General features: G+C 31.4%; 6 protein-coding genes and 1 long non-coding RNA gene across 10 annotated transcripts in view; 4 read left to right on the forward strand and 3 right to left on the reverse strand.

Moving 5' to 3' along the window:
• The first annotated feature begins 11,273 nt into the window (after window positions 1-11,273).
• LOC114379928 (protein FAF-like, chloroplastic) lies at window positions 11,274-13,581 on the forward strand. Its single transcript, XM_028338761.1, has 2 exons — window positions 11,274-11,389; window positions 11,636-13,581. Exon 2 carries the CDS (start codon window positions 11,682-11,684, stop codon window positions 13,257-13,259), a length of 1,578 nt encoding a protein of 525 aa, XP_028194562.1. The 5' UTR covers window positions 11,274-11,389; window positions 11,636-11,681; the 3' UTR covers window positions 13,260-13,581.
• A 2,576-nt stretch (window positions 13,582-16,157) lies between these two features.
• On the forward strand, window positions 16,158-18,548 carry LOC114379929. Its single transcript, XR_003659627.1, has 5 exons — window positions 16,158-16,344; window positions 16,432-16,613; window positions 17,219-17,375; window positions 17,642-18,042; window positions 18,148-18,548. It is a non-coding gene; the product is annotated as an uncharacterized LOC114379929 (long non-coding RNA).
• A 701-nt stretch (window positions 18,549-19,249) lies between these two features.
• Window positions 19,250-33,587, reverse strand: LOC114379927 (serine/threonine-protein phosphatase BSL3-like). 4 transcript variants are annotated; one of them, XM_028338760.1, is made up of 22 exons: window positions 32,351-33,585; window positions 30,618-30,678; window positions 30,446-30,524; window positions 30,263-30,342; window positions 30,091-30,185; window positions 29,900-29,999; window positions 28,947-29,016; window positions 26,938-27,039; window positions 26,759-26,840; window positions 25,960-26,139; window positions 25,012-25,282; window positions 24,685-24,934; window positions 24,425-24,595; window positions 23,593-23,831; window positions 22,193-22,277; window positions 22,008-22,106; window positions 21,732-21,931; window positions 21,570-21,645; window positions 20,539-20,674; window positions 20,316-20,455; window positions 20,114-20,177; window positions 19,250-20,011 (listed from the first exon to the last, which is right to left on the reverse strand). In XM_028338760.1, exons 1-22 carry the CDS (start codon window positions 32,766-32,768, stop codon window positions 20,007-20,009), a joined length of 3,003 nt encoding a protein of 1,000 aa, XP_028194561.1. In that variant the 5' UTR covers window positions 32,769-33,585; the 3' UTR covers window positions 19,250-20,006. The 4 variants fall into 4 exon arrangements, 3 of the variants coding, with proteins under 3 accessions (XP_028194561.1, XP_028194559.1, XP_028194560.1); XM_028338758.1 differs by having other exon boundaries at window positions 19,250-20,177; XM_028338759.1 differs by having other exon boundaries at window positions 19,250-20,177; window positions 24,685-24,922; window positions 32,351-33,584.
• A 5,540-nt stretch (window positions 33,588-39,127) lies between these two features.
• LOC114379946 (GTPase LSG1-2-like) lies at window positions 39,128-43,235 on the reverse strand. The gene is made up of 6 exons (XM_028338788.1): window positions 42,863-43,235; window positions 42,572-42,763; window positions 42,110-42,203; window positions 41,154-41,210; window positions 40,772-40,851; window positions 39,128-40,666 (listed from the first exon to the last, which is right to left on the reverse strand). The coding sequence occupies exons 1-6, from the start codon at window positions 43,081-43,083 to the stop codon at window positions 39,514-39,516; spliced, it is 1,797 nt and encodes a 598-aa protein (XP_028194589.1). The 5' UTR covers window positions 43,084-43,235; the 3' UTR covers window positions 39,128-39,513.
• A 12,713-nt stretch (window positions 43,236-55,948) lies between these two features.
• On the reverse strand, window positions 55,949-59,748 carry LOC114378310. The gene is made up of 3 exons (XM_028336883.1): window positions 59,295-59,748; window positions 56,610-56,717; window positions 55,949-56,526 (listed from the first exon to the last, which is right to left on the reverse strand). Exons 1-3 carry the CDS (start codon window positions 59,601-59,603, stop codon window positions 56,215-56,217), a joined length of 729 nt encoding a protein of 242 aa, XP_028192684.1. The 5' UTR covers window positions 59,604-59,748; the 3' UTR covers window positions 55,949-56,214.
• A 6,329-nt stretch (window positions 59,749-66,077) lies between these two features.
• On the forward strand, window positions 66,078-68,876 carry LOC114379151 (dnaJ protein homolog). Its single transcript, XM_028337750.1, has 6 exons — window positions 66,078-66,349; window positions 66,571-66,739; window positions 66,827-66,965; window positions 67,627-67,903; window positions 67,997-68,195; window positions 68,299-68,876. The coding sequence occupies exons 1-6, from the start codon at window positions 66,200-66,202 to the stop codon at window positions 68,616-68,618; spliced, it is 1,254 nt and encodes a 417-aa protein (XP_028193551.1). The 5' UTR covers window positions 66,078-66,199; the 3' UTR covers window positions 68,619-68,876.
• A 1,672-nt stretch (window positions 68,877-70,548) lies between these two features.
• The window catches only part of LOC114380157 (MD-2-related lipid-recognition protein ROSY1-like), a 4,918-nt gene continuing 3,377 nt past the window's right edge, over window positions 70,549-72,089 (forward strand). The window contains exons 1-3 of the mRNA XM_028339105.1: window positions 70,549-70,727; window positions 71,358-71,459; window positions 71,788-71,948. Of these exons, the coding sequence (XP_028194906.1) occupies window positions 70,625-70,727; window positions 71,358-71,459; window positions 71,788-71,948 (366 nt within the window). The 5' untranslated portion in view covers window positions 70,549-70,624. The remainder of the gene's footprint in view (window positions 70,728-71,357; window positions 71,460-71,787; window positions 71,949-72,089) is intronic.

A 72,089-nucleotide genomic window follows, 5' to 3' on the forward strand; every position in this document is an offset into this window, starting at 1 on the left:
CATGAGCTTCTCACTAGTGTTAGGCTTATTCTTTATTAAACTCGATGCAGGAACAAAAAAATTGTGTTATTTTATTTCAAGGAAGCTGTAAATTGGTAGAACTAAAGTATAAAAAAGGGGAATGATCGAGTGCATGCTGAGCTAAATTAAGTTCATTTACGAAGCCTAAAATACTGTAATTGCTAAGTTCCTAAAGGCCAAATTCTTATTCTTTTAATTCTTGTGGGTAGTATCTTTACCTCAAAGCTATTGTCAACTATCCCCAATCCATTACTTCAAAATTTAACCCAAATAATGCTGTCATACGCAATCTTTAATTATTTTATAATGAAGAACAATTAATGTTTCAGCCGATTTTATTAATGAGAAAGGAACTAATAAATTAACACGATCGTGTCTACCGACTAATTAATTATCTAATCAAAGAATGAAAAAGAAAAATTGTAAAAGAAAGAATACAAACAGAAAAACAGACATAAGAAAAGTTTTACTTCAATAATTTAGTCATTTGCGTAATGCATGCTAATTAATATACACCATGCCAAAGGCCACTAAGGTTTGTTCCAATTTGCTACGTGCAATAGTTAATTCAAATTTATAGGTCAAACACTATACTATCGAACCTTTATAGGTTAAAATAATTCGTAAAAAGTTTGAAATAGTCAATTAAGCTTTATTTCTAGCTTAGGTCCACTAATGATGCATGCTAATCCAATACTATACCTGTGAGACTTAAAACAATAGCCCGTGTAGCCGTGTTGGTTGACGGAATCCATTAAATAATAATCAAATTATTAGTAACGTTTTTAATTAGTACTAAAGAAGATGCGGATACTGGCTGCTTAATTACATGAATTAATTAGTGCCACAAACTTATATATGCTTTTTGGTGTAGCAAACTGTCATATGCTTGTGAATATTATACTGCGTACTAGCTAGTTATGCTAAATGATAGCTTGCTATAAATACCTCTTTTAGTTATCTTATCAATAGTAGTATATGTGAAAGAACTTAAAAAGTAAAATTCTCATTCAAAGAATGCAAACTTCTATAAACTGAACCGAGGAGTCAACTCCGAATCGAACCGGCCAGATCATTGCATATTAACACAGCATTATTAAAATTCTATTAATTAAATGGCTAAGCTTCTATTATACTACTACTTTCTTATTTTGGACTTCCATTCCCTCAAAGTCATGGCACTAATAAAATACAAAATACTACTAAAGGAGTACTTCCATTAATTAGCAGCCTCAATATTTGCCTTTAAGGATTTTGCTATTCTAAAGTGAGTACGGCTAAAATCAGAAATCTTAAATGTTAACCACAAAATCAATTGACCATTTCTGCAATACAAGATGAAATTAGTTAACTTAAATAAATGAAAGCACAAAAAAAGAAAATTGTATATTTGAAGGAAAATTTTAATAATATATATATATAATGAGATTTTACTTTCTATTTTATTTTTTTCTTTATCTAATTAGAAGAAGCACTCAAATCTCAACCAGTCCAGCATAATTATCTAACAAATTAAGGCTTATAAGCTATTTCCAGGTAAAATTATGAAGAAAAAAACGCAAACCAACCATTGGGCATTTGAGTTGTACTGTTCTTGGATTTCTTAAATGATATTCCAAACAGCAGCAAAAATTCTTCCATGAAATGTCACCTCACTTGTTTTTTGGCATTTGTTTAAACGTACGTATATCCATCAATTCCTTAATTCTCTGTTTATTCTCATCAAAAGAACTTGTGAAATGAATCTTTTCCCGCTACCACCACCGCTTATTTCCCAGTAAAACTTATTTAAATAATGTAAAGTTTATATATGAATCTTAGCTCGTTAATCTCACACTTTGCTTAGCACTAGATTCGCAAGAGATTTTAAAAATATACACTTTCTTCCACTAAACATTAGATGAGCTAAATGAGAAAGAAATGGCGTACAAAAATGGCATTTTCCATGCTCTTCTTTCTTCAGAGGTGCAGTCTGGATTCTAGTTCAATGGTAATCAAACACATATTACAATAGGCATAGATATTAATATTATATTTGAGGTTAAATGTACAAAACCGCGTGTTATATAATATTGTTCTTAGCTCTGTAGCTAAAATTATATACTCGACATATATAGATATTTATAAGTAAAAATATATATCATTCGTCACACACACATATATATATACTTACTGTGATTACTAGACATTATTAATTAAATGATGATCAACTTACTTGGCTCATAATTATATTTTTTTGTTATACTTAACTCATTGAAAAGTACATTAAATTGTCTCAATTAATAAAATACTTAAAAGTTTGATTATCAAATCCACGAAGATTTTATTTTGTATTTGAATTAATTCAAACTCAATTTACAACTGAGATAATTTAGTTCAGAATGTAAATATGTTGGGCCTAACATGTCAAAACTATTTATAATACAATGTTAATGATTTTCTTTATCTAATGATATCTTTATTTCCACCCACATGTGTTTTTCCTTTTGTTTCCTACTTTTTTTTATTGGCTTGAGGTAACTTACTTTTCATATTGACTACACACTAAGCATGGGCTTTCACGCTAAGCGCGCCTCCGGGCTTCCTCGTGAGCCTTCTTCATGCTAAGTCTGAATTTTTTTGCTTAAAGAGGGTGCACGTTAAGCAAGCTATCCAATTCTTTCCATTTTTTTTTCAATTTTTTCATCAATTTTTCTCCAAAACACTTGAAATTTTCTTCTTTTAACTTTTCTTAATAAAAAACTATAAAAATATTAATTTCTTTATTATTTCATTAAAAAATAACAGTAAAATAAAGAAATTGTAGTCATTATTAACTAAAATTGACTATCAAATTAACTTAAATTTCAAAGTTATCAATACTCCACATTTATTTAGATATCAGTTCGTATATTCGTACAATATACAAATTAAATATTTATTTATAAATAATTCATCATTTTTTCATGAAAATTATTTTTTTTCATTTTTTTTCATGGGTAAAAAAAATATTTACTTTGATGATTTAATAAATATATTAAGTTTCTATTTCTATAATTCAAATATTTAATTAATGATGTAGATAAGAATATAATTTTTTTTGTTTGCAAATATTTAGCTCTTTCATTATATATATATATATATATATATATATATATATATATATATATATATATATATATATATATATAATTTTCATATATTATGTGATGTAAATATCGGCCTTGTGGTTCAAATATTAATGTGGTTTTTATGTAAAAAAAAATAAAAATTATTCCCTTTGATGTATATAATATTTAGCTATATTTTTATTTTAAAAAGTACTCATGTAAAATTTTCATTTTCACAATGTAAACATTTATCCCATGATTCAAAACCCAAATGATTAATGTATGTGTTTACTTTTGTATGATTTGAATATTTGCTCTTTTAGTTTAGATATTAATTTAATTTGGTGTAACATGTTCATTTTATTATGTGATGGGAATATTTATCCTAATTTTTAAATATTGATATTTTTGAAGTTTTCATCCATGAGTAATACATATATTTACTTTTAATTTAGATATTCATATGTTTGCATGCAATATTTTTATTTATGTACGTATGGTGTAAATACTTGCCATTTAAAATTTATAAAGTAGAAGCTATAATATCAACTTTTCACTCTTATGTATATAAACTTTTATCATTATACTAATAAGGTTTCATATATAGTTTTATTATTGTATAATGTAACTATTTACACATAAATATTTTATTAAAGTGATTAAGTAAAGAAAGAAAAAATAGATTTCCTTGATAGTATGAATATAAATCATTATTCAAGTAAATAATGATAAACAAAGGAAAACAAAATAATGTTATAGTAAATTAGAGAAAAAAAATATTATTCATATCTAACAAAGAAAACTTATTTAAGGAGAATAAGACAAAAGATGAAACGATAATATATCAATTAAAAAGGAGAAATGATATGGCATATATAGTATGCAAATACGCACCAATATAAAGAGAGCATTTATTCATAAATATGCATTTATAAATGTGTACATGTGTTTTTGAAATTTCAAACACAATGAAGACGAGAAGAGCCTGACAATGTAAAAAGAGATGAGAAATAAGTAAGGAGTAATTATTGTCAGGTTTTCAGTTTGAGAAACACGTGAATGAACATACTATACATTGAAATAAGTGGAATATAAAGAGTATGCAAGTATTAAGTGCATGATTGAAGATAATTTAAAAGAATTACCAAGTTATATCGATAACATGTATTTAGTTTTTTTTTAATCGATCTTTCCAGTTTATAAAATAAAAAATTTTGAATAATTTAAAATTTGACTAAAAGATAAATAAAGTCTGATTAAAAGTTATTTTTTGTTAAAAATTAAATTCAAGTATTACCCAAACAATATATTTAGGCTGTAGTAGTTTACCATTTGAGAATTTCATAATAATTAACCATTGGAGCAATTTTTTGAAACAGATGACCTTTTAAAACAAATTAAGAAGCGTGTGAATAAGAAGAGCGTACGTAAAAAAAATTGCGTTAATTTATGGAACAATAATATCTTTATTTTTATGAATACAAATACAAGCAGTCATATTATAAATTTTGTTTATATTAAATAATTATATAAATAGACTCTTGCGTATTTTGGGGTCAGATTATTATTATTATTATTATTATTATTATTATTATTATTATTACTTGTCATCAACGTTACTGACTGCATCATTTTGGACTTCTTTAATTATCCTTTTCACACCCCAAATAATTGGTATGTGATTCCTCCTTTATTTTGTATATTAAAAGGATAAATAAATTATCAGCGTTTAAAAAGGACATTTTTAGAAGTTGTAAAGCCAAATGTGCTTAGGCCATGCTCGTCCGAATTTGGTACCCAACTATCTCTTTCTATCAATTTTTAGGATCACCACCCTTCCCTTTTTGGTTGAGGAAGGTCTCATAGAATTAGGTCATTATAATCATTAGGGGTGCAATGGCAGTTAATTATAGTTGATCATGTGAAAGCGAGTAGAAAAATATCCTATACATACATCACTCCAAATTATGCATAGGAAGGAACCTAGCATAAATAACATCACAAACCACTCACATATGAATAGTTAAAACATTTACCTTGCGTGGTACGAGCTAGGAGAATTTGTATAAAGGTGCTCCCCCAACTTTGAACGTTGGATTTGATTTAGACAAAAAAACAAACATAATATAAACCATGACATGAAGCTCTATGCTTGGTTAGTGGTGCTTGCCAGTTGCCATGTAAATATCTTCGAGTGGCATCTGCCTTGGCATTTGGTTAAAATTGAAAAGAATTTTTTTATAATAAAAATATTTGTAGAGCCTATAGCGTTGAACGTAGTAGATAAGCTTTTGTAGGTTGAGTGGTCTTGCTTTATAGTTTATATAGGCAGACAAGGAGCATCTAGTTACCTTCTTTGCGTTCCTCAGTTCGTGGCAAAGCTCACTAGTTGGCTTTCAATTGCTCTATGTGTTCATTCATTAATAATCTGTTTATACTATTTGGTATTTCCTATGGTATTATTCTATATACTCTTCTTTCAATTAATCAACATCATCACCTTTTAGTTGGTGGATGTATACTATTGGCCTTGTATATATCCTTTACTTTCTTTACAATACTTTTTTTTTATCAAATATTAATCGGTGACCATGATAATTAATTTTCACCGAAAAATTTAATTAGTGAAATTTATTTTCTTTGTCTTTTTTTATTATTTAAAACTTGACAAGTTTAAAAAATTTGGATCTAATTTCTCTGGTTAACATGATGAAATGTTGGTGTATTGTATAAACCTCACCTCATGACTTTATACACGCACAAATGCAAAAACTAGAGTGATCAAACAGGGAAGGGAGAGAGAGACAAAAGAAGTGAGGTTTGAATCCAAAAGGGGTCCCCCAAAATCAAGACGTGACGCGCGTTCATTTGTTTCCACATACATTATTCCTTGTGATTAAACTATAGTGATTTTAAATTAATATGTATACATGTAAGTGTATTCTCTTTCTCTTAGGCTATGTGTTGTGGGTTTCTAGCCGCCAATCATAATGTCCTTCCACAAAGTTGATTCCTTTGCTTCCTTCTTAAGCCAACTTCACCCAATAAATGTCACTTTCTGTCTTGCCTAATTGGTAACATTAGCAATGTGCATATAGCTGTGCTTTTCTCCATTGAGTAAGGTTATGGTGAAAACTAATTACATCGCTTTCCTTGTCTTGGTCTCTTTGGCATTTCCCCTCCCCATATGATCACTTTTATGTTCCTTTCGAATTTTTTTTAAAAATTTCTTTTGTTTTTGTGGGAGAGGAGGGTAGGAGGCAAATGATGGGTTATTTTTACATTGGAAAGTTTATTTGATTTGCATAACATTGTTGTACAGCTTTTTTTACAATTAAGCAAGATGAGAAATGAAGAGTAGCTGAGGTGTGTGACATAAGATGATTATTTTTTAGAGGTTATAATAAAAAAAGCAGAACTAATGAATGTTTGTTTACAATCATAAAAATTTCCTTTCTAAAAGAAACAATTGATTTTATGAGAGAATATTTAAAATGGTTTTTAATTTTAATCGGATTTTATATTCTTTTCCACTTCTGATTATTTTTAAAAGCTATGGACCAGTTTGTTGAAAAATAAAAAAAGAAGTGATATTGATATAAAATAAACTAGTGATTATCTTTAAAGATTAAAAAAAGAAGAAGTTAATTTATGTTTGCTTATAATCAAAACAATGATTTTATTAAAATAAATAATTGGTTTTAACAGTTTTTATTATAATCAGGTTTTTTTTATTTTCATTTTTTGATTATTTTGAAAATTTGTAACAATCACATAAAAAATTTAAAAATTTATATTTTTTAAAAACAAATTATTCTTTGTTAATAAAATGCTGAAATAAATGGGCCCTAAATCAAACACATTTTTTTAACAAACCTAAATCAAACACATGAAACACTAAAAAAAAGTGATTTTTTTATTAAAAAAAATGATTATTTTAAGAAAAAAAATGTAATAATGTCAATGTAAAAAGTATATGTAAAAATAATATAACTCGTTTGCTTTTATGTATAGTTGATCAGCTTTGTCCTTCCATTATTAATTTAAAGCAAAGTTCAAGTTACTGAACCAGGAGAATTTTACCTATGCTTTTAAGATTTTTACATTAGCAAAAGTAATTAAGTAGGGAACAATGAAAGTGACCTAGCTTATTGCATGAACCAGATGAAATATGCAGGGGACTATCAGTAACTAATGCATGTTTAACATGATAACATATAGAAGCGACAATGAAGAATAAAATAGGAGTCACTCCTACAACCAAATTTGATTAACTTACAAATCTTCATCACAGGTTTAAACACTACGCATGGAATTTTGGAAAACCACATATTAAAGCATGAAAAGAAATTGAAAAATGTTAGCTTAATCAATACAAATAATAACTTTAAGAAGAATTATTCTTTATCTTTATTATTTATTATCTTTTAATTAATATAACAATAATTATAATAAGTAATTCATCTTCAACCATTTTAAAATATGAAATATTTGAATAGAGACTAACTCCCTCTCGTGCTCCCTCCCCCTCCTCTCTCTCTCCATCTTCATTATTATTATTATTATATAGATATATATAATTAATGGACCAAAGTAATTGATAAACTATATGTCCTGATCAGTAATTTAATATATATATATATATATATATATATATATATATATATATTGTTATATCAACTTAAAAAATATCGATATATATATACAATAAAACTTAAATAAATTATTCATAATAAAAAATACCTTTGTTTTGTAATTTATTCAATTTATTATTGTAATTCCATTAATATAAATAATGCAAAATTTTAGAAAAAATAACTTTGGGAACATTTGTTTTACACATAATTTTTTTAGTCCCAAGAATAAAATATTCGAATATTATTCCCAGATATACTGTTAAAGTTTGTTAAAAGAATATATAAATGTGTCCTACGTAGGTAAAAATGTAACTACCCATACGAATGCCCCCAAAAAAAAACCTCATTACAATTCATCACAAGCCCATCATTATTTTACTCATGATTACATTTTACCCAAAAATATACATGAAGGGAGGCTAAGAGGATAGTGGGTAATAGATAATAAGGAGGATATATATTTATATTTACTCACGAGGAGTGACTCCAATCCCATGGGAAAAAATATTATTTGAAGGTGGTATTATGACTTATCCAACAATAAAATTATGTAGGGTTAATTATTTTATTATTACATCGTAATAAATGCAAGATAAATTTTTCTCTTTCAATATTTTTAGGACTAAAAAATTTATTCCTGCTACAAATTAACGCTCCCTTTATATTTAATATAAATATTTTCATCTCAAATTCAAAGAATTTTATTCATCATTTAGAGAAAAAAAGACAAAAGTATATTTATCATCATAATAATAATGTATACTTTTAAAACATATAGAGTAAATAAATAATTGTATGGGTTATAATTAGTCTGGAATTAGTTTCAGGTAAATCCGAATCTATAATTATGATTTTTTTATATTTTTTATGCATATAATAGGTGTAAATATAATATTTTTTTAATTATGTATATAATCAATGCAAATGTAATATTTTATACCGATAAAACATATAATTGATATAAAAAGTTATACACGTAGGTTCGGATATCTAAATCTTATTTCAGATGAAAAATAACACATTTAAATTTTACAAAGACAAAAAATAAAATCTAGATATTTTTTTAATTTTTGAGAATGAAAAATATTTTTTAACTTAATAGTAATAAGGTTAATTTAATAAAATGGTTACTCTCTGATCTATTTTAGTTTCTTAATTTTTATCTATAAACAAAACTTAGGAGGATAACTATAATGACACAAAAGAAATAAATATAATTATACGTGTGTGATCCATTCTGATTGTTCATCGTCATCCATTTTCATTCCTTTCCAGTTTGCATGCATCTAGTTATGTAATTCAGATCACAAGTGAATAAAACATGTATTGCGGGACCGATCACAGCGTATTTGATGTCATGTGAATCAAAACGCGAGCCCTCTTAGTATCCAAACACTGTTCCTGTTTCTCTTCCCAAAAAAATTCGTATTTTATTTAAGATTTTTCTCATAATTGACTGTATTCATGGTAGACTTTATCCAAATATACATGATTGGGAATTGATGTTATTGAAAAATTAATTTTAAAGATAACTTTTATACATTTTATAACTAATATTTTTTTTATTATCAATTTACACTATAAGTAAAATGCATAGCATTAACTAACAACCAAGGTTAATAATGAAAAAATGATTCTAAGAATGATTTTACTGTTGGTAAATATCTAATTTGATCATTGAAAGAGAGAGGCGCTGATATATTAATTTATGAAAAATAAAAGTTTTAAATTTAGCTTTCAAATTGCAAAAAGTAAAATATATTTATCTATTAATAATTTAATAATAAATTCATCCTTAAATTTTTGATAACTTATGTTAAATTGATCTTTGAAAATAGAAGTTATTATCAAATTTATCCATAAATATTATAATTTAATAAAAGTAATTTCATAAATTTGACGGCTGAACCAATATTTTATTACATTTTTCAAAAATTAAAATAAGTATTTATAATCCATTTATTGTCCACTAAGCAACTGTCTCAAGACCCGTGCTACGAAGGTCATCAATAACTTGTTTTTATCAATTAAAAGAGGTTGTTGCTTAATAGTACAATTAAATATTAATTAAAGAAGAAACACTAGTTAAGAAATTAAAAAAAAATTATTATAAGAATCATAAGATAGTGTAAAAAAAATAATGAATATTATAATTTTATGTATTCTAATAAAAATATTTTTACTTTTATTTTCTTAATTAATGCATTAAAAAGACTTATTAATATTTTTCTTAATTAAATTAGCTCTTAAATCGTCACTGATACTTCTTTTTTATAAAAAAAAATTGTTGTTGACACTATTTTATTTTTAGTTTAATCCCAACAAGGTCTTAAATATTTTCATAGATTTATATATATAGTATTTAAGATTATTTAATAATTGGTTACGTGATCATGTATTGAGAAATTTATATATGTTTGATGTTAGATTAATTTTGGTACTTTATCAAATTACAGCAACACTCTTTTTTATTCAATAAAAGAGCTTTTTTTATTATCAAATTACACATAATATTACTTTTTTTTTCTTTCACTAACCTCCCTTTAAGTTTAAAAATATTATAATAACATTCACTTATATGTTTAAAAACAATATATTGACGACAATTCCTCAAATCTTACATTTATACCGATGGTCAATATAATGGCTAAAAAAATGGGAGATATTTGTGTAATTACATAAAATCTAAGAAAATATTATTGCAATTTAGTCTTTATTTTAATATATTTAGACTCTTTGGAAAAATAAATAAAAAATTGTATTATCCATATTGAAATGAAGTAAATTAAATTGAATTTTAAAATCAAATTGATTGAATGGTCAAAGAACAGAATTAAAAAGATTGAATAGGATTTTTTTTCTTAAAATCAATTCAATTCAATATGTGAACATCCTTATGTTATTTATTTTATTTTATATTTTTTTTCAGTTCTCTTCTTATCACTTCCTTAATTTTTTTTTATTATCAGTTATCACTTCCTTAATTATAAAAATATTACAGGAAAGGAAATTCTCTATAAAACTATAGTGTATGTCTCTTGAACTTATACAATATTAGAAAGATACATATCCAAAACTTGAAACATTATATTAAAAAAAACTAAATATTACTTTTATATTTTCATATTTTTCATTTTGATACATTAAGTTTTAAAAAAAATACTTTGATCATTTATATTTTTAAAGAGTTCTATTTTGATTTGTTTTAATTAAACATTAAATGTGTTAAAAAAAACATTATTAACACCGATTGAAATACTCATGTGACATATTAATTGAATCGATATGATTTTAAATACATAGCCCTCTGAACCATAAAGCTACTCATATGTTTTAAGTCATAAGGTATTGATAAATGTTGACAACATGAATAAAAATTGATCTAAAATAATAAAAGGACACATTATCATTTTGAAGAATCCATGACAAAGCTGTGTCCATAATAAAAAAGGGGTGTTTTCCTGGTGCTTAGGTAGGGTCCAGTGAACACGGTTCCTAAAGCTTTTGGCCCCCTACAAATAGCCTCCCTCCATTCATTCCCTTCATCAAACACAAACCAAACCATTCCAATTCTCAACACTCAAACTAACTGCAACTTGCATTCCCTAGAGAACACACCTCTGTTGCCTTCCTTCACTTCAGGTAATAAATGAATCTTCTCATCTGCTTCTTCCCTTGTTTATTTTTCACTCTTAATTACTCTCCTAGTAACAATTCTAGACCGTTTATTATTTTATGAATATATCCTACGGCTGTTACCTATATCTGACTCCACTTTGAAACTTGAGAAACTCACTTCACGTACGTTGTTGGAGGGTGGTGAACGTTGTTGATATTTGCCGTTTTGTTTTGTTCTAAATTCTTCAATTTGTCACTTGTTTTGTGCAGTTAGCTGAGTGTGTTGGTAAGCACTTTCCTTCTCCTTTGGGTAGTTATGTCATCAGCACCTATGACCGACAACAACAAGGTTCAAAACAAAGGCCTTTTATCTTCTTCTTCTTCTTCTTCTTCTGTGAGGATAGAGGAAGAGATCATGAAGCAGGGCATCATAACCATTTTGAACTCAAACACAAACACAAACACACCTTCTTCTTCTTCTTCTTCTTCTCTGCGAAGAACTCTCTCCGCAGACATGTCCTCAAAGAACTACTTGCATGCAAAAACCATTGCTGACTCAGAAAAAGAAGAAGAAGATAATGAAGATGAAGCTGAGAGAGAGAGGCTGGAGATTTGGAGCTCCATCCAACGGAACAAGAAGGAGGAGCAAGAGAAATCAGGAGCCTTTGATATGTGGAGCTCAATCGTATCTCTCAAGGGCAAAGATGAAATCTCCAAATCAATGCCTATTACACCTTATGTTCACCCTCTTGTCAAAAGGTCCAAGAGTTGTTTGAGTGGCAAGAGCCTCGAAATCTGCACTGAGAGTCTCGGCTCCGAGACTGGCTCTGATGCCCTGTTGTTATCTTCTCACTCTTCTTCTTCTGAGACAGGGGATGCAACAGAGCAAGAACAAGACAAAGAACAAGTTAACGAAGAAGAAGAAGAAGAGTTATGCAATTATGCTTCAGTGGTGGCTACAAAGAAGGCTTCGGCTTCGGCTTCGGCTTCGGCTTCACCACCACGCGCTTTCCCTCCACCACTTCCTTCACTCTCTCATCACCAAGCAAGTTCTTCAGTAACTCACATGCGTTCCCACCGCGACAATGGAAGGTTGGTTCTCCAAGCTGTTTCTGTTCCTTCTCACAACAATTTCAGCATTCAGCGCCAAGATGGTCGCCTTGTCCTCACTTTCTCCAATCACCAAGAGGAGGAGGAGGAGGAGGAAGAAGAAGAAGAAGAGAATGGTGATCATGTGGAGGAGTTGGGAGAAGAGTGCTTTGGAGGGTTTGAGTTTGGAGAAGAGGAGGATTATTATGACGAGGGTGAAGATGAAGAGGAAGAGGAATACTTTCTTGGCACGAAGCCACAGGTATCCTCTATTGAACCCAATTCTGTTCTGATGGGGTACGAGAGTGTGATAGAGAAAGCGCCGCTATTGCCTAGTGGGGTGACAAGTAGTGTTCATGAGTTGGCTTTGATGATGAATATTAAGAATAAGCCAATTGGGGTAGTGAATAGGAATCCAAAGTGGTCGGAGAAGTTCAATGAGATGACCAATTTTGATGATGTTAATGTGGCAGCACAATCACTGCCTCCAAGGCCAAGGGTGGCAAGGTTGATTCCATCAGCACCAGCTGCTTCTTTCAATTTCAATGCTTATGAATACTATTGGAGGACCAAGTCTGCATCATCAAAAGGTACTAGTGTTAACCTTAACCAACTTGACCAAGAGAAACTGAAGAGCAAGGTTGTTGTGTCCGGGGACATGAACAAGGTGGTCTCAAGGGAGCAACAGCAGTTGCTGGTTCTTAGAGGGAAGAATGGTGATTACTTGGTTCACAATTTGAAGAGTTGCAAGGATTCTAGAAGGTCGTTTCTGTTCTGGGAACCCTATTGCATTGCCACCTCCTGAATCAGTCACAAACAATAACAACAACAACAACAACTAATCCAAAATCCATTGCTCAAAACACTATTTATTACTCCATCATCATTTTATCTCTACCTGGTTCAACTCTTTCAGGGATCTGTTTAGTGTAGTCAAATAAAGGAAAAAGGGACTGGGAGAAAAGGATAGGGAGAGAAGAAAATACTTTAACTTGTATTTGTAAGATCAGAAAAATGACTTGAACAGTATTGTATACTATTACTACTACTATTTATCTGTTGTATTTGCTATTGGCTAATAATCTAATCTAATACATATATACACAAACGTAATTTTAGCTTTTCAACTTTGACTTGGTCGATTGTCTTGTCCTGCCCTAAAATTATCATCGTTTCTTGGCTTTTCAACTTTCTTGCTTCTGTAATCCTTGCCAATGGGGTTTTGGAATCGGTTCTGTCGTGCCTAATTGGTCTTATTTTTTGGGAACACCATGATCATTCCCTGATATGCTTTGCCCCTCCTCAGTTTTAAGTTAGGACAGTCACAAATATATATACACAACACAGGCAAGAAAATTAAAAAAGATATAATGAATATTTCTTAAGATTTAACAAAAGGATCCCCTTCAATTTCAACCACCATATTAAATATGGGTCTTATTTTAGATTATTTGTAATGAATTACGGTCACATCAGATATGTTTATCCATTATAATATCAAAGATCATGATATTTAAGTGATTTAACTTAATTGAATAAATTATTGTAAATTTCTTCGATTCATATAAATAAAAGAAAATCATGAAAAAATTGTGACTGTTACTACAATTTAAAACCTTCGTTATATCAATGCTTTTGTTATTCTTAATAACATTTAAAAACGTTAAAAAATGTTTCTTAAGATATAATGAATATTTCCTAAAATTAAAAAAAAAAAAAGGGTATTATTTCAGACTCACATCAGGTATATTTATCCACAATGTTCTACAATATTAAAGATTGGGATAAAATTGTGATTGGGACTACAATTTAAAACCTTTGTTATATTATGTTTTTGTTATTCTTAATAACATATTCTCTAATATAGACTAATTTATACAGCAGCTAATACTTGTTCGTGCATTTTCATTTTACTTTTGCATCCCTTGGTTTCAGAAATAAAGTTGGGTAAAGAGCCTACCACGAGAAAAGGAAAATGTAGCCATATGTAGCAGCATCATCAATGCATTTTTTGAATTATATGATTAAACATGTAAAGCAACCATCAAAAGGATGATGACAACATCTCCAACTTCAACTGAAATACAGTATTATTTTAGCTGTCAATTTTATGCGGGTGGACATGACACGACGACTTATCAATGCAAAACAGAACTATACAAACTTAGGAATAAAAAAATTAACATGGAGTGTGATTTTACTTCCAATAAGTAACTAATGGTAAAGCATCGCATGCGTCACATGTTGCTCACTGTTTTTTGTGTGTAGTAACCTACCTTTTTGGTAAGCCTATCTCTTTCTTCTCTTGGGACCAAAGTTCCTTTGTATAACTTTTCTCATTATCCATCCATCCACAGTTCCACAACATGAATTAAGTAGCTGGAGTCTTGTGTATAAAAAACCGTGGCTTTTAGCCAGAGATATCCTTCTTTTGCGGTCCAAAGTATTATAGTTCCTCAAGGAATTCGTTTATCTTTATTTGTATACTTGGTCGTTTTAATCGCCTATTTGTTTCAAATTAAAAATAACCTTAATGAGGTGCAGGCATTTAAATCAATCATGTTTGGATCTAACAGAAAGGACTAGTATCTCACTACGTGATGAATTAAGATTTAAATTTTCTATAAGAGATATATTTATATTTAGTATTTAAGCTTGTCTCACACATGATTTCCTATAAAGGAATAGACTAGTTAGCTGTGGGAAAAATAAACTTATATCACAATTTCAGGTATTCATAATAAATTAAAAATATCATTTATATATTTAAAAATATTTATTTATTATAAATTTTAACTAATGGTTTTGATTAGGATTAACCAATCAATCCTATATTTGTATTCGTACTAAACAGTTTTATTATTTTAAAAATATATAATATTTTTAAAAAAAAAATACCTTTTAATATCACTAAAATAAGCCAAACCAAGACATAGAAAAATAGAACTCTCCAGTTTTATTTGTTTCATGGGTGGGCTAAGAAAACCCGGTTTAACCCAATACTTTTTTTTCGTACATGGTGTAAACCTATTTTTTTAATAACAATAATCAGAGCTTAACCCAATATTTAGTTCAACACAAAGTTACAAATAAAATAAAAAAGATAATAGAAAGGATAAAGGAAGGTGAAATATGAGAAATTATTTGTAATTGTTCAATTATTTTATTTCGATTAGAATTGAAATTTTATTTTGATAATTAATTATATTAAAAGTTAATATAAATAACTCAAGTAAGACTGATTTTGATATAAAAATATATATTAAATAAATTTAAAAAATTACATTAAAGTTTTATATTGTTTTATTTTTTTTAACTCAAGGCATTTTTCTTTAAAAGATAAAGATTAATCTTTAGAGATACTAAAATTCATTTAAGAGGATTGATATCTTTGAATAGATAAATTCTTTAGGAGATACTTAAGGGACAAGATTATTAATATTGATAAAGTTTTAGTCTAATATGCAGGTTGAAGAATGAAGAACTTCGACACTTATAATAACTTTATTTGTTTTAAGCATAATTGACTCCGATAAATAATGCATACGTACAGACAGAAAATCTGTTAATGTTTTTAGCAAAATAATCATTATTCTGTAAAAGAAAAAAACCAAAATGATTTATTGTATATTCAATATTATTAATGAGTTCATATCATCATATAATTCATTAAAATATCATTATTCAATATTATTAAAAAAAGAAAGAAAAGAACGAACCTGTTGAACAAACAAAACTAGGAAAAGAAAAAACGCAGCGCCGTTTGGAGGTGGAAAATTGAATTTGAAGGTTTGTTTTTAGGTGTTGGAGTTATTTTAAGGTGGAAAATTGAATATCAGAACCTGCCCTTTGATTCTTCAGCTGAAGATGTTAAAAAACAGTATCGAAAGGTAACTAACTCCTTCCTCTGCCTTAGGTATATGTTTTAAGTTTAACTAATTATGTAGGCTTCTTATACTTTTGTTAATCTTTTGTAGATGTCGTTGATGGTTCAACCTGACAAATGTAAACATCCTCAGACAAAGGAGGCTTTTGCTGGTTCATGATTACAATTTACTAGTTTAGCAGCTAGAGGGTGGGTTATTTACTTGTATGCAGCAATTGTTACTTGATCAAAATGAAAGAGATTACCTTCTTAGCCCAGTTAATTCGGCGAAAGGTTAGTGTGAAGCTTGATCAAAACGAAAGCTGTGTTTTTACTATCTTTTATTATATATAACAAATGAAAGACACCCCCCAAAAAAATATTTTATTTTCTTGTGTTAGAAGATTTTATTGTGGACCATTTATCTTCTGAGTACTGTGATTCCCTCCTCCTGGATAAAAGTTTTTGGTTTGGTGTCTGTTCTTTGTGCTTGCTCATATGCCTGGATTCACACTGTTGAGGAGTTGCAACATGTGTTTTGAATAGTGGAAGTGTGCATTGGATCTTGAGGGGGGCCTCCCCCAAAAAAAGAAATTCATAACATGGATTTTTGTTTTTTCAAATAATAAATTTAACTTGGTCCCCCTCAAATGAATTATTCCCTTTATGGTTTCCCTCACAATCATCTTTTTGTTACTCCACTACTGGTTTGATGGTTATTGAGATTCTCAAATTTTGTGACATGAGGTGAAGCGAAGGTTTCTCTTATTGTGCATGCATTGTTATTATTCTTCCTATTTCTCTTTAAGTTTCTTATATTTATTAATCTATTTCTTTTCTTTTTATTATCATGTTTATTTTTCCTCCTGTATATGTTGAAGAAATGCTTTCTTCTTTAGAAATTTTGGGACATATTTGGGGGAAAAATGCCTCAACTAGTGAGATAAAAGAGTCGTCTATTTTCCACCAATATGGCCCGCAGAAGAACTTAGAGCAAAAAGGAAGAAGCAGCTGAAGAAAGATACAGCTCCAAAAATTAAGTCTTTGGTTGAAGAGGTACATGTAATTTTACTAGCATTCATATCTAAGTTGTGGACCGTGATCCCTTCAGAATGCACAAGCTAATTGCGGAACCAGTGCACACTAAATAGTGATATTACCAGATTTTAACCTTGTAAAATTAGTATGTTACAAATATTAATTGGACAAAAGTATAAGTATGGACACTAGAAAAGTGCTTGCCAATGCAAATTTGACTGAGGGAAATTATTTACATTTGTAATTCATGATTTGTGACCTTGGCATTATTCATGATCATGAAGATATCAGAGGAGGAAGGCAGATTAAGAAGGGATGAAGAGGAACAAAAAGAATTGTGGAAGGAACGAGAGCAGACGATTAGTTTTCTATGATTTCTCTTATGACCTTCATGTATTCATCATCAACCAGCAGCTCAGCAAGTGATCATTGACTTGAAAGGAATCTTAATTTATTTTATTTTTTTTAATAATTTGTGCCTGCAAACTGATTTCTATAATAATGACATTAAAGCCACTGTGGCATGACAGCATATCAGTTGATACTAGTAAGAGTCTACGTGTGCGCGTGCCCCCGCATTATAAAAGCGAGATGTTTGAACAGAGGATGAACCACTGATAAATTAACACCGATAATTTCATTATCAGGACACGTATCCAGTAATTTTATGAAGGGTGGAAAGAAGGTGAGATATTAAGCTTGGTCGTTGTATAAGCAAATATTCAGCCTACCAATTATTTGAACGAAAGATGTGACAAATTGCTTGACTTCATTACCTTTCAATCTGCAGAATAAGAAAGCAGAAGCCACCTAAGCTTAAGACAGAAATCCCAACAAATCCTATTTTCAGAGGCCTGTAAAGAGAGGTTAGGTTCTGCCATTTGTTTTGACTTTTGAAGGATTTTCCATAGGCAATCGATAGTAGTAAAAGGGAACTTGTGCAGGCTATTGCTGCTTCTACTTGATACTTGTAACTGCATATTTTTGGGTTGTGTTGTGGGAAGCATCTCGAGTGGAATGTAGTTCATGTAGACCTCCTCAAAGGAGTGAAATCTCATTTTAGGATATTACATCTTAACAGATAAGAATTTTAAGCTCTATACCACTTTTTAGTGAACTGGTGTATTTCATGGCCAAGGGTCAAACTTAATTTTGTTATTCTAAGATCTATTTAAGAGACTGAATTTTTGTAACAGAAGATAGTTTTTTATTATTATTATTATGGGCAAATGTTAGTTGTTAGTTCTATACCATTCTCAGTTATTTTGTGATAGTAGTAGTCGATTATGTCAAACCAGTATCTACTGATGTAGGGTCCAAAAAAGAAATTTACTAGGAGAGAAACAATATTTACTGGTATAATAAGCAGGCAGACAGATGAAGGGTTGGGTTATACTTAGGTTTATGGACAATTCTATTCTGGTTTTATTTAATATTATTTATTTAATTCTGTTACAATTTCATTCGTCTACATCTGAGATGATGGTGGTGGTAATCACATTTTCATCGACGAGTTTGATTGATTCCTCATATCTGCAACTACACCCATCTTGGACACAGTTTCCCCCCTTGTAAACTAACAGTATAAAAATGGATTACTAAGAGCTCGTGAATACTTTGTGCTTATATGATAACTAAAGAATTTTAAGTTTAGATTAAGAAGGCTTATATAATACTTCCTCCATCCAATCTCTTTAGTTGTTTAAGGTTAACACACAGAATAAAAAATATTGAATAGAAGCAAAATATTGTTAATGTTCTTATTTAATGTTGTTATCTATTATGGTTGCACCATTTATAGTGGATATTAAATGAGAATATATTTGAGGAAAAAAGCGTATTAGACTTTGAAACTTTAAAACAACAATTGTTTTGAGAACAAAATAGAAGGCTAAAACAACCAAAGAAATGGGATAGTTGGGATGTCATCCCCTATTGGTCAATTACATATATACAAAGTGTCTTTTGCACTAGTCATGTATAATGCAAAAACTGAAACACTTAATTTATAAATATAAACATTACCCCTACAACTATAATTCTATATCGGTCACTGCCTGCAACTGCTATACATCTTCAGGAACAGTCTAAAGCTATTTGCAGCATAAGGCAATATACAAAATTCTATTCTCAAAATTCACATTTCTGTCAGAATATGTTGATTCACACAAAAATTAGTTGTACAGAGCATGGATGGGAACTACACAACCCCTATGATACATGGACCCCCAAGAAAGATTTCTGATTTATATATCTCACCATCACAGGAAAAAAAAAAAAACCCTTGTCCTCTTGATTTAAAAATATATAAATTGAAAAAAAAAAAACAATAACCTAGGGACAATGAGTAAAAAAAATATGTAAAAAATAATGAGAAAAATAGCCAGCACTGACATTCCATGACACGGACATCCATCCATGACCTTGATTTTGTACCCTAGGGCTCAATTTACAACAGGTGGGTAGGAACCCATACTGCAACTTCTAGCTTTTGTCAATTGAACCAACCTAGCAGTGGCTACCAACTTTGCTTGCTTCTCGAACTTGTATCGTCTACAGGCCAGATGATTGAGTGATGAGAACCGGGACAAATAAAAGCTTGATCCTTGAAGCTTTCTGCGGGTAAGCTCGAATACCCTGTAAACGGCATCATGCTATATACGTAACACCGGAAATTCAGGCAATAGCACAACCCGTCAAGGCATAAACAATAAGGCCATTCTTAATAATGAATAACTATATCCAAGCAAGAGAACCTCGGTCGTTTGTTACTTGAGGACGGCCTCTAGTTGGTGTTGGTGGTCTGTTAGCATTCAACTCCTATATACGTTTTTACCCAAAACAAGAAAAATGTATGAATACCAAAAAGAAAACTTCAAAAATATAGCTCTAGTCCCATAATACTGTAAGATAATCAGCTCAACATTCATTTTAGATGTGAACATATTTATTTAATACCTGCATCCATGTATCCTCAATATGACGTTCCGGTGACGTTTCTGGTGAAGAAATTGCAGGCGGTAATGGATGAATCAATTTAGGAACCACAACGAGATCTCTACCCAAAACTAATATTGCCCCAGCATTATTTGCCGTACCTATTGACACAATAGCGTGCCAAAATTTAGAAGGGAGAATTATCTGTGGAGGAAAGTGCAATGTAGAAGCTAGTAGCAAATACCACAGTAGTTTGTAGCAGAGAAAAGTGTGATCAAATGCCCCTGGGCAAAACGCTCAAAGCCATCCATCACACATTCATGTGCACGAACAATCAGCTGAAGATCATTGTTGTTGCAAAATTCCATTACTCGATCAGGCTGCAACAGTAAGACTGATTAAAGATGAGCATAATAGCACATATGAAAGTTTAACCTATTGAGGTAACACTAACAGTTGCGTAAAAATTAAGAAAGCACAACATCCAAGGAAAAAGAGTAAAAATAACAGCCATCATAAAAAGGAATTCTTCAAATTAGACGAAATATCAAATGTTGGCATTAACAATAACATGACCAAAGGGGAAGGGAATAAATGAGATTTGAGATGTGCAGCACAGCAAATCGAAATCATGGCACTAACAAAATGAAAGTAATCAGTTTTAGAGTTTTTTCAGCTTATTAAAGCATAGCATCGAAAATAATTGTCTTAACAGATGCATGTTACAATTACAAAAGTTTCAGGGCATAAACACTGCACGATTGATTTGAAAAGTTACAAAAAATGCTTCAAAATTCGGAGTCACTAATACATCAATATGGATTTTCTAGAATAATAAAACAATTAATACATGAGCATTAAAAATTATCAAATTCAATCATAAACCTGTATTGATCAGAATTCAGAATTTAATATCATTATCCAAGAAACTAAAAAGATAATAAAATAAATAAAAAATATTGATCAGTATTAATATACAAATTGAATTAGAATGTACTGGCATTGAAAAGATTTTATTCACCATCATCCAATCATACATTGTCATGTAATAAGATTGTTGACTTCATAATAATTACTTTAAAAGTCATATTTAGTATAAATTTTAATTGGTCAATAACGTAAAAATATTCAAAATGACAGCATACAAAAATTAAGCTCTTAATATATTTATTGTCAAATTTAAAAATATCAAATCTTGAATCTATTTATATCATTCTCCAGGAAGAAAAACAAAATAATGACCATTTTACAAAATACCAAATAAAAATCACTCACCCCAAAAGTGACTAATCCTGGACCCCTAGCATTTGGCCGCAGCCCTTCAACACTGTCATTCTCCGTAGGATCAGACCTAGAGAAACATTTCATGCTGTCATTCTTCCAAAAGAACATGAAATAAATTATCACAAACATGTTTGAGTATACAAATGCACCAACCATAATAGATCCATAAGCACAATTGATCCTGCTTCCATCGTAATTGGACGCTGAATATTTTCAATTTGTTCCACATGATTTATTGAACGGCCAATACCCCCATGCATGCAAATAATTTTTTTCTCAATTAGGGCAGCCAGAGGAAGCCAATTAAACAGACGGTTTATACGGTGCCATGTCCAAATTCCATCTCTCTCACCCTATCAGCAGATTACAAAGGTTGCTTGAGTGCCAAATAAGAATGGAAAATACTGTCCACTATATGAAATTCCTTACCATCCTCTCAATGCACTCAATTCGGAAACCAAAAAGGGCATTAATATCTGCAGCTTCATGGTTTCCACGTATTAAATGTACATTGTTTGGATACTCAACCTGCAAAATCCAAATAACCATGCATAAACCTTATGGCATTAAACTTGACAAACAAAACAAAAAGGCAACCTATACATCCAGAGTACCTTCAGAGCAAGCAGAAGGCTGATAGTTTCCAGGCTGTGTTGGCCCCTATCAACATAATCTCCGAGGAATAGATAGTCAATGTATCTGAGTCATGCATCCAAAATTAGCATTAAAGGAAATTAAATGCCTAACTCACTCGCAATAAAATACTAAAAATAGTCCAAACAAAATATTATGCTAGCCAGTCATGAGGGAATGGAGAAAAACCTATTAACAATTTATTCTCCTGTTTGTAATCATAAACTCTCAGATCACTATATAAATATAGCAATTCATTTGCTTATATGCACTAAATCTAAGAATCAATCTTTTTTCTGTATTAAAATTTAGGGGGAGAGGATGGCGCCCCAGTCCAAGGCAGGGAAAGCCTCCAGTATAAGAATCAATGGTACTCATACTATTTTGCCCAGGAACTAGTAAGGTATGCCCAGGAAAAATCCCGTTTAGAGCATAAAAAATAATCTACAAAAACAATGGTACATCATACTATTTTGCGAAGGCAATGCATGTATCATATACATTGGTGCAAGCTAACCAAACTAGGTAGGTTACAATGCAAAGATATAAAAAAATTGAAAAGAGCATGAGATCACTATAAAATGCTGAGTTGGATAATCAATCACAAGAACTTGCACCCAAAGATAAAAGATCAAAACAAGTGTATAAAAACTAATAAAGTTAACGCCATAGTTACTAAAACTGGACCGGACCAGTAGCTTTGACTGGATGAATAGAGAACCAGTCAGATCATTCCTTTGGACAGCTACAAAACTGGTGGAGCAGAAAACCAGCCAAAAAACCAACCAAACTGGTAAAAGGTGGGTAAGAACTGGCACACAAACTTATTTGAACCGGTCTTCACAGAAAAAAATAAATTGTTTAAATAAATAAAGGCTCATATATGATATTTACACACTTTGCTATTATTTATCTATTTATCAATAATTTTTCATTCATTAGGACATGTAATATGATCCTTTTATGCTAATTTAAAATTTCACTTATTTTTTTATTATTTTATACTAGTTTATTGCTTAATATACAATATTAACAATATATATTTTATTATTACCACCGATAGACCCTCTACTTCAGCCACAATGATCCAATGAACTGTAAATCAGTGCCTTTGGTCCAACAGTTGGTCTGATTTTAAACATTGGTTAACACACTCTAAACTTGGACTCCACAGATGTTCAAACCATATTATGAAACCAAACCCACTGGCAAAAATAATTAAAAGCAGGTTCTGGTTTTAACATCTTGATATATTATCAATCATGCTTAGATGTGCGCTGATAAGTAACTATTGACCCAGAGGTTATGGCTAGTGGCACATAGTAACTATTCTTCATTCACATTTAGATATAAAACAATCTGTGGGAACTAAGGAACTTACGCTATGTCACCAGCAGTTGATGGTGCACCATACTCATCAAAGAGGCGCATGAGATCTCCAAATTGCCCATGTAAATCACCAAATATTTTAATTGGAGCCCTAAGCTGTAACACGCTCGGTTCACTTGAAAATATGCGTTCTGCACTATCACAAAGATCTGCAATTTCATTGCAGTCCAAGAAAAACTGTCGACGAACTGGTGGTTTCCAGCCACGAGGCTTTAAAAGGTGAGCTACAACCTACAAAAAAATGTCAGGAAACTCCATAAGAAACAAGTTGAACATAACTTAAAGCCAACATGGCGGATGGTTCAACATAATACTTATGGAAAAACCAACATGGAGACATAAAAGAAAATCAGGATTCAACACAAGGGTGTGAAAGAGTAGGTAACGCCAACAAAGGGAGGTTAATGAACAGGGCTTATTGAATGTTCTGCACCTGACCCTACTCATGACTCCCAGATTTTATAGGTCAAGTAGGCAATTTTTAATAGTTCATGTTAAGTTAAACCAATTAGATATAGATATATAGTGCACCAGATCCACTACCATTGCCTAATTATTAAATAAAATATCTATTACTTATAATAAAATTTAATTTTGATCCACTAGTACTAACAGTGTTAAAAGTTTCCACACTACCATCCAATCACGTGTTTTCAGTTTTCACTTCATTAAAAAGAATTTGACCATGATAACCACTATTAGCCAGGTCAAACTCTTTCAGTAATGTGGCAACATACTATTGATAGTGGAAGAACATTAAGCATTTTTCCTGATAGTACGAATACTCTACTCAATTACAACTAATTATAGAGACAGGTTAGTACCTTTTTTGGGACACTATTGATAGACATCTGCCGGTCTAATAATTTTCTAGCAGCTGTTGTACTTTCAGGAGTCCCATAACTGACCCGCCTGCCTTCATTCTCAAACTGGTCAATTGAAAGCTGTCTAACCATGCCACCTAATGCTCCGCCAGTCTCTGCAGCAACAACCACCTGCAGAAAATTCCAGAAAATAGATATGGAGCTTGAACATTACTGGCACAGCATAAATTTTCCTTGGAAATAAAAAATGTACTACTCACAGCTCTGTGATGCAGCCTCACTCCACCAGGAGGAATGCTATTTGACCCAGCAGAATCAGGCTTAATCAAGGAAGATATTTGTTTCCCGCTAGGTGTTGCCTCAGCCCCACGGTCTCGGTCAGGCAATTCAACTTCACCGTTCACTTGCCGTGCCTTAGCAGCAGCCAGTGTGGCACTGATAGCTTCAGCTTCTGCAGCTGATGCTTCAACTAGATACTCAACTCCTTTGCTCGTTCGCCTGTTCGAAATTCTTCATATGAATGACAGCCAAAGTAACAATTTAATACTTCACCTAAAGAGATGATCAGATGATAAAAACTGCCATACCTAGATCCCGGGAGCAAGGCATTTTCAGTGCTGATATCAGTATACATGTCGCCATTTACAGGGGGGGCAACTGGATTTCCCAAAACTACTGAACCATCAGGATCTGTTTCAGGCATGGTTTGCCTTGTCCTATCATCAATAAATCCATACCGTCCAGGTAGCCGTCCGGCCTGTACATTAGATGCTGCTGCTGCTGCAGCAGCATGTGAAGCAGCAGTTGTTTCAGCAGCAGCAAGATCTTCAGCAACAAGTAGGTCATCCAGCAAGACACCTGCAGCAAACACGTAATACACCATAGTCAGTCATACATGTCAAGAAAAAAATTAGAACTCACCACAATATAAAATACCAAAGCGAGCATAAGAGCAAGCATCTCAGCTTGCAAGATCAACGGGAATTGACTGGCCATCCATCCACAAATTTATATATAAAGAAAAAAGAATTCAGCAACTGTGTTAATTGGAATTATCTCTTGTAATTGTTCACTCAGCCTGAGCCAATAGTAAACCTAGTTTTATAGTAATACACTAATAACCCAATGTTTCTCTTAAACAGTTTAGATGTGCTCTTCTCAACTCAAGTTTTTTTTCTCAGAACACCTAGCTAAACATGCATCAGATCAAAAGAATTGAAGCTAAGGTGATCACGTGATTTGAGCAATATTTCAAAGTTTCTCTCTCTCAACTCTTCTCCTAGCACCATTTAACAATTCATACTCTAATAGAAGACATTAACATTCTATACCATCTGCTCCGAGTCCAAACAAAAAAAAACACAAATTGAACAAAAATAAAACATGTAAATCAAATACAGTAAAGTAAATAAAATTGTCTACAGAAAGCAGGCTGACCTAGTGAACTACATTGATCAAACATTCATGCATCGTCAAGCAAGTAGGAAATAAATTCCATTTAGATGAATCCAAGGAACATTAAATTTATGACTTACCACCACGTAAACCACCATAAATAAAAATTAAGTCACCAATAGCAGCAGCCGCATGCCTACAACGCCGTGTCAACTCAACTGCAGCATCTCCACCTGCTGCATCAGCACTGTATCTACCCGTCCTTGGACTGGTAACAACAGATTTGGTATCACACCAAACACCAGCAGCAGTGTCCAACACTATACAAACAAGCAAAAACAACAAAAAAACTTCTAAATGCAGCATTAATTGGCACAACAATAAATCTTATTTTCACATACGAAAAAAGTTACCATTGGAAAAAAAAAAAAAAAAAACTAAAAAATTACAGTGGCAACTAGGCACCAGCAAGCTACCCTGCAAATAGTAGCTACAAGTACAATAGTAATGAAACTTTCAAAAGTATTTGTTATTTCTTATAACAGATCATCCAGATCTCCACAAGAATATTCTTTTTCTCAATTTCACCATAAGAAAAGTCATCCTTCTGTCAAAATGAAAATATATGTACAGGAGAGTAGAGGAAGAGTGACCAAGGTCAAAAAGACCAATAAATAGTTTGTAAAGGATTTAGCTTCTCTAAAGTGAGGGATACACTTTAGAGGATAATAAAGTATAAATTCTTAATTGTTGATGTAAAAATTAAAGAAATAGATTTTAACAACTTCACAGTTTGTTCTACATGTGCATGTATTTTATTACAATCTAAGACAATTCTTTTTCAATCAACAATTATACCCCTTCACTTTACTCAAGATCAAACATGGCAAAATTGAACCAGCGAAAATGCAAATTTTAAACAACACCATAATCAAGTACCTGCAACACTCGATGAATCTTCAACCATGCGTCCTCCTCCAAGGGCCCCACCAGACACATGGAGCCTTGCATTAACAAATACCTGAAATCATTAAACAAGTATATTACAAATTTAAAATCCTTGGAATATATGACCTAGTAAGAAAAAATATTTAAAAAAATAAGAAACTAAATCATACCGCTGCATGCTGATATCTAGGAGATGGTGACACACCAGGAGCAATAGCCCATTCCCAGCGACCATCTCTATGCTTAGCAAGTCCATATGCACTTGACAATGGCTATAATATAAAATTTGGGGAAAGGTTAGAAGTAAGCAATTCAATAGGGTCACATAAAAGTATATAACGGAAATTAAACAGAATCACATGAATCCATCAATTAGTGTTTGTTGATAAGTGTTGAAAATCAGAATATAATATTCTGATTCTATTAATAATAGTGGTTAATAGGAACATAATCTTTGATTTAGAGGAAACAAATTATCCTCTACTTATGAGTAATTAACCTATATAAGCATGCGTTTGCAGTGTATTCTGACACACGGTTTTCAGTTCATTATATCTTTTTTTCTCCTATTTTAACAATAAGAATAACTATCAGTAGACACATGAGGTCAAACATAAAATAGCCACAACTATCAAGGACATCTAAAAGGAGAATTGCTAATATTGACTAGCAGGTGATAGCCTGCCTGAGCAATTAGAGATTTTGAATAGTTGTTGGATTTTTCAACAGGCTACCACCAAAAGTTTTTATCTAGCTTGTTTATTTCAATTTAAATATCAATAAGAAAACATTCAATTATTTATCAGCAGATTTCATACCAATCCTATGCATGGGTAAGTAAGATTTTCAAATTAAAAGCATGGGTACTAAGATTAATTCAAAAAAAATGTTTTCCAAATGGAGAAGTAAAAATGGTGGAGAAAATGAAGATACAGAGTTACAGACTATGCTTGGTCAGGGGAGTGTGATCTACAAAGTGATTATCTTGCTACTTGTTGGATTTTGTGCTTCATTTTGAAAAAATGAAGTGGTAATGTGGTTATGGACTTTTCCTTCAAAGGCATACCTCTATATAAGGAAACAAGTTGAAGTTATCACTTATCAAGAACAAGTACAGCTTAAATCAGAATGGATGGAGATGTCAATCCCCAGTGATTGCTTCTACTCACGCTAATCCACAGATGCTTATATCTCTTATATTTCTTTCAAACCACTGATCACTCTTAATCTATGTGATGGCACCCATATAAAGTTTTATGATGATGCCTAGGTGGAAACTGCATCTGTCCCTAGACCATATGATCTTTCTGCTTTTGATAATAGCCAACATAAATAATCTCTATTCTAATCAAGCTGCTCCTTAAATTGGGATTTTAGAGGAGAAAAAACTTCAGTAATATAGGTAGGTAAGCTAAGTACTCATCATTTTTTAATTCACTTGAATCTACTTGTTGTGCATATTTTGATACAAGGGTTTGGACTCTGCACGTTTCTGGATTATTCTCTTTTTATCCACCACCAATTTCTCACTTATTCCCCTAACTGTCTAAAGTTTCTCCTAGACAAAACTTGCTGGAAGTCCAAAGTTCCCTCAATACTAATATTTTTTGCTCAACAGCAGTTTCAACAGGATTTAGATATTATTTTCCACAGATTTGCAAGCCTCGCATCACTCTCTCCCTTGATAGCATCACATTCAAGTCAAGCCCACAAACAGTGCATCACTTATTTATAAAGAATTGAAAGGAAGCCACCATTCTTTGGATCAATCCAATTTGCACAAGAAATTGACTGTCCTGTAACCCAATACACTACTATTATCTTTGTTTTTTTTTTCAACTCTCGTCCATACCTCCTCTTCACCCCTAGTTTACTTCTCTTCTCTATCATAATATTGACTTATATAGCAACCAGGCAGACACAGACCTAATTCTTATGATGAATTGGAAAACAATATTAAGCTACAGATGTAGCTTAAGAAAAAGGGATATTTAACTCTTACTCATCACCATAGATAACTCTAGAATGTTGATAGGCCACCATACAGGCAACCCACAAGGGCAAAAGGGGGAAGAAGAGTAATTTCAATGACAAAATAAGGTAAACTTGTACTAGGAAATTCCTAGGCAAATCACATCAATCGAATGAATAGGTGAAAATTTCTGAATAGATAACTCACAACACTATTGGCGTCCCTCCCTCCACAAAGCAGAAGAAGCCCATCAGAGCGTGCACTGGCAGTTGCATACCTACTCAAAAGTAAATGACAAAACAGCAACTCAACCCCAAATTATAAGAAAATCCAAGCACAAATTGACGGACAATTTAAATAAAGACAAGGAAAGTTTAAGAGTTATTTGATGACATTGATCAAGGTTCTTAAAGTACACTCTTGAGCTCAACAAAAACACAGCAATAGTGAACCTATTTCATTCCAAAAACAGAATATTAATGCTAAGAAAGACTTTAGCAAAAAGTTTGATGATTGATTAAGTAAATTACTAAAGGAAAAAGCTCCTCTAGAGCTAGTTTGCCTCCAACGTGAGCTACTAAGGGCATATTCACCCTTGCTTCATTTAGTGGGTTAAGGCTTAAGATTACAATGTAATTTATTAAACTGAAGGTGGATACACACTTTATTATTGGGAGACTTTAAATGCAAACTCACTATATAGGAGCCTTTTCCATTACACAATAATGTAGCATTTAACATTTCACTCTTCTTCCAGATATAAATGTATGCAAAACTGAGGATTTGATCAAAATTGCAGATTTTCAAAAAAATGTGAGGACTAAAATCACAGGAAAAAAAATTGGGAGACTAAAATCACGGATCAGGAATTAAAGGAGAACCAAAATTGCAATTTGGCCAAATAAATTTAACAACCCCAAAGCATATCAGTCCAACAAACCAACACATCTACATCAATTCACAAGCATATCAATCTAACAAACCAGCATGTCTACATAAATTCACAAAGTGGAAACAAAGGATTTAAATCTATTTAACTCAATTACAATCACTTAATGTTAGCCACCAGAACCTAGTTCATGACATCAAAGGCTACGGAACAGGAGAGGTATATATAAATATATATTAGTCAAGAAAGGTAAATTTCATGGAGACAGTACATGCATGGAGGTGGACCCTCTCCTTCTGGCTCCAACTTGCGCCATTCATAAGGCTTGGCAGCTGTGTCCAAGGCCCATACATCAGCCAAAGGTCTCTTTCCTGGAAAGCAGGGATAAAACAAGTTAACATTCAATAAATTGACATTCAGAGCAAACATGAACAATGTAAATGGGAGTATTCAGGTAGTTACCATCATTGCCTCCAATTGCCATGAGATACCTCTGCCCCACCAAAGCCATAACATGTCCATAGCGTGGCCCTGGTCCAGGGCCAGGAACACCAACTCTAAAGACATTCAGAACCCACTGTATCAGATAAACATCTTTTAAAGAGGAAAAGAAAACATAGGTTACTGTTCTAACCTATGCCATCGTGGCCGTTGCTGAGTGAGATCAAGAACATGAAGGTCCTCTGCAGACAAACCAGCAGGGCCAATGCCACCCTGTTTTATGGTGCAAATACTCCACTAAGAATTAAGGTACTCATTTAAAGGAAATAAATTAACTAATACTAAGATAATTTAAGAGATAACCTCTCCACACTACCTGAATAACTACCATGGTTCCAACAGCAGTTGCCACATGTGCAGCCCTTGAGGATGGAGGCTCGCCAATGGGAGTTATCCTGCATTAAAATTCCTTATAAGCACTGAAGCAAAGTATACAAGCATAATTTAAACCTTATCAAAGGCTGGAAAGAGCCTAGTTCTGAGCTTACCTAGACCATTTATTAGTTATGACATCATAACAGTGGATATCAGCAGTGGCACCAGCTAAACCTGCAGAGCAAATGAAATATACCAATCATGACAAATTTCAACCATAAATACTAACCAATCCAATCAATATCAGTGCTTATACAAGGGAGGAGGGGTATGATTGCACCTAATCCAGTTTTAACTACAGTATTTAGTTTCTGACATTGGCATGCACCAGAAATAATGAACATAAACAGCATCCTACTTGAACTTCAAAAATTACACAATAATTGTATGGAGCTTCAAATGGCATACAAAAGTAGACAGTAAATTATGATATAGAGTAAGGCGTGTCCACCATGTGGAAATGGGAATTATTTTGCTTGAATGAAACAATGGCACTTGGGCCTAGATGAGAAATCAAACATTCTTAATCTGCTTTTTTTTTTCTTCTTTGACAGGTAGTAGTATATCAAATAACAGACATTTTTCAAAAAGAAAAAATAATCACACCACAAACAGCAACAACCAGCCATCAACCTCATGAAACCAACCACGTATGGCCCATAATTTAGGTCAATTTACTATTGATACTACTTTAAGCTGCAATTTATGAGAAACCAGATATTCATTCAGAAAATAAGGAAGCCAAATATGCAAACAACCATCTCTTGACAGAGACGACAGGTTCTTGTTTTGAATCCCCAGTTTTTATGGACTCAAAGGAATGTTTTCATGATACATCACAATCAGCATCTCAAACAAAAAAATTTAGCAATATATATGAGCCATACAACAGCAAAGGAAGCAATAGGAAGAAAGGAAATAAAAAAGTTCAGATAAACGAAGCCCAGGATACTAAATGCAACACAGACACAATATGATATGGAAACAAGGATACCGAAATTTTGTAAAAATCCAAGATATAGTATATGGGTTAGATATGTTAACAAGAATTAAAAAAACAATACTTCACATAAATGCAGAATGTTTGTAAAGAGATGCAGATTTTTTCTCATTAATACATGACTATATCAGTGGATGATGATCATAATTTACAATAAAAAAATACTTGTGATCATTACAAAAAAAAATAAAAAAATCCCCTTGCACATATCTCTCCCTTCACAAGAATTTACATATTTTTCCTTAACCTGTGTTAGAAAGTGACAGAAAGCATAATTTATCCTATTCAAAAGAAGTCTTAGCTCTATATAAATGCCTATAGCTTTACAGATATAGAGGAAAAGATACAAAATATATGTAATTTTATTTCTATTCAAAGTATCGGAATTATATCCGAAGCATATCAGTCATCAAAATTTAAAAATAAATAAAAAGAAAAGAAAATTAGAGGTTACTCCTTGGATACATATCTTTTTAGGCTTAACTCTACAGTCTATACAAACTTCCAATTTTACCCACAAACCATAAAAAAGGAAACACAGTTACAAAACAGCAAGATTGGTAAAAATTTCACAACTCGTTTGGTCGCATTGTGTTCCAAGGACGAAGTATCCAACGAAACAAGGTTTTAGAGAACCAGAGTTTCCATGACCAAAGACTAAAAAACCATCCTAAAACAACAACGCAATAGAAACCTTTGTATTTAAACATATATAATAACCACACAGATATATGCCCGTGCAGGTAAATTAAATTCAGCTCTAAATTTCAAGATTCTAATCAAAACTAGCAAAGCGAATATTCAGAACACTAAGCAAAAACACGAAAAGGAAAGTAAAATACATACGTATGCCAGCATTTCCAGCAGATGAAGGAGTCCCTGAGACCGCGGAATTCCCTTCAAGCGCAGTGGCACCGCCGAACAAAATCAGCCTCGGGCCAATGTACCCCGGCGTCCCCTCCTCTCCAACCGCCGCCACCGCCGTCAACGTGTGGCCGCACCGCGGCCCCGGCCCGTCCTCCTTCTTCTCCAAAATCGCATTCACCACTGAGTAAGTCGGCGCGAGCCTCGGACCAACCAGCGGATTGGGCTGTTGCACCTGAGCCGCCGTCGGAGGCAGCGGCTGTTGGTGCGGTTGCGCCGGAGATCCGCCTCCCTCCGACGGCGGCGGCGACGGTGACTCTCCTAGCTGGTCTCTCTCGGCATGGTTCTGCACCGGCGGATCGTGATCGGGCTCCGGCACCATCGAGGAATCAACGTCCATTCCTTAACCCTAAGATTCGAGCAATTCCCCTGAGATCGGAGCTAGAATTGCCGCGAAACCGCGTCCCGAACCAACATTCCGATTCGGTTAAAAAAAAATACGATTGGAAACCCTAACTCAGATCCTCCGCTCCTCAAATTCAAATAAATATTTTGACACACGCACACAAAACAAAAAAAAGAGGGAAATTCGATTAGGTTTTTTCGTTTCTCTTTCTCTCTCTGTGTGTCTTCGCACTCTTTCTGTGCGAAAATCAAAGAAATGAAAGAAAGAAGCGGTGAACGAAACGAAACGGGACGGAGGAGATAATCTGAATTGAGTGGATTTTCTCTCACACAATCACAAGTCACAACCCAAAGCAGAAAAACTAAAATTATTAAAAAAAATGGAAAAATAAAATAAAAAGAATTGTTTTTCTTTCTCTGAGACAAAGGGATCGTGTCGGTCTTTCTCTCTCTACTTTTTTTTTTCTGGTTTTCAAATCTTTTTTTCAAAAAAAGGTATTTATATATTATTATTATTCTGAAGGGTATGTATGTGTTTATTGATATTCAATTATTTCGGTAGTATGAAGAGTGCAGTTGGTGACCGGAAAGTGCCGGTAGAGGAGCGCGTACGAAAGAAAATGGAGGCGGAGGACAGAGCTGAGAACGGAGAACGGTAACCGGGGATTGATTTAAGTAAGCAATTAACGGTGTTCACCGGTTCCTAGTTGTAAGGAAGGAAGGTTTGCGAGAGAGAGAGAGAGAGAAAGAGGGGTTAACAAAAACAACTCAGCTAGTTATCGTTCTGTTTTTTGAATTACTGTACCAATCAACATGGAAGGTGACACCCCACTCTATATATGGAAAAGAAAATCATACTTTGATATATAATTATTTGGGCATTTTTTGTACTTTGTTAAGGAAGTTATCCTCCTTAAAACTAACCACTAATATTGATTCACATCATAAGGCACATAAAATAATATTTTTCTTTTAATATATTTTATTTTATATTCAAGGATAATTCAGAATTCAAATCATAAACCACTTTATTAATGGATATAAGCATATCATTATCAACCATCTTTGGTATTTGGGGATTTTTATTTTGGTAAATGAGGTTTGATAAGATTTTTTAAACACTTAGGGGACATTCTAGACAAGAAAAATTTTAAATTTTATGGGAATGTGAAAAATTTTGTTTCTCATGTTTGTTTTGTTTTTTTTAAAAAAAAAAATAACATTCACAGAAAATGATGATTCCCAAAAAAAAAATTCACTATGTTTTCCACAAAAGTCATATTTTCATGAGGATGTGGAAATCTAACTTTTTTTAGTTAAAAAAATAAGTTTTGCTACAATAAAATTATTGCATTTCTATAATTAAAGATTATGATTTAAAAATATTACACTACTCTTTTATTCTTGAAAACTTATATTAAAATATTTGATCAATCAAATAAATTTAGCCATTCATTGAAATTATGATTCACAAGATTTATGATTTTGAGGAATGATAATTCTCAGTGAGAAAAAAAATCATATACTATACAATAATCTCTCTTTGATAAGGGACTTGTGTGCAATAATATATTAATTATGTTTGACAAAATTAGTTTAAAAATAAATTAAAAATTGAAAGATAAAAGTTTTTAAACTAGTTTATTAAGTTATAAGTATTCAATAAAATTAGTCATTGATGTGACTAAAAAATTTAAAATGACATATTAAAAAAGAGTAATAAAAATTGAATAAATATTTAAAGATAAAAAGAATAAAATACAAAAGATTATAAATTAGAAGATAGTGTTTTAAAAATATTATTTCAAGTAGTGTTTCAAAAAATGTTACAAGCTACTAAAAATTACTTAAAGAATTTATTTATGAAAATTTTCAACTAAAAAAAAGAAACAAAAATTAACTAAAATGACTTGTCAAAATATAAAATGTAATGTGTTGTAAACAATTAAGTGAGTCATGTGTAATGTACAAAGAGGCATCGGTACATGTTTTCAAAATGTGTAATTTATAAAACCACATAGAATAGTTAATGCATTTATTTTAAAAAGAAAAAAATTATAGTGAAAAATTTAATTTGCATTCACTTTTCCCTATTATTATATATTATAATTTTTTTAAAAAAAACTTATTTGCAAAATAATCAAATTTTAACAGACTTATTTACATTACTAGCTGAATTGCATCCTCGGTAATCATTATCTACACATATTATAATAAAAGTATTTTATAGTGAAAAAGTGTAGTATAAAAAAGTACTTATTTACAAAATGATCAAATTTTAACGTGCTCATAAACTAATAACTATATATTGACTAAATATGTAGAATTCAAATCTGAATATTGAGATCGAAGTAGCATTGATAGTTATAAAGGTGTTAATAGTCATGAAGTATTTTTAAATAAAGAAAAAATTATATTAATTAGTTGGCATCTGGTAATTTCTTTTTTACATCTATAGGAATTAAAAATAAATATTAAAAATTTAAAATAACTCATACACTTACTCAATAAACTGGATTAAATCTCTTGGTTCATTTTTGAATTCTAATAATAGTATTTAACTATTTATTTTTGTTACAACAACATATATTAGCGTTGACTTTCGTTATAATGATAAGCAAACATATAAGTGAAAGTGTATCAGTAGATGTCCCCAAAAAAAAAGAAGTATTATCTGTTAGACAAAAAAAAGTGAAAAATAGTATGACATACTAATTTGGGGAGGACAGAAATCATCAATGATTCTTTTTTTCTCATTCGATTGTATTGTTTGTGAACTGTGCATTGTCAATAAGTCAAAGAAAAAAGGAAGAGAAATGTTGAGTGCAAATTTTGATTGTACTAAAATAAAATAAAAAACAACGACAACATGTGAACACTTTTTTCTTTTCATATGAAACAAAGGGTATAAACATTTTACGCCTTTATTGTACTTTCTGTTTTAAACCATACACATAAAAATGATGTTATTAAACATATCAAAGTAGAATCTTTTTGATGAAAAACTGTTTAATTAATGTGTTATAAGTTCAAAATATTGACCAATTTTATAATTAATCTTTGCTAAAAAATTGACTAACCATCTTTAATGAATCTTTTTTATCAATAATTTGTTTCACCTACAACATTAAACTCGAAACCTTAACAAATTAATTTAAACTCAACTTTGACTCAGACTTGTTTAAATGTTTATTATACCTTAAATACAAAAATTGTTTATTTTTTATAAAAACTTGTTAATTTATTAAATAAATGAAAAATGAAAGCGGATAATTCATGCTGAAGGCAAATTTATCCTTCTCCATATGATCATGGGCAAATGGAATATTTACATGCATACTTTAATGGCATGAAGGGCACTTTGTCTAGTGTAAAGCTATCATATTCCTAAAGACATTAATGCTCTTGAATTGAATGACATGTTTAGGTGAGTACTCAAAACATGAGGGTACACATTCTTTCTCCTTATGGAAAAGCCCCTTTTATTAAATATACTACAATATTCACATTTCATGACTCAATTCCTTTTGCTTAGCTCACTTCCTATGTCATGTCAAATGCCAATTATTGACAGCAGATCAGGATAGTGTCTCCCTCCATTTCGCGCCTGTGCATGCCATTCTACACAAGCTTCATTCGTTAAACAATAAGGTATGAAAAACAATATATATATCTACAAATTTCAACACACTTAATAGATGAGATAAATAGTGGGTTTTTTAAGTATATTGAGAAAGATCAGATTCACTGTACCATACATGTGAAAAAGACTTTATTGTGAGAAATAAAATTCATTTTAATAATCTATGACTTGAAAATAGTCTCATAACTTTTGAGTATGAGAACATTTTATTTTCAAATGAATATATACATATAGAAGAAGAGATCAAATTATTCAAAAAATAGTTATTTTAAAGTTACTCTTCATTCTTAGTATTTTTTTTTTAAGATCTAATGTTATAATAATTAATTATTCAATCATTAGATCTTTAAAAAATGAATGATGAAAATGAGGGGTAACTTTTTTTAAAAAAATTTTAAAAGAATTACCTTGAAGAATTCTATCACTCATCTCTCTTTATATTATATATATATGTGTGTGTAAAAAAAAAAAAAATGATCGTACCCGTGAGTGATAGAATTATGTGCTTTGTTTGAGACTGTGATCATCACAAACAGAAATTAGCACTTATTAGAGCAGAAATGTTGACTTTATTTTTGTCAAAAAAAATGTTGACTTTGTAATAATGTTTTTTATACACACAGAAGGAAGGAAATATATTTTTTAAACACCTGATAACGTATATCTAAAACAAAATACAGTATAGTGTTAAAAAGACTTGGACAATAAAAATCAATTATTACAAATAAGTAAATATATCATTAAAAATAACTTAAAATTCTGAATTACAGAATGTCAGTCCACTTTTAGAATTATATTGGCGTGAAATTTTGATCGTGATTCTTGAGAACTTGATTAGATGTTCGTCTGAGAATCACAGGCTCAAATAAACTTAATAACTGTGAAGTACTGGAGCGTGCTTATTTTGTACGATTTGTTAGTTAATTATTGGAACTTTGAAATATGGTGGGGAATTTATGTTTGGCACATTAAGCAAGAAGGTTAGCATGTATTATTTCAGATCATCATCATTTTCATTGTTTTCATGTGAGGTGGAATCTTAGAGACAAGGCCACATGGACCAAAATGGTATTGTATCCCCTTCTTATTGTTTTAATTTAACCAATCACCACTTGTAGATATTTGCGTTTTGCGTTTCAATGGGGTTTATGATCACGTACGCATTCAATTGCCAGCGTGAATCGTAAACTTATAATCAAAGAAGCTCTCAAACTTGTAATTTATTTTACACGATAAAGATTTTTTTTATAATTTAACATGGAGATAAAATTAGAAATTTATTCTTTTATAATATAACTTATCGGCATCAGCAATTAAAAAAAAGTTAACGCAAAAAAGAAAAAATTAAATAAATAATGAAGGAAATAAATAAATATCTTTTTTGGCATTTTGTTCTCTTTTCTTTATCAAGTTACAAGCCAAAGAAATCATATTATTTATATTTAATAAAATATTAAATTGATATATATATATATATATATATATATATATATATATATAAATAACTTCAAATTTTCATCATTTGACTTATCAGAAGCATTCTTTTAGGGTATGAAGCATATCTAGTCAAATGAGTATTTGTATGAGAAGAGAAAATCTAGATTATACAACTACATGAATTTGTTTGATTTAAAGGATAAAAATAGATAGAATAAAAATGATTTAGAGTGTAAAAGATGTGAACCCCAAAAAAAATATAAAATTTTATTTCCCAAATTATTTTTCTCCATTCTACCAAATACACCTTATAGGATGGAAAAGGAGCTAATACACCCTAAAATGCTAACTACGGTTTGCAATCTCACTTATTTATCATGCCTTAAACAAAAAAATATGACTTAAATATAATTTTAATCTTTGTAAATTAGTACTTTATCATTTTTTATCCCTATAAATTTATTTTTCTAATTTTAATTTTGATGTTTTTTTCAATTTTAATTCCCGTAAGTCTTTTTATTAATTGTTGGTTCCGTGAGTTTGTATTTTTTTTAATTTTAGACTTTATAAGATTATATTTTTTTCATTTATAATCTTCATAAGTTCATACTTACAAGAATCAAAAATTGAAAAAACACAAACTGGTATTAAAAAAGAGCAAAATATCTCACTAAAACAAAAATTAAAAAAACACAAACTTATAAGGACTACAATTAAAAAAATTAACTTACGGAAAAAAAAGAAAAAGACATTAACTTGCAGACAAAAAGAAAACATATTTAAGTCCAAAAATTCGTATTTGGATTTGCTCAAAATGATCGAAACAAAATTGAAAAAAATACAAACTGCAAAAAGAGTATAATTAGAAAAATTAACTTAAGGGATAAAAAAAAAGACATTAACTTACTAGTAAAAAGAAAACATATTTAAGCCCAAAAATTCCTATCTTTGGATTTGCTCAAAATGATCAAATTATATCTGTTCTTGTTTCCACTTTCCGGTCATTTTAGATTTATGAAAACAGTTGACATAAAAAAAATGCTTTTGTATAGTTTGTATGTTCAACATAACATGCAACCTTCAATGATTGGCAGCACTACGTTTAACATTTTTAAAAAAGACGCTGTTTTCAGTTTCCCCCTTCTCTCTCTCTCTCTCTCTCAATTACAATCTGAGCAATATATGAAATACGACGTTTCCTCTCCATGTACCAATTCATCCTGCGAATTGAAAGAATGAGTGAATAACTACAAAACACTATACTCCAATCAATATTGACAACGATACTTCAACCCCTCAAGGAATTCTGCCAATCGTTTTGCTTCTTTTTTATTTATGGGGCTTAATTCAGACTAGCCTTGTCTCACACACAACATAAAGAAACCAACAAATGCTCTTAACTCTTGACCGAAAATCCTAGTTCCTAATTTTCCAGTCCCATGACAACATTTTCAATCCATTGATAAGAACAAAAAATCATCGTTGTGAACACAAGATTTTCCCAAACATTTTTTTTCGCTGTCACAGGACGAGCTTCCTCTCACCTCATCTATTTCCGCAATGCCTCACAAACAAACATTATTTATCGTTAGCCTCGTATTAACAACATACATATGGGTTTTTAACACAAGCTGTTGTGCAAAAACCAGAAAGTATGGCCTTACCCAACCTTCAGAGGACCTGTATTTGCTGGTTTCTGAAAGAATCTTGCAACTGGCATCCCATCAGCATCCTCGTTTCCTGCTTTTCCTGCTCTCCAAGAACGATCTTTTTTCCTCTGTGGCTTTTTATGGTGGTGCTTATGAGATGCCTTAGGCTTCTTAACAGTAGTAGTATTTTTTGGAGCAAGTCCATTAGCCATGTCAAATGAATTGAGGTCAACCAATACATGTTCAAGATTTGGTGCAAGTTCGCTCTCAACATCTGAAGCATCTTCAATAGCAGATGAATCCGATGCATCCAAGTCAACCGAGTCATGTCCAGCAGGTTCTTCCAAAGCTTGTTCCTCATCTGACGCTCCGGGAGGCATTTGATAGTGAGGCAGCTTCCCATCAATGTAATCTTTCAACATCTGACGGGCAGCCCTGGTTTCATCAGGGAGTCCACTAGAGGCAACATACCCACGAGAAGTACAGTATGCTCTCAAAAGTTCAGATGCTAGAGGGGGGCGCGATTGGGACTCATATGACTTAGGTTTAGGAAGCCTTATCTTATAAATCTCCTCAATGACATGTCTCGGGACTCTATCAGCAACAACTTGGACAGATTCCCTTTGTTCAGTCATCCTATCAATAGGTAACACCCCACAAGCAATCATCTCATATCTTGAGCTTGAGAAGGATGGAAAAACTAATCCAGGACAATCACAAAGGGTCAGCTCATCAGAGATAATTAATGTCTGAAAGTGCTTTGTTTTCCCTGGGGTAGAGGTGACACCAGTGCGTTTTTGACCAACCAGAGCATTAATAGTTGAACTTTTCCCCACGTTAGGATATCCAACAAATCCCACAACAACATTGCTCGATGATGAACTACCAGCAGTATTTTCAGCAGGGGATTTAATGTTAGATGGTCCTGCCTCAGAGGAGCCAGAATTTCTCCTTCTGTCAACTATCTCTTCTGCCTCAGATTGCAAGCGGGCCAAAAGTTCATCCCTTCCATATATCTTTGTGTCTGGGCTATTAGTTCTCCCCATGTTATCATCCTCCCATGATGAACCAAGTTTTTTGCCTTCCAAGGCAGCAGTAGCAGCTTTAGCCGACCAGAAGATGAAGAGAATATCATGAGCACGAAAATATTCGGCCCATTTCTCTCTGCAGCAAAAGAGAAGAAAGACAGGACAAATAATAAGGCAAGATGCAACACCAAGGGCAATGATTTGATACAGTATAAACCTCATGGGAATAGGACATCCAAACCTGATAGAAGCAGGTAAAAGATCTGCCTTATTAACCAAAAGCAATGTACGTTTATGCTCATCAACCTCCCGTGCATAAGCCTGTACCAAAGTACAATTGGTGCAAAACAGATCATGCTTAGCACACAGAATTGTGAGTCTTAATAAAAAAAAGGTCCAAAGCAGGCTACACAGATTACAGACAGTAGTAGAGACTCTGAAAGGATGCTTTGACTGTTATGAACTTCATGACATTAAAGCTGCCACAAAAGAATATCCAGTCCAAAGTCTTCCACTATATCTGATCCTTACAATCAGTTAGATTTGCCACAAACCTAGCCATCTCTAGAGTTGTCAAGTTAGCATTTTGCCACCAATTTTTTATGGAAGAAAGAAAGTCTCACCTCAAGATCTGGACAACGATAGAACAGCGGATCTCGCGAATCAACGACCATAACAAGCTGATAAAAAAAAAAAAAGCGAGAGGATCATCAACTTTCAAGTTTTCATGAACATAAGAAAAGAACACAGCAAATATCAAGATAAAAAAACTACATTATGAACATTTCTAACCATTAGTAATAAAAACAAAAATATCAATTATCTAAATGTTTTCATAATATATAGGCCTTTTTAAATTACAGGAAATACTGATAGGAATAAAAGAATGAATGTACATCAGGGGAGGAATAAAAACTAGGTTATTATCCAAGATCCCAAGTTCCCTACTAAAGCTTCTGTTTCTTTTTCTTTGGGGGGGGAAGTTGAAAAGTGAGATTGTTATTAGTATCACTGTTTAGTTTGCAGCTCATGATGCAGGTCCAACCTGTTTAGCCTTTTTTTCGCTTCTTTTTGTTTCAATAAGAAGCCAAATTAAAGAAAAGGGCAGCTAGAAATCTAATAATGTAATCAATACAGTTAACCAGGAAACAATAACAAAAGATCAGAGAATTGTGGAACTCCTGTATCTATTAACATGCTAACAACAACCATCTTAAATCGAAGAAGGGATCTACATTATATTTGAACTTTACAAATACAGCATTCTTTTTCCTATAATGACTACATCACAAATAGTATACAGTCTATAGAACATACTGAGAAAAATATTGCATGGATAAGCAGATGCAGTTGTTTGGCAACCATATATTCATAAAAACGAGAACCATACCCATCTTAACTGAGTTCAATCCTAATAACTAGGCCATTATCATGCACAGTGACATAGCATAATCAGACTAGTGTATCACGATTCCAAAACTAATACTTACCTCCAAATACAACAATTCATTTAAAAGAGAGAAAAAAAAATCGGAATCCTTTATCAACCCATAAAACTTCAAAGATGATACCAACATACCAGATCACTGCGCTCAACAACCCGCCAGAGCTGTCTCCAGATGTCAAGATTCTTCTCAAACGGAGTAAGAACAAGCTTCTTATTCTCCTCAAGCCTGAAACACAACCACATTGCCATCATCAACAAAAAACAAACTACAAAACCTTAAATCCTATAAACAGTCAAATTAATCCTTCAATCAATGCCAGCCACATTATAATTGACTAAAATTACATTCTTAGTCCCCAAACACGAACTCTTTCATCTAACTAATCCCTACATATGCAATTTAACCATAAAATTAGAAGTTTATTTCGACAGAAGACAATGCACATTCATTCGCGGACCTTAACACTAATTTCCATCATATAGTTCTCTAAATTAGGTTCCAAGCCTACAATCCAAACAAACCCTAATTTTTTCTCTGAATTAGATTCTAAGTCTACAATTCAAACAAACGCAGATTCTAACTGGAGAACTCACCTCGCCAAGCTGCGGCGCCAGGTCAAGAAAGCTTGGGTTTCGCTGGCGTTCAGCTCGTCGGCGGACATGTCGGGAGTCCACGGCGGGCGGCGAGGAACGCGGAGGCTGCTGGCGTGGAGCGCCTCCTCTTGCTTCTGCTGCTTCCTCGCTTCTTCCGGCGTCGTCGTTTCATCGGGCACGGAACCTGGTTCACTACTCTCACATAACAACAACAGAAACAAATGTCACAGAGCAATTGCAGAAAGAAGAAAGTGGGCGCGTGAATGCGGAACGAAGAGAAAGAATACTCACAGGCTGATGAGAGTGGTTGAAGCGGCAGCGGCAAGTTCGGGGAGGGGTTCTAGGGATTGCTCGACGACGGCGTCGATGTCGGAGACTTCGGTGAAGGATTCAAGGAACTTCTTCCTGTAGAAGCGAGACTTGTCCTTGCTCTGTTGGATCATCTGGTTGTGCTGCTTCACCAGGGCTCGACCTAGCCCCGTTTTCTGGATCTCGTTCTGCTTCTTCCCCATTTCTTCTACACAGTGCTCCTCCTCGTTCCTGCTTCTGTGTTCCTTTGTTTTGCTTCTTCTACTTTGTTTCGTTTATCGCTTTCTGCCTGCTATGCTGCCATAGTTGGTTTCCTTTTTAGGGTTTTGGACTGTTTGGGTCATTTACGGGCAATTTCATCTCTTAATGACAAAATTGAAATCTTTATTTACATTTTGTTTTATGTTTTCAATATTTGCATATAGGAATTAGGAATCATGAAAACTTTTTTTTATTATAAATAATCATTTTCGTCTTTAAATATATATTTATGGTAACTCAACTAGGATTATTTTGTTTTTTTTAATTCTCAAAGTTATTCAAGATTAATTTAGTACATGTTTAAATTAAAGTTTAAAATAACTCAACTTAACCCTAATGATGGATTTCCTATGTTGGTTGTTGATCACAAGATTGTTAATTTAGAATAAATGATAAATTTTATTCTTAAAACTGAGGGTAAAAAATATAATTTATTACTCATTTTTTAGTCAAAAAGATATGACTTAAGAAATAATATAAATATATTTTCAAAGAATAGTGTTTGGTTTGAGTATTTTTTGTCTTTATTTTTAAGTAAAACAAGAAATAAAAATAAAAATATGTTTATTTCAAATTTAGAAAATATATTTTCTGAATTTATTTTTTTGAAAAAATGGACCCAAAACTAAAGATAGAATACCAACATTTCCAACCTTGTCGATACATATTTTTTTAATCTTAAAAATTTAAAAATAAAAACAGAAAATAAAATGTTAAAACCAAACACCATTTAAAATGTCAATAAATATTTAAGTTTAGGAACTAAAGTAACAATATAGAGACTTTTAGGAACTTTTATTTTTTACAATATTTTTATTACTTTTATGACTTAATTGATAGTGCTCGTACTTTCAAAAGGACAAATTTTGGTTATTTATTTGTTAATTTTATTTAGAATTTGATATATTTTTGTTCCTAAATTTTTTTCAAATTTTTTAGTCCCTAAATAAATTTTTTAGCATTTTTAGATTGTATATTTTTCTTTCTTTTTTTTTAACAATTTTAATTTGTGCGGTCAATTAACAACGTTAACTAATGTCATGACAATTAGTTTAGGACCGAATAGCACATATATTTTTTGTTAAAATGTATTTTAATTCCTTGTATAATCATATTAATTGATATTATCAAACTAATTGATGAGGGATTAAAACACACTTTAGAAAAACAATACATGTGATTTCCCTTTTATGCACCTTGCTGACATGGCAAAACATGGGACTACCAACATCATTATTGTGTTAATGATGTTACATGATTATAAGAACTAAAACTACTAATAGAGAAAAAAAAATATAAGGACAAAAATATTAAAAATGTTATTTATGGACTAAGCAAAACACTAAAATAAATTAAGACAAAAAAGATATTTGTAAATGTACATGAGCTCTTTATTTGCACTAGATGAACAAATGCTCTTATATGAAGATAAGGTGATAGATCATAAATACTCTTATACTAGTTAAAAGATATTAATGATAGTTAGACTTAAATTTATTTTTAGTCCTTAAATTTTATCATTGTATAACTTTGATCCCTTAAAAAATTATTTCATATTTGATTTTATATATTTTTAAAATTTAATAATTTTAATTCACCATTAGTTTATTATTAATTTTTTAATACAAATTGATGATGTGACATTTATATAATGATATAACACTAACGTGACAATGTGTAAGATAAAATAACAATCTAATGCATAAGAGGACATGACATTGACCCTTTAAATTCTAATCTCTACTGCCATATCATAACATTATCCACGACGCACTGACATATGTGTCAAACTCTCAAGTTAACATATCAATGTTATGTTGAGAATTTTTGTTAAAAAGTGATAACAAACGACTGATAAATCAACACTGCTAAATTTAAGAAATGTAAACGTAAAATATGTAATAAAACTTTGAGCCACTAAAATTATACAATCATAAAATCATAAGAATCAAAAGTCAATTTAAGCCTAACATACAAATATCTTTTAACACACATAAGAGCATTTGTGATATATCACGTAAACTTGTTACAAGAGCATTCGTTCATTTGTGGTTTTGATGCAAATAGAGAGGTATGTATTCAGTGAATAAAAAATGAAAGTAGTTTTACTTTTATAAGTTGTATATGATTAAGTAGGTGTTTTGTTTGGTGTTGGAGAATTGATTTTGAATTTATAATTGATTTTAAATATATTTTTACATGTTTGATTTCAGGTTAGAGAATAATTTAGAATTAATTTTGTGTTAAAATTGATTAAGGGTTGAAATAATTTTGAGTAATTTCTATATTAGATTCAAAATTTTGTACTAAATTTTAGTCCCAACTTGATTTTATAATAAAACATTTAAATATAAACCACGTCACTTTAAAATCAATTTTAGTCCAAATCAATTTTATCAATATTCATCCAAATAACCTCTCTCCGTAGTTCAAATTTATTTTTTGTTCCTGAACTAGAAGATTCAAACTTCTTCATGTAATGCCCTTGAAAGTCAAGTTTTGACTGAGGGTCTTCACAGCTCAGTTTGGTTTGATTTTTCTTCAAAAATTCACTTGAACCAAACTTAAAAAACATTTGTGATTCTATTTAGTTCGATTTTCATTTAAAATAAAATTCAAACTAAACCAACATTTTGTGATTTGGTTCGATTTTTGCAGGTTTTACTAAAATATTATTTCATTAAAATTTATATACTTTTTTTATCTTTTAAATTAAATTACATTAAAAAAATTACTAATAACAATTTACAAAATTTATTAATATGTTAAACATTCTACAATAAAAATCTGTCAAATTTTCATCCATTTTAAGTCAAACATAACTTTAAGATATATAACATTAAATGTTGTGTTTTGGTTAGATTTCAAAAACACAAACTACAAATCGAATAAAATCGATCGTTTTAAGAAAAAAAAAAATTTAAACAAATCAAAAAAACTTCTAATCTTAACGGTTTACACTCTAGGACATTTAATTAGAGTATGCTTAATAATGAGGTTAAAGTTATATGTATGAACATCATCTGCCATGTTATGTTGTTGTTATAGCCGTGTGAGAAGACTTGCCAGGAAGCATCAATTATTACTTGCAAATATAAATTGGAGAGGCTTGCGCCACCCAGCGTATTAAGGGTGCATAAGGGGTACGGTGCACACTTATTCCTTAATGTTCATTTTTATATTTAATATTTAATATACTATGATCGTCAACAAACTTTATTTATTAGTATATCATATTAATTAACACATTAGATCGAGTCAATGGTAGTATGGTACAAAGAAGAAGAATTTAATGCTGTGTAGCCAGAGGATCATTCCCTGGAAACTTGGCTCTTTTCTTTTTATTGTTGTTTCCTCCATTCTCAAAAAGTAGGGAGAGCATCAAGCACGTCTATAAAAACTCGGAACTGAAGAAATAGCAGCAAGAAAAACATAGCAGTCTTTGTGCACAAAAGGTAATATAAAAACTTCAATTTACTATTCCGTTTTCCTAATGGATTTGTTTTACTATTGTTTCATCATGTGTATAGTTTTCAGTGTCACAAGAAAACGAGAAGACTGGTATTGTTTTGTTTCCATTGCATGGCTGCTGCGAATGTTTAATGAACCGCGTAACTAATGGATTTGCTTCTTCTCTGTCACTCCTCCCACCATCCCCTCTCCATCTTCTCTTTAATTCTTCTTTCTCTATTTTATTTTCTACGCTTTGATACACTTGTCGTTTGTGCAGCAGAGCAGAAAGAGAATATTCATTATGGTAAATTATAAACATACACTTTATTCTCTCCATCTCATTTTTACTTTGTTGCTTTTCTTGTCTATGCTATCTTTATTTTTTTGGTACGGATCTCTTTCTATCGTATTTGTCATATAATTTATTATATCTATTATTTTTTCATTTTATCTTTTTTTTTCCATCCCAAAATATATTTTTTCTCTCTTTATCTATTTTTTCTTTCCATTTCAAATGAGCTATTTGTTAACTCCTTGAGAAGCACAAGTCGCACAAATAGTATAAAATAAAAGATTAAGTATCGTATTCATAAGGAGTCACGTAATACTTGACAAAATAACATTCACTAGTTATGACTATAAGAACAATGGTGATTTTAATTGGATTGCGGAAATGTAAATAACAATTGCATAAGTAAACAAAAATTATTTTTGACATTTTTATGAAAACATAGAGTGCAATAAAAAAAAGGTAAAATAACATAGAATAAAAGCGTTGGAATTAATTTCACTAAACTACCTCCTCATGCAAATAAAAATCATTCATCTATTCAAAGTCCAATAATTATCATCAACTCACAAAAATACTCAAACACCAAATCTCGGATGGAAAGAATCTAAGCTTCTTGACCAAACTATCAATCCCTTAACTAATCTAACCAAGTGATTTGCTTTAAGAACAAGAGCTAAAAGATGACTAACCAACCTTGCTCCATCCCTAAACACAAAACTCATTAGGTGTTCCTCTCCATTTCTAAGTTCAAAAGTATTTTTCAATGACAATTCAAATCCTACATCAAGAAAAGGATGATCAAGCCAAAACAAACATTAATGCATAGAAGAAAACACTTAATAATGAACAATAAACATAGATTAATAATCAAAATGTAAACATAAGAATGAGTTCAGGTACATCAACCCCCAAAATGGTAAATCTAACTACATAACTGCAAGAAAAGAAGAGAATAGATGATGAGAAATGATAAGAAAGCCGTAGAGAGAGCTTCCCAACCTTCATCTTCAACCCTATACATCTCCCTTAACCAAATTTGTCTTCAATTCGCATCCTTGGAGCTTCAATAGGATCAAACGTGTTGCATTGTCGTTTCTACATAATGATTTGCGTGCTTAACCCAGCTTTTACGCTAAGGGCGCATACAAAAACAACACTTGTCTAAGTGACTGCACGTTAAGCCTGAGGTGCACGATGAACTTGTATGCAAAATAGAACTGTTATAAGTGATTACGAGCTGAGCCTAAGGTTCGCGCTTAGTCCAAATCTTTGGCAGTAGGGACAGTTTGCTCAACACGCACCTTCGTGCTAAGAGCACATCAGGTTTTAGTTCACGCCCCTTCGGACTTGAATTAGGTCTCACATAAATTATCTTCTTTCTTCATTAATTTTTACACCAAAATAAATTAAAATCAGATGAAAAATTAAACATTTGAACTATTTTAAAGTTATTCTAATTTGTTCAAAACTTAATTATAAACAAGATTAAACAAACTTAAATGTATTAAAATTTTAAGATAATTATTTATAAAATAATTATTAAAATAAGATTCTTAAAATAATTAACATGAGGACCAAAAAATATCTTTTTTTAAAAGGCAAAAGATCAGCTTTGGCAGAAGCTAGTCATTGTTTTAATACGAATCAAGTTGGCACCAAAACAACCCAGCAGAACCTACGCCGCTCTTCTTCATTCATCAAAGGAATAATAAAAAAATCATGACGGCTGTGACACAACCAAATAACATCATACTTGGAGTGTATGGATCAAGCAATGTGAGAAAGGACAACGTGGTGGAGCAAATCACCAGAAAAGTTGAGAGGGACATGTTTGATGTGATTGTGATGGCAAGTGTCATGAAAAAGAATAATACATGGTGTCTGCGGTGGAACAAATCACCAGATGTGAGAAGAATTCGGAACTTGGGAACAAGTTGGGTTAGCAACTCCATGAAAAAACTTTGAATAAAAGAGCTAGTTGTTTGTGTGATAGGATAAAGATGGAGGAGAAGATCCTTATCATCTTGCATGATCTCTAGGGTGGAATCAACTTGGGTAAGATAGGAATAGCATTTGGAAATGATCACAAGGGTTGTAAAATTTTGTTGGTAGCTGAGAATCATGAGGTGTTGTACAAGAAAATGAAAACCCAAATAGTATTTTCTGTGAATGCTAGTAGCGAGTTTCTATAGGTGAGGTTTGAAATTTAAACATTGTGGAATAATTTTATGTGGGGATTAGCTTATTATATTTGTTTGGTTAAGTTTACAAAATCAAATTATATATTTCTTTTGTTAGCTTCTTTACCAAAATTATTTCAATAAATTATATACATTCAAGCATTTAATTTTTAATAAATAAGTATTTGATGAATAGAGGAGTGTTAACATATTCTTTCAAACACACTCTTTCTTATTGATTAAAATTTATCAGAGAAATTCATAGATTAGATTGGATAAATTTTAAATAAAAAAATCATTTGAATACCATCACTTTTGTTTACTAAATTACTCATGAAAATAATTTGCTTTAAATTTAAATCCGATCCAACTAATTCAATTTTTGGTTTTAGTCATTTTTTAGTATTTAACAATTAGTAAGATATATAGTGAAATAATTGAAGAACAACCGTCTGTCTTCCGGTAAAAGTTCTGCAGCCTACCCCTCTGAAACTCTAGCACCTAATCAAATGGAAACTCCAAGCCTTTCAGTAGTCACAAACCAAAATCTCAATTCATCAGATCCATGACTTACAAATATTCTGAGCATAGCCTCCTCCAATACTCAAAGTCAACCAGGGAATTTGTATAACAAACTGGTGAATTTGAATGTTATAAGAAATACAAAGGCCATTTTATTACTACCTCAAGTATGCACTATAGGTCTTTCACGTTTCAACTTCCAAATTCCATATATGAAACTCGTGCTTTTTCCAACAATATATAGCACCCTCCTTATACACTTCAAATTATGCTGCAAAACATGAGAATTTGATACAGCAAAACTTAGAGTATTTTAGTCGGTACAAAGTGTGTAGTCAAGTTTAATGTAACACCAATAAGGAGTGGTTTAAGTTGAAGCTAACAAAGGTTAAGGGGAAATAACGATAGGCCAACACAATAAGACATATTGTAACTTGTAATTGAAGATTAATTATTACAAGCCTATAGTAAGGCACCGAGTAGCAGGAAAAATATTTAATTAGCAATGCAGTGAACATAATATAATTAGTCTCACTTGTACTTCGGTAATGCATGATGAAACAAGATGGTTGCAAAAGTAGAAACTTTGCTTTGGTAAGATGTCAAAACTAGTGGCATATTGGAAAAAAAAAAAAACACACGCACACATGAAAGTGACACTGACAGTTTAGAACATTACCTCGGCATTGAACAAGATGTTAAGAATATAGGTCATGTTTGGCCATTAGAAAAAAACACACACACACACATGAAAGTGACACTGTGGCAGTTTAGAACATTACCTTGGCATTGAACATGTTAAGAATATAGGTCATGTTTGGCCATTATATCTAACATCTTTAAGGGGTTGTGCATCATACGTCTTGGTCTCTTGGGCAATTAGTTGCCTCAAACAAAATTACTCATACCCACAGAGGATCGTGAAAACATAATAACGATTAAACGGTAAGAAATATAATAATGAACACAAGAATTTAGTGTGGTTCGACACTTCTTGTCTACGTCTACAGAACCGTCTCAAAAGTATTTCACTATCACAAAAATGATTATAAGATTGTAACTTACCATAAATTGTGTAAAACTCTACAAATCCGAGTATCCTACTCAATAGTTACTATAAATTATAACACTATCACACAAAGATATTTTTCTCTCAACAAACTTTGTTTTACAATCTCTCTTCTTACGCACTCTTTCTCATGTGTATCTTCTTCACTAGTTTTCTTCTCTATTTATAATAAAAATTGTCACAAACTATAATAAATAAGTTCTCTTAGAAATTAGGTTAAATTACTTATTTGGTCCCTATAGTTTCATGATTCTTACATTTTTAGTCCCTATAGTTTGAAAGTGGTTTTTTTAGTCCATATATTTTGTATTTTAATTCTCTTTTAGTCCCTATAATTTGAAAATGATATTTTTAGTCCCTATAATTTATATTTTAATTACCTTTTAGTCCTTATTATAAAAATATATATAAAAATAATTAGTTACAAATTAGTTATAAATTATCAATTATTTTTATTACAAATTATCTTACCATAAATTAGTTACGAATTACTTGCTAATATTTTTGTAGTTAATTGTAATTAATAATATTACTCATATTTTGATGGTAAAGACTAAAATAGAATTAAAATATAAAGTATAAGGACTAAAAAGATCACTTTCAAACTATAGGAACTAAAAGAGAATTAAAATACAAATTATAAGGACTAAAAAAACTACTTTCAAAACTACAGGGACTAATAGAGAATTAAAATATAAATTGTAGAGATTAAAAAAACCACTTTCAAACTATAGGGACCAAAAAGGTAGAAACTATAGGGACTAAATAAATAATTTAATTTAAAAGTTAAAACAAAAATAACTTTCAATACATTTATTCAAATAAGTTTCATTTAGTAAAATGACATCTTTCACTTTGCATTTAAATCACCTAGACTTTAATGGTAAAAATTCAATTCTCAATATATATTAAATACACCTTATTTTTTGACTTGTAACTCTACAATACCATAAATGTTAATATTATTGCAATGAGCGCTGAAGTTCTACTCCCTAGCTTTGATCTTACCTTTTTGGCTAAAGCTATATTTGATCTCTCCACAAATATGGTTATATTGTACCATATTTTGTGTTTGACGAATGATATTTATTATTTAGACATCCTTAAACATTGAACACCCTATCAACACTCCTTTTATCTCTATCTCACTCTAGATGTTATTAGAGTGCCAAAATCAATTGACATCTTGAGAGAGATAAAAGAAGAAGAAAAAAATATTGATATGATAAATGATGAGATGTGACAAAAGAAGAGAAAGATAGACAAAAGTTAAGATCGTTAATGATGTGTTTAATATTTGAGAATGTTAAAATATAAAACTCATTTATTTTAAATAGATTGAAGCCATGGTCCGAGAGTACAGTCCGAGAGTACATAACAATTTATGCTTCATGTGTTATAATAATAAATAGGCAAAATTGTATTTTTGGTCCTCCTAATTGTCTCCAATCTTGATTTTAGTTTTCCTTTAAATTTATTCACCAATTTAGTTCTACAATTATGTCCAATCACATAAATATAGTTTTCAAGTCCAAATTTAAACGTTTGACTGTTGTAAAGGAATGTTGACGATCACATGTCACATTCTAATTGAACGTTAACGGTCATGTGTCCTGTTTTGATTAGACGTTGACAATAACAATATATTTTTCATTGTTCAGTCAAAACGTGACACATGGGAGTCAACGTTCATTTGTAATAGTCAATGTCAAAATCTGGACTTGAAAACTACATTTACGGGATTGAACATAATTGAAAAACTAAATTCATGAATAAATTTAAAAAGAGACTAAAATTGAAATTAAAAATAACTAGGGGACCAAAAATGTTACCTGATAAATAACCTCTCACATCTCATTTAAAAACACTTTAAAACTGAATTTATGACATTCAACAACCTCATGAACCGTACCTCCATTCTTATGCTCTCATAATGCTTAATTTCTTGCCATAAGCACATAAACTTAGGTACATTGGTTGGTTCCCGATGTCCAACGAGAAAGTCATGGGACAGCTATAAAATGTGTCAAAATTCTGCGCATTGCCAACTTCTTTTCAAAACTAGCCACTGGGGTAATTGAATATAACAATTATAATCGATTAATTATATCAGTACCACTACCAGCACATTGCCAACGGATTAAATTTAGAATTAAGAAATTAAAACAGACCAAATTCACAAGCCTTTTGAATTCTAATCTTCACTAGCCAATATAGCAACATGTACCAAGGAGCCACTTCCTCCTTTCTTTTCCCCTCACCACTGATCCTCTCCATTTGAAGCCTTCCACCTGTCCCCTCTATTCCTCTAGGTATAGATATAAGAAGGGATTATTATATGTGATAAGAAAAGAAATAAAAATTCAAAATATTAAAGTATTCAAATATCATCATCCATTCCTCTAACCCTCTTTCAACCTTCACAGATCTCACTAGCCATACCACAAATCACTCATTCTCCTTCCCTTTCTAAACCCCTTTTTCCAAATCAAGGAGCAACGGGACCTGCTGAAGATGACTCCAGGATTATAGTCTTTAGGGTGTTTTTTTTTTCTTTCTGTTTTTGCTGACTATGGCTTATGATGCCATTATGGACTATGTTTTTTCTATTCTGCTTTAGTTGTTTTTGTTATCTCTTATTTAGCAATAGCTAGTTAGTTGGTGGAACTTTGAAGTGGTTAATTTGCACTTTTGCTTGAAGCTGACTATAGCTTGTTGGTTGTGTTGCTGACTTTTTTTTTTGTTTTGATGATGACTCCTTGACATGCACCATTGGTGTATCACCCCTTATGAAATGACATGATTATTAATGAACTCTATATTTCTGTTTGATATGCCTCGCCTTTCATTTGTTAGTATTACTTTATGTTTTGTTTGGATTTGATGATTGCTAAAGGGGGAGAAAGGTGCGTGTGTCTTGAAATTTCAGATACCCCAAAGCTGATCGACACAAATGACCAAGCTGATAACCAACACATTGGCTGTGATAATCAAATAGGGAGAGTTTGTTGATGCTAGAAGCCATCCTTTAGAGCCAAAAGAAGATTTGATGACTTCCAACCAATTGAAGATTTTGAGTGTTGATTTGATTTAGTTGTAATTGTGTGTTGATTTGGCTTAGTTTGATGTTGATTCAATCCCTAATGCCCAAGTTAATTGAATAAAAGTCTAAGCAATTAATTTGTTTTCTAAGGAACCCAAAAGAACCCTATCCAATTCTGTTTAATCCATTAATTAAAATGTTCTTGAAAGCATTAGTTGCAGAAACGTCAGAGACCGAAATTATGGATTTTTCTCACTTCTGTACTTTGCAAGAAGTCAAGAACCAGTAAAGCAGACGCAAAAGTGAGAGTATTCATTTTTTTTTTCTTTTTTATATATGTACTTTTGCTATTTGGAAGGTTATGCCATGGGTGATGGGATGTTATTGCTAGAATAGGGATTGAGTTTTTGGAGTCACTTCAGGTATAAGGTGTGTTTTCGTAGTAGTTTTGTATGACTTGTTGGTCTCAGTTTGGTACATCTTGTGCTATAATAATACAAAAATTGCTTTAAGAAAAATGTTTTTGAAAGCTGGAAAACAAGTCAAGCATGTTTTAATGTTTTTATAGATTAAATTCTTACTTTAATCCATTAAAGCCGTGCCAGCTTTGCGAGAGTTATTTTTTTTGTGAATTCGCTGTGAGTTTTTGTTTAAGCAAATTAAGTGGCTGTAAGGCACCAAAATTTGATTTTGTTTTAACACATTAATAAAAAAAAATTAATCTATTAATCTGTTCATAACACAAACCCATATTTGGGGAAAACAGATTAAATCAAATTTAATCCATTAAAACAGGAAGTTTATATAAACATCTTTTTTGACTTTTTTTCATATTACGAAATTTCATTTTTACAAATCACTTTGAGACAACTTAGAAAGAGTTTCAGAGAATTAGAATCTTTTCTCAACTTCGTCTTGGGCATTTAACACTTAAAATCAATGGATCAAGATTAAAAGAGTCAAGATCATTATCTCAAAATAACCAAGTGTTTTCTCTTTCATTGCCAATTCAACCACTTAGGTGATTTCTCCATTTAATTTCCGTTTTAGTGTTGTGGGTTTTGTAAATCTTGAGAAAGAGGTCATGGTAGGGTCCCATGAGATTAGTTCATAGATCTTGTATGGTTCAAGAAGAGACTTATGTTCTTTTTTCATTGTTTGTAAGTTGCTTGCTTATAGAACTTTGCAAAATTAGTAGATACCTAATCTTATTTAATTGGGTAACCAGATGTAACTCTTTAAGATTGAAAATGAATCAGTATAAAAATTGGATTATCTTTTTCATTCTCTCTTAACTATTGATTTTGAAGCCTAATTGGTTTCTTAAGAATCTCATTTTCCTTTTATCTTGGATTTCAAAGATTGAAAGGAAAGTGTATTGATTAAGTGATCTATAAAGGCTAATTGTTTAATTAAAGAAAGGTTTTATCTCAAAAGTTTGATTGATTCAAAGAAAAGGATTGTGTGAATTTTTTGAAAATTAGAATGGAAGTTTAATTTACTCCTCTCTTGAACCTAGCCATTGCACCTACAAGGATAAAGAGGGAGGAGAAGATCCTTATCATCCTACATGATCTCTAGGGTGGAATCAACTTAGGTAGGATAGGAATAACATTTGAAAATTATAACAAGGGTTGTAAAATTTTGTTAGTAGCTAATCAAAAAGTGTTGTCCAACAAAATGAAAACCCAAGGACGGTTACAGTTTTTTGTAGACACTATTAGCGAACTTCTTTGATTGAGGTCTTAAGTTCAAACTTGTGGAGAGATTTTATGAATTTTATTTGGACTTATCTTATTATACAGAGAAATTTGTTTGGTTAAGTTTACAAGAACAAATTATGCCTTTCTTGTCAGCTTTTAAAAAAAATATTTCAATGAATTTAATAAATTATAAATGTTAATTTGTTTAGTTTTTATTAAATAAGTAATTGATGAGTATATTTAGTTGTGTTCTAATAGTTGAGCACGAATTCAATTTGAATCCTTTTTGGAGAGAAAAATTATCCGATGTTATCACTTCAGTTTTCTAAATTGCTCATCCAATCTATTTGCTTTAAAATCTAATCTAAAATCCAACTAATAATAGTATAACTCGTTAAATAATAATATAGCTATTAAAATTAAATTTATACAACTTAAAAATTACATTTATATATTTTTACTCAAATACTTACTAAGAAATATTTTAAAGTAATTATATTTTCATAAATATAAGTATAAATCATGTGAGAATAATCTTACAGATATACAAAAAATAAAATGTACACATTCAAAATACACAATTTCAGATTTGGAGGTAAACTGTATTATGAAGCCAATAAAAGAAACAAGTAAAGGCACTTGCAGCCTACTAAAATGTACACACTCTTCACGTAAAGTTATAAACCAAAAATTGGCAAGCAATAAAATTTCCAGCAACAATTAATTGAGAAGGCAAAGAGCAATAGTCACAAAAGTTACCATACCATCCTAAACAAACAAAATAATCCACAAGAGGAAGATCTTTTTGCTGTTAAAAGAATTTGTTATACTGGCTGGTGAGAGAGTCCCTTAGATTTGAGTACAAGCCATAGAGAGAGTACTGCCGCAGGTTTTCCACTTCAAACCATGAATTAAGCACTCTGAGATGCCTGTCTGTACCAGAAAATGCAAGCTGAATTCCAAGACTACAATCTACTGCACCTCCTCTGCCTTTGCAAGATGATGTTCTGATTGCACAATCTTGTTTGTTGAGGCATACCAAGTTCGATTTCCCCTTGCATGAAGAACAGCCGTCTCTCTTCCAGTACAAGTTATGCAGCCTACCCCTCTGAAACTCTAGCACCTAATCAAATGGAAACTCCAACCAAGCCTTTCAATAACAGACCAAAAACTCAACTCATCAGGTCCATGATTCACAACTCTTACCAGTGTAAAACTTGTCACGGTGTATGTGCTGTTTGCGACAAACGCAAGTGGAGAACGTGCAGCATATTTCTTTCCCGCAAATGCCACCATATATCCACCGTAGTTATCCTATTTATCACAGCAAAAATGAAAAACATATGTTAGTTGTTACTTCTTACAATCACACTACTCGTGCAACTTTTGTTTTAGCTTCTTGTGTGTCTTGTTCTCACCTTCAGGGTAACTGAAATTTCTCTATCTCTAACTCACGTACCTAAAAAAAAAAAAAAAGTTGATCTAATTCACAAATAGTTTTGTAGACATGTTTTGTCTTTCTTTTCCGAAGCAGCATATATTGTGTAGTAAATGAAACATAGGAAGCAGTTGGTTTAAGAGATCCCATTTCAAGTCACCATAACTTGAGATTCTCGTTTCTATCCTATTTAAGTAGTGATGTTAAAGCACTGTGGTTATTTAGAAGTTATTATGGGGGGGTAAAACTATAAGCAATAAGCCATAATCTTTGGAAACAACAAAAGCATTGTGGTTTGGTTCATGGTTATATTTTGAGCATGGCCGCCACCAATACTCTAAGTCAACCAGAGAATCTGTATAACGAATTTGTGAATTAGCATGCTCTAAGAAAAACAAAATCCATTTCAATACTGACTCAAACATACATTATAGGTCTTTCAAGTTTCAAATTCCATATATAAATCACTTGTTTTTTTTCTTTCAAAAATAGCAGCCTCCTTGTTCACTTCATATGCTGCCTAATTATTCCGACTCATGATTACCAGTTTTATGCTTTTATGCATGTGAACAAGCCTAAACATTGATCACATTCAACAAAGATCTGACCAAAATTGCTATCCTAGATTTGACGTTTATTTTCAATATTGTGTATCAGATGTACATTTTAGCCATGTGTTAAATAAATAAACTTGTCATGTCAAGCAGAAATAGAAATACTGCCAAGTTTGCCTAAACTCTGGGTTGGTAAAACAGGGTGGTTGCATGTTACAGCCTCAGTTTTTGAAGTCACAGTGATGTAAAATCAAACTAAATAGTGGCAAAAGAGAGAGAAGCAATATTTGAGAGTAATTTTAGTTGGTGCAAAGTGTGCACTCTAGTTTAATAACCAATGAGGAGTGGTTTAATTTCAACAATGAAAAGATAGATACAGCAAAACTTGAGACAATTTTAGTCAGTACAAAGTGTTCAGTCATGTTTAATAGTAACACCAATAAGGAGTGGTTTAAATCGAAGCTAACACAAGGATAAGGGGAAATAGCAATAGGTCAACACAATAAGAATACATTATGGCTGTAAATTGTAATTGAAGATTATCACAAGCTTATAAGGCAATGAGTAGCAGGGAAAATATTTAATTAGCAATGCAGAGAGCATAATATAATTAGTCTCCCAAGTACCTTGGCATGCATGATGAAACTTAAGATAGCTGCAAAAGTAGGAACTTTGCTTCATTGAGCGGGATGTCAAAACTAGTGGAATATTGGAAAAACAAATGAAAGTGACAGTTTAGAACCATAACCTCGGCATTGAACTAGATATAAAGAATATAGGTCAGGGTTGGCCATTGTATACCTAACTTCTTTAATGGAGGTTGCAGGACAGGGTGTGTATTGTATGGTAGGTATTATAGTAATATTTGATCTCTCAACATGGTTATGTTGTGCCATATATTATGCTTTTAGTAGGTTGGTGCAGCAATCTCAGAGTACATAACAATTTTTACTCCATGTACTATAGGGACAAATAATCTCATTTAAAACTGAATTTATGACATTCAACAACCTCAATATACGTACCTTCATTACTAAGCACTTATGCTGCTTAATTTCTTGCCATAATGAGCACATAAATTTAGGTTCATTGGTTAGTTCCACATGTCCAACGACAAAGTCATAGGATAGCTACTTCTAAAAAATATTTCTACTTCTAACTTTTTCCCAGCCCAAATCCATATTATCCAGCAAAAAATAATAAGGATATAAATTGATTGTGGAACCCTCATCATCATAAACACAAGAAAGATGAATTAGCAGTTAGAAAACAGTCGCTGTGTCATCTACGGGAACTACAACAACCCGGAGAAGTCACCATGTCAATATCAAATATAGAAGTACCCACTTACCAACCAATGAACAGAAGCCACAATCCCATTATCCCCATATTCTACAATGACAATAGTATACGAACATATAAATATAAGAGATCCCTTGTTCATACAAGAGAATCATCCACATTTTCAATAACATTATCTTCTCTTTCTATCTCTCTCTAACACACCAACTAACTCTTTTTGTGCAAAACTTTTATACCAATATAATTTCTCCATATATAATCAACATCTAACAGATCACTGTTTCATTCAAGAGTACCACATCACATTTTCTCTCCATCCATCACTGACAAGTGACATCAACCATTTTAGCCAAAACACTGTCTTTTCTTCCTCTCTCTCTTTTATACATTTCTTTTGTACAAAATCAATACAATTTCTCGAATATAGTCAACAAGTCACCTCAAAGTTCCAAACTTTCCAACACAACAGAGTCAAACATCCATGTCAAAGAAAGATTTCAGCCCCCACAACCAAGAAAAACAAACGAACAGCGCCATTTTCAATCAGCCAAGGCAAAAAAAAAAAAAACAGATCAAAGAGGTAAGACTGTTACTTACTGGGAAGAAACTAGAGGTGTTGATGGTGAGGAGAGAGATCTCATCAACTCTGGGACGGAAGAGAGCAAGCTGAGCGTTGGAGGAAGAGAGAGAGAGGCGTCGGTCACAGGGAGAGAGCTGGAGGGACTGGTTCTGGTTGTAGAAGAAAGAGTCCCTGGAACTGAAGGCAATGCCAAAAGTGAAGCCATCAGATCTCTGAATCCTGGCATCAGAACAAGGATGGTACACACTGTTGGTGTTGGTGGCAGCAGCAGCAACTGCAGATAACAGTGGCAGCAGCATCAACCACGATGCCCTTTTGAGTGCCATTGTTGTGCTTGGATTTGATGATGATGATGATGATGATGGTGTGTTGGGAGATGCTTGGCTTTGTTTTGTTTGTTTGTTTCTCTCAACTTTGAATCTACTGGCTACTACTAATGAGGTGTGGCAGGTTTATCCTGTGTAGAGTTACAAACTTTGTGAGTGGGAATTGTACTAGTTCGGTACCCGTGTAATTGTATACATTATATATTTAATTTGTAACTTTATAAAACTTATTAAATAAGAATTAAAATTAATATGATTTAAATATATAATATATTTTATAAAATAATATTTTTTTATTTAACTTTAATGACATATATGGTTATTTATGTTTTAAAATTTTATAAACAGTAAAATATATATTTAATTTTATTGAGATTATTCTTATTAAATATGTTCTTAATATATTATTTACAAAAGACTAATTATGAACTAAAAATCTAAAAATGCTAACATATTAAAATGTAATCATGACAAATAAATATATTAAATAATAATTATAAGACTAATTTAGAGTATGAGCTTGACAATGTCATAAGATAAATTATTTAATAAAAAATATCAAAACAAATCAAAGTATTTTTTTAATTTAGAAAACAAAATTCAATCCAAAAAATAAAAAATATTTAATCTTATGTTTATATATAATTATTTTTTTTAAATCTATAAATGATGGTTAAGATAAGCATGATAATGGACCATGGTTATTCATGTTTTGAAATTTTATAAACAATGAAATACATATTTAATTTTATTGAGGTTATTGTTGTTAGTATATTATTTACAAAAGACTAAACTATGAAGTAAAAATTTAAAATGGCTAATATATTGAAATGCATTCATGATAAATGTATTGAAGAACAATTACAAGACTAATTTGGAGCATGAGTTTGACAATGTTATATGATAAATGATTTAATAAAAACATGAGAATAAATCAAAGTATTTTTTAAAAATTTAGAAACAAAATTAAACCAAAAAAATAAAAAAGTATTTAATCTTATGTTTATATATAATTATTTTAAGAAAAATATATAAATGATGGTTAAGAAAAGCATGATAATGGAGCCCCACGAGATTGTGTAATAACCCCACGAGATTGTATATTATTACTTATTCTTATTTTATCATCTTCATCCTTGTCCTTGATTCTCGACCACATTTGTGTAATAATTCATCAATATTTGTGTTGAATTTGAATTTTTTACATAGATCATGAAAAAAGAGATGACGAATTAGGTCCCGTCAATGTAATTTGATAGTAATTGTAAGGTCCGTGCAATTATGTTAAACCAAAGTAGTTCCATTAGATATCATTCCTCCCATAGAATGCACATCGCAAGCCTCTGACACGTCTTGATGAGGATTTTTATTGTATTATATATATATATATATATATATATAATAAAAATGAAAATTCTAATTAAAAAAAACAAAAATAATTTATATTTTCTTAAAGAACAAAATGTATGTTATGCTTAATATCTTTAAGTTGGTTTGTATTTGTATTCACTCAATCCTTTATTCAAGTAGTTTTTTTCGACGAAATTGCCCGAAGTCAACGCTTTCTTGAATCCAAGTGTGAATATTATGCCAGTAATACCCTTATTCTTTTTTCTTTTAGCTTTTGTTTGACAAGTTGTTCTAAGTTTTCGATGAGATCTGTAATTTTCAGATGGTAGCTTTGCATGAAGTGTTGAGTCATGCCAACCAGGATCTTTTCCGGTAGAAGACAATATGGATCAGTTTTTCGTGAAGTGTTAAGTCATATCAACCTAGTATATCAAGCTTTTTGAAAATAATTTTTATTATCAATACACTTTGCAACATGTGACTTTGTGACATTGAGAGATTAAACCTAATACTTAAAAATAATCCAAAAAGTGAAATGAACGATAGGATAATTGGTGTATATAGATTATTTATGATACACACCAAATGTCAAAATAGCATTGTTTTCATATATAAAATTTACTTATATTTCTTTTTTAAAACATTGTTTATTATCATAAGAACCAAACTTACTAACTTAGGTGTTAAGGAATTTATAATAAATAACACACATTATTTAACTATTTGATTTAAATTCCTTGATGTTGAATTTAAATATAGTCAATAATATAAAATTTTAAATAAGTTTTCTATTATTAATAGTTGTTAAAGGAATTAAATAATATTGAATTTAATATTATACTTAAATTTTATCTTCTTTTTTATTAAACCATATTTTAAAAATTATGTTATTTCTTTTAAAAAGTTACTAAATTAATCTTATTTTTATCTACTTTTGTTATTTTTTTTTATCACAAATCTCATATTCTTTTTTGCATACATCCACTTCGTTTTTTTAATCATATACAACCACTTTATTAAATACATGTATATAACATGATCAATATTATATACTATTTAAGTTTTTCATTTTACCTTTTTTTGTGTGTAGTCATTCATTATAAAAATTGATTTAAGAAATAAAACTAAAGAAAATATAAAATAGGTTAATTTATTTGATCAAGAATATATTGAATAACGTAATATGTTTTTAATTAATTTAAATATAAATTTTATTTCAAATTATCGTTTATTTTGTACATAATTACACATTATTTAATAAATTTTTAATATATCAAGTTATAGATATGATAAAAAAAATACATTTTAATTTAAATATCTTGATCAAATTAAATTTAAATTATTTTTTTCATTCGTCAATATCAACTCTACTACATAGATATTAAATAGTAGATTTTTTATTTGCAAAATTATAATAACAACACTTTTATAATAAAAGTTTTATGTTATAATTCACCAACATTTGTGTTTAATTTGAATGATTTTACACAGATTATAGAATGAGAACGAGGAGAGAGATAAGGGATTAGGTATGCAATTTGACAATAATGGTAAGGTCAGTATAATTATGTTAAACAATTTTAATAATAAACCAAAGTATTTCCATGTTACATATAATTTTTTCATAGCATGCACACCGCACATCTTAATGAGGAGATCAAAATAGTTTTTCATGACTTGTTGAGTCACAACGACATTGAGAGATTGGACCTAATATCCGAAAAGTGAAATGAACGATAGGATGGATAATTGATGTATATATATCGTTTGTGGTATAGACCAAATATCAAAATAATATCATGATTTAACTAACTGATTTAAGTTTCTTTTATGTTGAATTTAAGTATAGTCAATAATATAAAATTTTAAATAACTCTTTTTCCTCTTTTCCTTCACCAATATTAAATGAAATATGCTAACTCAAAGTTTTAAGAAATTTTACGAATGCATTACGGAAGTCCCGGATGCCCCAGATGCCATTTTTTAACAAGATGAAGGTGGTTGCCGCCCAGAGGCTTCTTGAGGAAGATTCCTGAATGCACCCGTAATTGATAAGTTCATCTCCTTCTAAAATGTTCTGATGAAGTTTCCTGAGCGCACCCCAGTGTTTGATAAGTCCACCCCCGCTTTTGTATTTTTGGCTGTTTTCTTTTCGAAACGTTCCGGAACTTTACGGATTCCATGACAATGGGTATTAAACATTTTGAAGTGGTCAAACAGAGGTCGCATGCCGACAAACAATGGCCCCCAAACGAAATTACGGTATGACAATAGGTTATTGATATCTAGGAGTCCTAATTTTCTTCTAATAGCAAAGAAGGTTTCTTTGGAGAGATGTTTTGTAAAGATATCAGCTAACTGATTCTTTGTGTCAACAAATTCTAGTACACAATCCCCTTTTTGAACATAATCTCTCAAGAAATGATGCCTTATCTGAATATGCTTGGTTCTCGAGTGCAAAATAGGATTTTTAGATAGATTTATTGCACTCGTGTTATCACATCAAATGAGAATATGATCAAGAATTAGTCCATAAAGTTATTGTTTCATCCAAAGTATCTGTGCACAAAAACTGTCAACAGAAATATATTCTGCCTCAATAGTGGATAAAACAACATTATTCTATTTTTTACTATGCTATGAAACTAGAGCAGAACCAATGAAATAACAGGTTCCACTAGTGCTCTTTCTATCAGTTTTACATCCAACAAAATCATAATCAGAGTATCCTATTAGATTATAAGTGGAATTTTTAGGATACCATAATCCTAGATTGATAGTGCCTAATAGGTATCTCATGATTCTTTTAACCGCACTAAGGTGACATTCTTTGGGATTTGCTTGAAATCTTGCACACATACACACACTAAACATTATATCAGGTCTACTTGCAGATAAATAAAGAATAGATCCGATCATACCTCCATATTTCTTTATGTCTATTGACTGATCGGTTTCATCTTTATTCAGATAGCAAGTAGTACTCATAGGAGTAACCATGTGTTTAGCATTTTCTATCCCAAACCTGTGAATTAGGTCTTTGTAATATTTTGATTGACTGATAAATATTCCATTCTTTGTTTGCTTGATTTGCAGTCCAAGAAAAAAGTTTAACTCACCCATCATTGACATTTCAAATTCATTTTTCATATCTTGAGAGAATTATTTGCAAAGAGAATAATTAATTGACCCAAAAATGATATCATCAACATATATCTGTTCTAAGAGTATATCATTCAATTTTCTTTTAATGAAAAGGCTAGTATCAACCTTGCCTCTTGAAAAACCCTTTTGTAAAAGAAATTTACTCAGACGTTCATACCAAGCCCTAGGAGCTTGTTTGAAACCATATAAAGCCTTTTTCAGTTTAAAGACATGATTAGGCTTTTCTGAGTTTTCAAAGCCAGGAGGTTGATTCACATATACTTTTTCTTAGATAAAATCATTTAAAAAGACACTTTTCATATCCATTTGATAGAGTTTAAAGTCCATTATGGATGCAAAAGCTAATAACATTCTAATGGCTTTTAATCTGGCTACTAGAGCATATGTTTCCTCATAATCTATTCCTTCTTCTTGATTATATCCTTTGGCTACTAGCCTAGCCTTATTTCTAATTACTATTCCATGTTCATCTAATTTATTTCCGAATACCCATTTAGTTCCTATAACTGGATGATTATCAGGTTTGTTAACTAATTCCCAAACTTTATTTCTTTCAAACCGATTTAACTCTTCTTGCATAACTATAATCCAATGTTCATCAATTATGACTTCTTTTAAATTTTTAGGTTCAATCAAAGAAACAAAAGTCATATTATTGCAAACATATTTGAGAAAGTGTCTAGTTGTTACCCCTTTAGATATGTCACCGATGTTGTTATCAAGAGGATGGTATCTAGAAGTTCTCCACTCTCTTGGAAGATCTGTACTTGTTTTTGTTTCATCAATTTGAAAGTCTTCATCATTTTCCTTTCCTTTGCCTTTATGCTTTTCATCATGAATATGCATACCTTTTAAAGAATCTGAAATATCATCTAGAGTATCCTTTCTTGACATAATTGGGTCAGTTTCATCAAAAGCAACATGGATAGATTCTTCAATGATCATAGTTCTTTTCCAAATATGTAAAACCACTTAAAAAAATTTATAAGAGATTTGAAAATTTAAGTCTTTTAAGGCCAAACCTTTGCAATCTTTTAAGAAATTCTTTTAACAAATAATGGACTATTGTGAATCGTTTCTCTTGATCTTAACTTGAATCAACTTTGAATAGTTTCAATCTTTTGGCATTATCAAAATCTTCATACAGCATATGCATTCACAGATGTTGATTACAATCATATTAACGAAGAGATTTTAAACATTGACCTATATTGTGGTGTTCATCCGTGCTTTGTTGTATACTCGCAAACAAGAAGTTATATACATACAAGAAGACATCAACAACTTCAAGTAGACTTAATGGAGCATATTTAGGAATGTCTTAATCACAACAATGATAAAATTTAATTTTTGTTGCTCAATGTCAATGTTTGTATTTTTTTTTCAATAAATTTTATGTATTAAGATAAGTTTAAATTATATTGATAAATAAATATTTTAATTATTAATAAATTTTATATTTTTGTTATATTTTTTGGAATTAAAAATATATATAATTAACTATTTTTAATTACTTTAAAATAAATTATAAATAAATATTAGAAGGTAGATCTCTCGTGAAGTTTAAAAACATAATTTAAAATCTCAAAATGAAATTTACTATTTGAATAAGAACATAAGAGATTTTAAGAATAATGTGATATATAAGGTTCATAGAAAAATAGTTAAAATCACAAAATAAGATAAAAAAAAAAGTTAGAAAAGGAAACTCTGGCATTTCCCAGAGCTTGCTGCGAAGGATCTAGAACAAAATCCACGTCAACCTCACACATCCAACGGTTCACGCATCCAACCTAAGCACGCGAACAACAAATTCTAGACCCTTCTCCGGTGGGACCCACGCGACGAGCCGCCATCGCAGCCGTCCATTATTAAAGCCTCTCTTAATCTCCACCCTCAAAAAATAAAAAAGAAAAAGAAAAAACACATTAAATAATAAATATAAATAGCCTGCTGGAGTAATGGTAGTTTAGGGTGTTGTTACTTCTTCTCTGGTTGATTCGGATCTAGAGTCTTCAGTTTCTCCTCGTTGTTCTTCGCTTTCCTGTTTTCAATTTCGATTCTTTCGTTAATTTAATAAGATGTTTGGGAGGGCACCGAAGAAGAGCGATAATACGAGGTACTACGAAATCCTCGGCGTCTCCAAGAACGCTTCGCAGGATGATCTGAAGAAGGCTTACAAGAAAGCCGCCATTAAGAATCACCCCGACAAGGGCGGTGATCCCGAGAAGGTAATTTTCGTAATTCTCATTCACTCAATTCGCGATTCAACTGGGTGTTCATTCAGTTAAATTAGGGTTCAGTTATGAATTTATTGATAGAATTAGGGTTAAATTAATATTCAGTACATGTTGTTGTTGTTGTTGATTGTACTGTTTGTGGTGGTGAAATAGTGGTAGCATGTTTGTTTGGTGAGGCTTACAGTGTGTGTGTTTTTGTTTGTTTGGTGTAGTTTAAAGAGCTGGCGCAAGCTTATGAGGTTCTGAGTGACCCTGAGAAGCGTGAGATATATGATCAGTATGGTGAAGATGCGCTTAAGGAAGGAATGGGTGGTGGCGGTGGCCATGATCCATTTGATATCTTTTCATCTTTCTTTGGCGGTGGGAGTCCCTTTGGATCAGGTGAATGATTGAATGATTACTTTGATTCATTTTTGATGATTAATGATAGTTTGTTTGTGCTAAATGGGGTTATGACTTTGTGAACAGGTGGAAGTAGTCGAGGTAGGAGGCAGAGGCGCGGAGAAGACGTGGTTCACCCTCTCAAGGTCTCTTTGGAGGACCTTTATCTTGGAACTTCCAAGAAGCTCTCCCTCTCCAGAAATGTTATATGCTCCAAGTGCAGTGGGTAAGTGAATTCGGAGTTTGTTTTGGTTTTGATTGGTGATTAGTTTTTCAGGGGAAGAAATGCTTTTTTAGTTTTTAAAGTATGATATTGATTAATTTGATGTAGCATGGTCCTAAATTGTGGTGGCAGCCTTTGTTGCAATTCTTGATATTACTGGGAATTTCAGACAAATGTGGTTGATGTTCTTGTGGACCACAATTTAAAATCATGGAGCATAGACTAGTTTTTTTGTGTGTGTATTTTGAGTGTTTGGTTTTTGACAATAATCTTTAGGGGAAACATGGTTTTTTTGGGCTTAAAATTATGAATTTGATTATGGTTCAATATATCTTTAGCCCATGTAGATTGGGCATTGTTTATTTTAGTCTCTTAAAAGTAAATTTTCTCCTTTTGTTTCCTCGCTTATGTAAATGTGTGATATATAGATATAATTTCCATAAATGAAGAAGGATCAACAGAAGGAAATTTTTTTGTAAAAGGCAAGGGCTACATCTGACATATTTTCATCAAGGAGGGACCAAATGATGACAAATTATTTTGAGAGATATATTTTGCCCATTTGATTATTTCTCCAGCATAGACAAAAATATTTTATTTTCTGGGTAATCGTTGCTGGTTTCACAAATGGGATTTACATTGGTTGTCGTTTGTGAATTTACAGCAAGGGTTCTAAGTCTGGTGCTTCGATGAAGTGTGCTGGTTGTCAAGGAACTGGTATGAAGGTTTCTATAAGACATCTTGGCCCATCCATGATTCAGCAAATGCAGCATGCCTGCAATGAATGTAAGGGTACTGGAGAAACTATCAATGACAGAGATCGCTGCCCACAGTGCAAGGGAGAGAAGGTTGTGCAGGAGAAGAAAGTCCTTGAAGTTATTGTAGAAAAGGGGATGCAGAATGGGCAGAAGATAACATTCCCTGGCGAAGCTGATGAAGCGGTATGTTGATATGAGAATCAGTATTGTAATTTGCATTGTGCTTCATGGATTGCAGAAATTTATAATGACCCATGAGTTGTTGGTATTTTGCAGCCGGACACAATTACTGGGGATATCGTCTTTGTCCTTCAGCAGAAGGAACATCCCAAATTCAAAAGAAAGGCTGAAGATCTTTTTGTAGAGCACACTTTGTCCCTTACCGAGGCCTTGTGTGGCTTCCAATTTGTGCTGACTCACTTGGATAGCCGTCAGCTTCTTATTAAATCAAATCCCGGGGAAGTTGTGAAGCCTGGTATGTAAATGATTCACGCCTGCCCCAGTTTTGCTGTGTGATTAAATTGGTAATTTCATTATGTGCCAAGAAAATTCCAACTTTTTGCTGGTTATACATGCAGATTCATACAAGGCTATAAATGATGAGGGAATGCCCATGTATCAGAGGCCATTCATGAAGGGGAAACTTTACATTCACTTCACTGTGGAGTTTCCAGATTCTCTAAACCCTGATCAAGTTAAGGCCTTGGAGGCTGTTCTGCCACCAAAGCCTTCTTCACAATTGACAGACATGGAGCTGGATGAATGTGAGGAAACTACACTCCATGATGTCAACATGGAGGAGGAGACTAGGAGGAAGCAGCAACAAGCTCAGGAGGCATATGATGAGGATGATGACATGCCTGGTGGTGCACAGAGGGTACAGTGCGCCCAGCAGTAATGACTTTGTGTGGAAGCTAGATTCAGAATTGATGAAAATGATGATATGATGATAATACTGTTGATGTTCCATAACTGTAGTGTGTGGCTTAAAGATAAGTAGTGTTTGATGAAATGATTGTGAGAAAGTGAACAGTGTATCACTTGCGTTTTTATTATTGTCGAAGGGGTAACTTCCGTTCTGACATCCTAAATACTTTACTATATTTCGTTGTTCTTTTTAATCAACTCCGTTTTGGTTATCACAGTTTTTATTATTTCCCTTTCTTGTGTGCATCGTTTGCTAGTGAATGAAAACTTCGAAAAAACTTGTTGTAAGACTAAGACTTAAAATGGGAAATATCCGAATATTTCCCCCCAAAAATGTATTGGTCTTTTATTTTTTGACCTAAATGTATTGATCTTTCAGGGAAAAACAAAGAGGGATATAAACTGTATAGTCTGTAGGGGTATATTCTCCCAAGAAATTTGATAGTTTCTTTTAATAATGTAACTAGCTGGAAGAATTCCAATACATGTAATTATTAGATTTTTAAGCTCATCACCTCCGAATGAGTAAAGAGTACTTTTTTTATGTAATTGGAAATAGTTTGAATTTGTTGCATGATTTACAGATTGAACTATCTAAGTATTCATTTTAAGGATGTAAAACCTCCTAAACATGTTGGCCTAACTGAAAAAATAGTTGACCTTAATTTAGTTTATAAACTCGATTTGGTCGATACGGTATATACGGTTAATTTAACTTCAATTATTAGGTCATTCGGATTTACTCTATCTAGTTGGAATTGAGCGGGTTGAATTTGAAATTTCGGAGATTTAGGAGGTAGTTTTACATGTTTTGATTTTTAAACCAAATATAAAAACTTCAATATTTTTATCGATAAAAGAACATATAAAAGCAGCAGAAAAATATTATAGATAAATTATAAATAATTGTTACAAATTTAAATAAACAATTAAGATCTAGCCTCCAAGCAATATAGTATTTAGTTTAATGAACGAAATATCAACGGGTCCAGTTCAGTTGTTAAATTGGATCTAAATTCTAAAAGTAAAATTTATGTGGGAACATGAATGAATCAAACCAAACCGGGTGGGCTGACCGTTGGATCCCTTTGTATTTTTCTATTAAAAAAGATGCCATGCACTGCACGCAGTGTTTGATTTATTTATCTATTTTAATTTAATTTAGAAATGATATGATTTCATAAATATTATACAAACTTTTTTATTTTATTTATTTCTATGAAGAATAAAATAAAAGTAAAATAAAATTTTATAAATATTAACGACAACTACCAACTGAAAATAAAAAATCCTTATTTTAAAATATATATTTTGATTTCATTAATTTTTTTTACCGGATCTTGTTGGGACTTTGAAAAAATATACCATTTGAAATGATGTTTAAAAAAATAATTTAAGTGTATATTTAGAAAATATTAATGTTATAAAAATATTTTTTAAAAAAAAATGGGAAAAATTGATTAGTTTTTAAAACGAGTTTATATAAATAAGAATTTAATTTAAGTGTGATTCTTTACATTATCATCTAATAAGTGCTTATGTATAGTAAATTTATTATTTTTGTTATAATTATTTTAAAAGTTATATCAAATAAATTTTTTATTTGTTGATAATGTATTTTTGTTTATATTAATAGTTTATGAAAATTAAAAATATGTCAGAAATGTTAAAATATCTCGTATAAAAATCTCAGAAATAAATAGATATATTCTATGTAGGTGAGTGATTTAGTTTAGGTCTATTTATTATCATTTTCTTTTTGGGTATATTTGTTTCTGTCTATTTATTATAATGTGTTATGTGTACACATATTACATAGCGTTAAGCTCAGTTTGGTGAGTTGGTCCCACATTGGGGGACCCAGTACATTTCAATCATATAATAATAATAATGTAACACCTAAACAAAATGTTGTGTTGTGTCTCTTCTCTTCCCAAACTCTCTTCTTCTATTCCAAAGACCCTTTTGAAGTAATCGATGGAGTTTCAGTCTCTTTCCAGATTCTACCTTCTTCTTTCCTTAACCATTCTCTTCCTTGCACCCTTTCACGCTCAAGCTAAAATTAAAGTCACTTACTGCGGTACATCATCACTCTCTCTCTCTCTCTCTCTCTCTCTCTCTCTCTCTATATATATATATATATATATATATACATATATATATATATGTTTTGACTTTTTGTTATTATCATTTTGATTAGGAATTAGTCTGGATCAGTTCAACATAAGATTATAACTTTTTTACAATTACTTCTCTATGTTTTGATGTTTAACTTGTTGATAGTAATTATTCATCTTTACAATGGATTTTCTACTCCTATTTCCCCCCCTCATATGAGCATGGTCCTGCAAATTTCTTGGATTTATATGAAAAAAATTAACTTTTTTTTGGGGGGTTGGATTTGATTATTTTGTTAGAAATTGGAATCTCTTATTTTAATTTAAGAGGAACGGTAGGAATACACTTTCTAATATTTTCTATTGATTGATTGATTGAAATTTATTGAAAATTATAAAATTACAAAATACGAAATGTGAGACTCAGAGAGTGTGTTAGAGTGAGAGTGTTGCTAAAATTTTTAGATAAATTTTGGTAACTGTCACTGTGTGATGTCATGTAGTGCTGGCAGCTGTTTATGGTTTGCTCAGATTTGTTTTAGGTTATGGTTATCTGTCTATCTATTTACTTTTCTGCTGAAAAATATTTGTAGATAAGAAGGCAGACTATCCTGTGAAGGTGTCTGGAGTTGAAATATCACCAGACCCTGTGGAGAGTGGCAAGCCTGCTACCTTTAAGATCTCGGCTACTTCTAGTAATCTCTCTCTCTTCCTATTAATCTAATTTTGCTGCTTTCAAATTTTATTTTATTTGCATGGTAGTACTCTGAAGTGGTGATTACAGGACATTTGATCACCAATACTTACATTACATACTTACATTTCAATATTGGTTTTAATTTTAAGTATGTGTAAACATAATAATATTCATCTAAGTGCCTGTTGTTTGCAAATGATTCGGGGGACTTATACAACCTATCATTTTATATTATTAGTACTCACTTCATCTGTTCCTTATCCTTAATGTGCCACTTGTCTATTTTAACAAATTATAAGTGGATTTTCTGTCAATTCTTCATGCAGGTAAAGCTATTTATGGTGGAGAAGTTGTAATTGGAGTTTCATACGTTGGGGTGCCTGTCCATACTGAAAGAATTGATCTCTGTCATGAAGTATCCTGTCCTGTTGCCAATGGCAATTTTCTGATTTCTCACACCCAAACATTGCCTTCGATTACTCCACCGGTTAGATTCATTATATCAAACAAACTCTCTTAGCAATGCTGAACAATGAACATATTCTAAAAATATTACCCTATCATGATATGTAGCTTCCTTTGACATCTTTTAAGGGTCCCTGGAGCCTCAACACTTAAATGTTTCTGG

The sequence above is a fragment of the Glycine soja genome, chromosome 12 (genome assembly GCF_004193775.1).
Source record: "Glycine soja cultivar W05 chromosome 12, ASM419377v2, whole genome shotgun sequence".
Classification (NCBI taxonomy): Eukaryota; Viridiplantae; Streptophyta; class Magnoliopsida; order Fabales; family Fabaceae; genus Glycine; species Glycine soja.

Excerpts from the sequence above, each read along its gene's own strand:
- LOC114379927 (XM_028338758.1), bottom strand. The coding sequence starts at position 32,768 with ATGGACGTTGATTCCTCGATGGTGCCGGAGCCCGATCACGATCCGCCG. Across the intron at positions 25,283-25,959 it reads TTATGGTGGTTTACGTGGTG|GTGTCTTGCTGGATGACCTA; the intron begins GTAAGTCATAAA and ends TGTTTGCTGCAG. Across the intron at positions 24,596-24,684 it reads TGAGGCTGCATCACAGAGCT|GTGGTTGTTGCTGCAGAGAC; the intron begins GTGAGTAGTACA and ends AATTTTCTGCAG.
- LOC114379946 (XM_028338788.1), bottom strand. The coding sequence starts at position 43,083 with ATGGGGAAGAAGCAGAACGAGATCCAGAAAACGGGGCTAGGTCGAGCC. Across the intron at positions 42,204-42,571 it reads TGGCGCCGCAGCTTGGCGAG|GCTTGAGGAGAATAAGAAGC; the intron begins GTGAGTTCTCCA and ends GTTGTGTTTCAG. Across the intron at positions 41,211-42,109 it reads TTGTTGAGCGCAGTGATCTG|CTTGTTATGGTCGTTGATTC; the intron begins GTATGTTGGTAT and ends TTTTTTTATCAG.
- LOC114378310 (XM_028336883.1), bottom strand. The coding sequence starts at position 59,603 with ATGGCACTCAAAAGGGCATCGTGGTTGATGCTGCTGCCACTGTTATCT. Across the intron at positions 56,718-59,294 it reads ACACCTCTAGTTTCTTCCCA|GATAACTACGGTGGATATAT; the intron begins GTAAGTAACAGT and ends TGTGATAAATAG. Across the intron at positions 56,527-56,609 it reads CCGTGACAAGTTTTACACTG|GTGCTAGAGTTTCAGAGGGG; the intron begins GTAAGAGTTGTG and ends CCATTTGATTAG.
- LOC114379928 (XM_028338761.1), top strand. The coding sequence starts at position 11,682 with ATGTCATCAGCACCTATGACCGACAACAACAAGGTTCAAAACAAAGGC.
- LOC114379151 (XM_028337750.1), top strand. The coding sequence starts at position 66,200 with ATGTTTGGGAGGGCACCGAAGAAGAGCGATAATACGAGGTACTACGAA. Across the intron at positions 67,904-67,996 it reads CTGGCGAAGCTGATGAAGCG|CCGGACACAATTACTGGGGA; the intron begins GTATGTTGATAT and ends GGTATTTTGCAG. Across the intron at positions 68,196-68,298 it reads CGGGGAAGTTGTGAAGCCTG|ATTCATACAAGGCTATAAAT; the intron begins GTATGTAAATGA and ends TTATACATGCAG.